This window comes from Uloborus diversus, unplaced genomic scaffold, assembly GCF_026930045.1.
Source record: "Uloborus diversus isolate 005 unplaced genomic scaffold, Udiv.v.3.1 scaffold_14, whole genome shotgun sequence".
Classification (NCBI taxonomy): Eukaryota; Metazoa; Arthropoda; class Arachnida; order Araneae; family Uloboridae; genus Uloborus; species Uloborus diversus.
Window position 1 is genome coordinate 8,551,776 of NW_026558098.1, and position 72,089 is coordinate 8,623,864.

Here is a 72,089-nt window from a genome sequence, read left to right on the forward strand (position 1 = left end):
AACTCCTCCAATACTCCTTCATTTAGGAAATTTTCTTGAAGGGCCCTTCAAACTACTTCATTTTGGTTTTAACTCCTTCAAAACTCCTTCTTTTTTAGTTCAAGACTACATAATCTTCCTCTATGACAGTAACTTATAATACTCTGATTGACAACTAACTTCGTCACAAGGGCCATTTTAATGTAGTGATTTTGTGCATTTATGTTTTTTTCATAAAGATGTGATTTACAAATTGATCATAGTTAAGTCATAAAAGTTGAAGATGAAAATTTTATTAGAAGACTCAAACATTTCATAAGTGAAGTAAAACATGCTTAAATGGTGCTTGTCTATTTTTCCAAGTTTTATGATTATTGTTTTTCCCTCCATCACACTTTCAGCCGCTAGAGTCAGGTTGTCTAATTAGTATTTAAATATTTAAAACTACATAAGTAGATGTACAATATTCAGTGATTGTATTAAAAAACAATTGTTTAGTAAATTGCAGTTAGATATTGTAAAAAGGGTCATCCACAAGTGATGCCATGCCTTGAGGAAGAGACGGGCTCATGAAGTTGAGACAAGGGGAAGAGAAAATGACAAAAAGTGACATCACACAGTTATTGTAACATTATGTTAAACAAAATGACATGTAATAAGAGGACGAGTTAGGTGAAGTGTGACACTTTGTGACAAAAAGAGGAGGGGGTCAATAAAAATTGGGACATCATTTAATGACAGCCCATTAGTACTGCTTCAAAACCTCATTTTACTCCTTCAAAACTCCTCCAAAACTCCTTCATTTTATTTCTGAAATTGAGTATGAACCCTGCAATTTTTACTTCTTTTTTATTTGTTCTTCACCACAGACAATGGACGTTAAAAATGAATTTTGAACTTTAATAGTATTTTTTAACTCTTATAGGCATTAAAAAATACTTCAAAGATTTTGAATAAATATATTTAACTTTTTTCTTTAACTGGCCAATAAATAACTCAAATTATCTTGACTAAATCCTGCCATGCCTGATTTTCTCAATATTTGTAGATTGTACAGAGGAATCTACTCTAGCTAAAAGGCTTTCATGTGAATTATTTTCTGCAAACCAACAGGTCACAACTCTCGAATAAACAAGGTAAATTTTTAAGAAACTAGCAGGTTTAAAAAACGGTCGGACAGAAAACATAATAGGCATAGTATTTTCATTATCTTATGAAAAAGTTTAATATTTCTTACTCTTTACACAGAAATAGAAAAACAGGCAATAAAAAATTCAAAGAAATGTCTTGATTAAGCGGGACAGTAAAAAAATGATTTAAACTACTTGAGATTTTACAGTATAGTTTTGCACAACAAAGTGAAATGCAAAAAAAAAAAAAAAAAAAAAAAACAGTAATTAAAAACGAACAAACAAAAAATAGATTTTATCACTCAAGAAGTAACTTTGCCTTAACTTGTTGGTAATCAAGGAAACTAAAAAATCTCAAACTTCACTATTCTTGGGTTTCGTTGTCTTTTATGCTTTTATTCAGAAAACGCTAAATTTTCCAGTTTTTTTTACCCCAAGACAATTTGTGCTTTGTCCATATACTTACACTGCAATATGCTACAAGTACCCCACATTTTTCCTGAAAAAAAGACAGTAAAAACCACATTTCTTTTTAAAAACCCAGCTTTAGTTGGTTTTTTTTTTTTTGGTTTTATTTTAAAAAAAATCTGGGTCCATGGGCTTTGCCAACCCTGCAGTCAATTCACAATAGCTCGAAGTCTGATAACTTGAATATTACTATAACTCAATGTTTTTAACAAGTCCCGACCCTTTTGTCTTTATTTCCATGCTAATTATTCTCAATATCTCAAAGTTAACTTCCTTTAACTCGAAGTTAACTTTTACAAGTTAACAAAGTTTTTTTCAAAGATGGCTCGAAATTTATTTCGAATTAATGACGAAAAAATAGAAAGAAAGAAACAAGTGACCATGAGAGAAAAATTAATCCACCTTCACTTGCAGTTCCTGCCCAATAGACCTCTACATCAAGAAAATCACCTGAGTTACACGTGCGGAAATGAGTTTGCTTGTTTTGTTGTACTGTACTATGTACACTTTGAAATGTTGCTTGACTACTGGACTACAAATTTGCTTTTAAGCTGTCAAGAAGTCGAGTCAACTGATTGTACCTCTATTCAAAGGCTGACCTTAGTTAGGATGTTTCCCGTCATTCTTTAGTTTGATCATTTGCTGATAAGTTCCTGAGAGGCAGAGTGAGTTTACTTTACTGTTAAAGATGTTTAAGCAAGAACTCTGTCAGTGACATTCAAAGAAAAAGAGAAACTTCTAAAGAGGTAGAATTAATGAATCCGAATTTGAAACGAATGAAGATGTGCACATTTCCTGTAGTAGAATCAGTTCTATTCAAGTGGTTCCAGCAGTATATAAATCAAAACCATGCTTTTGGTTTTTCTTCTCAATGTGTTTGACTGTCCATATTGTGCTTAAAAGCTTTTAAGTTCTACTCGGTCAATTTGCCGAGTACCCGGTACTCGGCCAAATTCTGATCAGATACTCGGGCAATACCGAATAGTTGCAAAAAATTGAATGTTATTCAAGACAGATACTAAAATTTATATAAAAAAAGAGCAAGCATTATATTCTGCAATCATTTAGAATTAAAATTTATAAGTCAAATTTAAATTTTGATAATAATGAAGTTTGTAATGCTTCAATGGAATAAATCTTTATTTTAATGCCCCAAAGTTAATAAAACTTATTTATTAAAAATTATGCAAAAAAGGTAAGCATAGAAAACATGGAATTTTTATATTAAAAATGGATTTTTGCTACAAACAAAAATGAGTTATAAAAATGTAAAAATACCTTTGCTTAAAAAATAAAAGGAAATAATGCAGCGTTAAAAGCACAATGCAGGAACTCTGCAGACACGTGTTTTGGCATTACATGGAATTCCTTTTTCAGTGCATAAAATGGGAGCTCGTAGATTTAAAGGCATCCGACAAAAGTCGAATTTTTTTGTCGAATGTCTTTACATTCTTTGGCTCACATGTTATGCACTGAAAAAGACATTCCTTGTAAGGGGGGTGGGCAGAAACACGTGTCTGCAGTGTTCCTGCACATTTGTTTTATCTGCTTTTAAAAATTATTTATGTTTGGCGGACTAGAACTATAATTGATTGGTATACAGTGAAACCCCTCCTAACGGACACCCCTCTTATGCGGGCAATTTTTAATTCCCCAGTTCCAATGCAAATAACATTATTAAACCCCTGTGGTGTCCCGCAGACACCTCTCTATTGCGGACAAAAAAAATTTGTCCCGTTAGTGTCCGCATTAGAGGGATCTTACTGTAATTTGTTTTAATTCCAACTTGATTAATCATGCCTTTTATTTATTTATTTTCAATTTTAAAAATAATTCTTTTGTAAAATTTTTGACACAAACAAAATTGTATATATAATGCGTAATTAAATTTCAGCAGTAATTTAGTTTTAAAAACTATTATATTGACAAGGAGGTCTATACTACTTTTCCTATAAGTTCAAAATTCATCACATGTGTGTCGGTGGTTCTTCAATTGGTACTTGGTGACTCGGCCGAGTACTCGGTAACTCGGTACTCGGCTGAGTAGTGAAAGGCCGAGTACTCAGTATTCGGCTACTCGGCCAAAGTGCTACTCGGTACGTCTCTACTTTAAGATGTGCGAAATGAATGATCAATAAAAGGGAAAGACATAAAATAAAACAAGCGGTACGTACAGTATGTAGTAATAATAAAATGCTGCACTATAATAGTACTGTACAGTAGATACAGTAACATATTTTTGAGTTGAAAAAAGAAGATAAGGATGATTTATGCTCCATGGTCTCAGATGGTTATTCTTATCTAGTACATTTTTAAATACGGTTGCTTAGCCTTTTCTTTTATAACGTTTCAATTTGTGGCAACAGCCCCTCCCCATCATCTCTTTAATATTTAGAATGAAAAAAATAAATAAATGAAAGATGCTGAGCGGTTATTTGATGCCGTAACAACTCGGTGCATAGACTAGTTTGATGTGGGAACTTTCGCTGTCAGTGATGCTTAAAGGGATGTAATAACATTCATTAAATCAATATTTAGTAGCCAATAACGAAGCCGACACTTCCTTCTAAAATATTCCTGTTGTGAACGAAAAATTCGCGTTAGCTCGAAAATTCAAAATTCGTGATAAATTCCCGTTATAGCCATTTCGCGTAAGTCGAATCGCGTTGAAGCGGGAGTCGACTGTATACATAAAAAACATAATTAATCATATTGAACTATATAAAAAAGAAACATCTAATGACTCTTTTGAAACCCGTCAGTACTTCATCGGATGTACTACAAAGAAATTTATCAACTAACATAACTAGAGATGTAAAATTTCTGGAAATTTTGAAGTGGTGGAAAAAAAACCTTTTTTTTTTCCAGGAAAAAATGGAAAAAATTTACTTTTTTTATGAATAAAAATAGTATTTCTCCATAGCTCTGTGTTTCTGAGAACATATTAAGGGTTAAGCATTAAAAAATGTATGCATTCCAAACGTTTTCTTTTTTTTCTGCTTGACAGAAGTACACATAAAAGTAAGTTTAATTTAAAAAAAAAACTTTTTGTTTTGTAACTGAGAGATCAGTCAACACCCTATAAGATAATAGAGGAAATTGGGGCTTGGGGTACCGACCTCTATAATTTTAGTACCCTTTTTTTTTTTTCAAATTTACACCCAACAAAAAGCAGTGCATATAGTTCAACAATTCTTATAATGAAATCATATGGTACAGTTATATTGAAAAAATTTCAGAAACTGTTATTTTGGCACTGTTATTTGGGTGAGTAAGTTCCATAACTCAGCAACTTTATTTTTTGAAATGGTTTTCATGAAGAATGAAGCGATAAATTGAATTCCTCTCCTGAAATAAGTTCTTTTAGTTCTGAAGTATTTGCAGTTTATTTTTTGTTGTTTAGAAAAAAATCAGAACAATATTTTTTTTAGACCAAGAACCTGGGCTATGTTGGTTCACTTTTAGAAAACCCCCAAAAACTTGTAGAACAATCAAAAAAGCAATATTCTAGTATTAGCAATAGTGAAGTTGATAAAAACCTAAATGGTGCTGATTCTTGAAAAAATGTAATAGGTCTAGTACACATAGCGCAAAAGTAGAAATTGGTCAATTTTAATTATATTGATTTTTATTTCTAATCACAAAACAACATTTGTTTGTTACAAATGTTGAATAGTATTTATCCTTAAAGTTGTAACAGAAGTTGTTTTTATAATGTGGATCAAGGGACTTTGATGCTGAGTGCAAGTTGGTTCACTTCAAAAAGTTGTGTTAAAATATTAATGTTAAAAAAAGTTAATGAATTGAACCTGTTCTTTGATGATGAGAAATATTTAATGAAACTCGTGGTAGAAAATTAAACTACTAATTAAATTTTATGATGAGATTAAAAAAAAAATAGACCGATGTGCTTTAACTCCCCCTATGCACTTGTGCAGTCAAAATTCTTCTGAACATCAAAAGGTTGTTAAAAGTATGTAGGTTGTAAATCCTTTTAAAAGGCTTATTTTTAGTTCTATTTTTTGTGTGCTGATTGTTCCAGTGTTTTGATAACGAAAGAGCTGTGTCTTAACATACTAAATATAGAGTCCATAACGTTTTGTAGAGTCTAACCAAATTTAAACAAGATGATGTGTGCATCACATGACTTCCTTTTACTCCAATTTAATGTTATTTCCCCATTATTGGCAATTTGAATGTGATTCAATAGTTAACTCTAAATAATCACCAACAATAGCAAACTGAAACCAAATTTAAAAAAAAAAAAAAAATCTCCAAATTTGTCGTTAGGTTGGCGACAAAACTTGGCAACCAAAAGACTGGCGATATCTCGCCAAGTGTCCGACAAATTATAACACAGCTTGAGTTTAAATCGAAATTAACAATGGTTTCCTCCCAAAAAAGGACAGAAGGGCAAAAGACATCCTTAGGAACATCCGAATGCAACCAAAATTAAAGGTGCACAACAAAGACCCCATTAGGAATCCACGTACCAAATTTCAACTTTCTAGGACATACCGTTTTTGAGTTCTGCGAGATACATACACACGTACATACAGACGTCACGAGAAAATTCGTTGTAATTAACTCGGGGGTCTTGAAAATGAATATTTCTGGTGTCTGTACGTTCCTATGCATATATCCACGTGTGGTCGGGTCAAAAAAAAAAAAAAACTTAACATTCATTCCGGGGTGAGAAAAATGGAAATTAAGGCTGATGTTTGAGTGAAAATTTTTTTGCGAATACAGTACTCCCTTTTTTGTAAAAGGAAGTAAAAATTAATAAAAAATACCGAATTTAAATTCCCACAAAACTTGTTTTGGAGTATTGTAACACAATAGGTAAGATTAAAAGATATTCAATTTAATGGATATAAAATGCATAAATAAAGATTTTAACAAAACTTCTTCCAATTATTGTTACGGACTCGACAATCATCATTTTCAGAACTCATAATTTTTTAATGAATGCCCTTTTTAATTAAAATTACTATCCGTATTAGAGATGATCCTTTACTCACAGGCACCAGTTTTAACTTGAAATTTAATTGAAGTCACTATTGCAGAAAAATTCAATGTAGAATCCGTAACGGTAAAAGTTATAATTTTGATGTTTTGAATGCGATTACATGCAAATTATGAAGTAAATAAGAAAAAAAAATGTGACATTCATTGTCACACAGATGATGGCTTCAAGTGTTATGTAATATCAGGATAATATTAGATTTTTAAAGCTGTGATTTATCGCTCTCCAAATACCGATATTTTTAATATATTTATGCATCATTTAGAGTGCAAAGGTAAAACCTTCTTTTGGCCATAATATATTTTGCAGAAAACAAATAATTTTTTAGGTTTTTTTAAGTGATGTGTAAAAGTTTTACTGTTACAATCAATGGTCCTCTTTGCAACCATTATTTTTTAACTATACCATATTTTTATTTAAATATATAAAACACCAAACGACGGAAATTATACATAAAATGATCTCTTAAAAAAAAGATGTATACTCTAAAAACTATAATTCATAAAAGTGCATGCTCTTTCGTACTGAATTGTCTAGAGTGGTACACTTATTTGTAGTTAACAAACAAACTTAATAATTTATTAATGTTTCACAGTACAAAAACACTCCAGGTAAAAGTTCGAGCATTTAAGTGAGCAGTAACTAATATACAAATATGGATATCTTGCTGTTTATTGCAATAGCTCAGACAAGTTTTTGTTATTTTTAACGGCCAGGTTTTTGACAAGACAGTAACTTATAGTTAAAACCGAGTAGAACCTTTACATATTAAGAACCTAAGGGCCCTGTATTTAAAAGTTGTTTTTTCATGCAATATAATTCTTCTTATATATTTTTTATTTGTTTTCAGCTATAATCAAGATTTCATGTTGGAATGCAGCAAGTGTGATACCGAACTTTGACACTCCCTATATACTACGCACCTTTGTTTCTGCTTTCGTCTGAAGACTCATGTCGAAATGATCGTCTGGTTAGATGCAACTGTGGGGAAATTCCTTAAATTTTAAATTTACATATATTCCTTAGCCTGTTGCGACAGCAGCAAACAGAAGACTGCAGTGCATGTTGTGTAACATACAAACTGCTCCAAGTCCGGATTCGCTTTTCGTGACTTTGCCAGTAAATATCTCAAACTTAGCATTCAGTCAAATTCGTGTTTTTGTAGTTCTTACTTAGGGAACGATCTATTAATCACTAGATAAAAAATGTTCAGTATCAGCGAGTGTATATCTGTTATGAAAGAAAAATAACTTTTCCAGTAACAGGAAATCTTTTTGCGAACGTCAGTTTATTTTCTAACACGCATCTTTTATTTTGTGTAACACTAATCGACAAAAATTACAGTAGACGGAAGAAATAATGTCCAAAGTGCTCTTTCATTTCTGGAACAAAAGGTCTATTTTTATGACAAGAAGGAAGATTTACGCGAACAAATCCTCTTTTAATCCGCTGTGAACCCTAATCAAGATGTTGCTTATAAAATGAAAGCAACGTTGCTACATAACGAAAAACTTCTCATTTGATCTCTGCAATACATTTGACCATGTTTCGTAGAAACATCGCTGCCATGAGTAAAACACTTGTGTGTTTGTTTCCATGACTGTTTGAAAAGGAAAATTAACTAAACACTGAACCACACAAAGTGAGTATTTCTGACATTTTAAATGGCCCTTAATTGCATTAAAATGTAAAAATTCTCAAAACAGGAAAAAAACTTCTCGGCTGTAAAACGGTTAATTTGGTTTTTTGAACTTAAAATACAAGGTTAAAACAGTTAAAAGCGATGCAGTACCGTTGTGTATGAAGGAGATTTTATCGGTAACCAATTTACGCATATACTTATTAAGCCCATTCATATAAAAAAAAAAATGTTGGACTTCAATGAAAAGATCTTCATCACAATTTAACTATCAATGCTAAGGATAGCAGCTGGTGCTCAGGGAAGCTAAAGCAAGAAATTTTTCTTAATAAAAAATATCCATCATCTTGGAAATTTTATAAAAGAACACTTTTATATCCTTTCGCAATGGCACATCAGTCTGAGATCCTTCTTCACTCAAAAAACAAGTATTTCTGCGAACACTGTTCAAAAGCATTTCCAAGCGCCTTTGATTTAAAAAGGCATCTGAGAACCCATACTGGGGAGAAACCGTACTCCTGTAAACAGTGCTCAAAAGCATTTTCGGATGCTTCAAATTTAAAGCGACATCTGAGAAAACATACTGGCGAGAAACCATATTCATGTAAATATTGTTCAGAGGCATTTTCCGACGCTCTAAACTTAAAAACGCATAGGAGAATCCATATTGGCGAAAAACCGTATTCATGCGAACACTGTTCAAAAGCATTTTCAAACGTCTCTCATTTAAAAATTCATCTAAGAACCCATACTGGGGAGAAACCATATTCCTGTAAACAGTGCTCAAAGACATTTTCAGATGCTTCAAATTTAAAGCGACATCTGAGAAAACATACTGGCGAGAAACCGTATTCATGTAAACATTGTTTAAAGGCATTTGCCGACGTTGTAAACTTAAAAATGCATGTGAGAACCCATACTGGCGAAAAACCGCATTCCTGTGAAATTTGTTCAAAAACATTTTCCCGATTCGAAAGCTTAAAATCACATCTGAGAATCCATACTGGTGAGAAACCGTATTCCTGTGAAATTTGTCCGAAGGCATTTTCCCACCTTGGAAGCTTAAATTTACATCTGAGATCTCATATTGGCGAAAAACAGTATTTATGTGAATATAGTTCAAAGGCATTTTCCCATCTTGAAAGCTTAAAATCAAATCTGAGAACCCATATTAGCGAGAAAACGTATTCATGCGAATACTGTTCAAAAGCATTTCCAAGCGTCTCTTATTTAAAAAGGCATATGAGAACCCATACTGGGGAGAAACCGTATTCCTGTAAGCAGTGCTCAAAAGCGTTTTCGGATGCTTCAAGTTTAAAGACACATCTAAAAAAACATACTGGCGAGAAACCGTATTCATGTAAACATTGTTTAAAGGCATTTTCAGACGCTCTCAACTTAAAAACGCATGTGGGAACCCATATTGGCGAGAAACCGTATTCATGCGAACACTGTTCAAAAGCATTTTCAAGCGCCTCTCATTTAAAAATTCATCTAAGAACCCATACTGGGGAGAAACCATATTCCTGTAAACAGTGCTCAAAGGCTTTTTCGAATTCTTCAAATTTAAAGACACATCTGAGAAAACATACTGGCGAGAAACCGTATTTATGTAAACATTGTTTAAAGCCATTTGCCGACGTTATAAACTTAAAAATGCATGTGAGAACTCATACTGGCGAAAAACCGCATTCCTGTGAAATATGTTCAAAGACATTTTCCCGAATCGAAAGCTTAAAATCACATCTGAGAATCCATACTGGAGAGAAACCGTATTCCTGTGAAATTTGTCCGAAGGCATTTTCCCACCTAGGAAGCTTAAATTTACATCTGAGATCTCATATTGACGAAAAACCGTATTTATGTGAACATAGTTCAAGGTCATTTTCCCATCTTGAAAGTTTAAAATCACATCTGAGAACCCATATTAGCGAGAAAACGTATTCATGCGAATACTGTTCAAAAGCATTTCCAAGCGCCTCGCGTTTAAAAAGGCATCTGAGAACCCATACTGGGGAGAAACCGTTCTCCTGTAAACAGTGCTCAAAAGCATTTTCGTGTGCTTTAAGTTTAAAGACACATCAGAAAAAACATACTGGCGAGAAACCGTATTCATGTAAACATTGTTTAAAAGAATTTTCAGACGCTCAAAACTTAGAAACGCATATGAGAACCCATATTGGCGAGAAACCGTATTCATGCGAACACTGTTCAAAAGCATTTTTATACTTATCTCATTTAAAAAGGCATCTGAGAACCCATACTGGGGAGAAACCGTACTCCTGTAAACAGTGCTCAAAAGCATTTTCGGATGCTTCAGGTTTAAAGACACATCTGAAAAAACATACTGGCGAGAAACCGTATTCATGTAAACATTGTTTAAAGGCATTTTCAGACGCTCCCAACTTAGAAACGCATATGAGAATCCATATTGGCGAGAAATCGTATTCATGCGAACACTGTTCAAAAGCATTTCCAAGCGCCTCTCATTTAAAAAGGCATCTGAGAACCCATACTGGGGAGAAACCGTATTCCTGTAAACAGTGCTCAAAGACATTTTCGGATGCTTCAAATTTAAAGAGACATCTGATAAAACATACTGGCGAGAAACCGTATTTATGTGAAGTTGTTTAATGGCATTTTCCGACGTTATAAACTTAAAAACGCATGTGAGAACACATACTGGCGAGAAACCGTATTCAAGGACGTAGCCAAGGGGGGGGGGTCCATGGGGTCCGGACCCCCCCCCCCTTCCCGAAAGACCACTGTCTGCTTTTTCTCGGTTGTTGCATCTCACAACAACAAAAATTTTCCAAAGAGATAGATTTTATGAAACCCGGTATTTTCCCTTTAAATATTCCCATTTATCGATAATTTTCCCCCGTCCGAGTCAATTCAGAACACGAGAACCTCGTGAAATAACTGCGGGTTCCGAGTTGCCGCCGGTCTCTTCCTGTGTCGCGAAGAATCCGTCCGAAAACGACGAATTTCCAATTCAACCCAACTGGGTTGTGACCTTGAAATTCGGCCCCTCTCCCTCAGCCCACCAAATTACCATCGGCAAAGTAATTGAAAACAAACATTCCCCAGTCTCATTGGGGTGGTTTTCTTTCTTTCTTCTTTTCGTTTTGACTCTTTTCCCGTTTGGACTTGATTTCCTAGACACATGCTGCACGAAGGACAGCCAGAGTGAGGTGCATCCCTGGTGAATTAGTAACTGAACTTCCTATTATTTTCTGTTTTAACACACAGTTTTTTTCTACCACGCGCTTATAGGAAACATATCTTGAACAAAATTGTAATCAGAAGAAAATTAAGTGTACATAAACTAGGTAAGTTGTAGTGTTTCCTTTTAAAGTTTTCTTAACAATACGAGCAGTTTATGTGTTAATATTTTTTCCCATTTAAAAACTAATTTCCGACAGCAACGAAAAAAAAATTCTACACATTTCGTGTGATTGAGGATGAGAAAAAATAAATATTAATTAATTTATTTTTGAACTTTATATTTTTGGTATGATTTATTTCAGATTCATTTTATATTTTGATTAATAATCTTATTTAAACTTTTAGTTTATTTTTTACAATAATAGATTACTTATCTCCCCGGAAGCTTACAACTTTTAAACTGTAATCCTGAAAAGTTCGTTTTTTTTTTTTTTTTTTTTTTTTTTTTTGAACATAAGTGAATAAATAAATTTGAAGTTGATGCAACGAAATTACTTTTCGCTGTATCAAAATTTTATGAAGCGAAGAATGAAATTGAAAATTACTTGAATATTTTACTGTAATCAGTTTATGAAATTGCAAGTTCGACCATATTAACACATGTAATTTAAAAGTAATTATTAGAAATTCGTACTTTTAACTCTTACTGAAATGTGAGTCTATGGTCCCAAGAGAAGAGCAGCTAGTCATTTTTAACTGAAGAAAAAAATCTTTCTTCGATATTGTTCCGTTTTTCAAGAAAAGCATATTTGTGTTTGTTTCATTGGAATAAATTTTCTGATTAGTATTTACCGCCTTTTTACTGAGGAATTATTTAATACGCGTCTATGCATCCATCATTAGTAAATTGCGAAGGTAGCATTAAACGTAACAAAAAACAGACATGTGCATTTAACTATAAAATTTTTAGGTGAAAGTTTCTGCTATTTACTACGCATATAATTAAAAAAAGGTCAATGCGAGGTACATTTTCTTGTGTTTTTCACGTCTATATTAGATTTTTTTTTTAAACTCTTAATTTCTTCAAGTTAAAATTATTTGCTATTTCTTGCAATAGAATATCTTTTACTAACATCACATAAAAGAAAGAAAAAAAAAAGTCAATACCTACGTTATAAAATATGATATGCTTTCGAGAATACATGATGATTACAAAATCGCTCCTAGAATGGAAGTTATACCAATTTGAAAATGAAAGAATCAGAAGTGTTATTATTGTTAGATGAATTTTGAAGGTAGATTTAAATCATTACTGGATTTTTAACCACAATCATTCTAAGATTTTTTTACAAAAGATTGTCTTTAGGCTTTTGAACATCAGATGACTGTTGAGCAAAAAATTTACAAACTGAGGCTATAAGAAACCTATAAGTTTTGATTTCAAAAATTGGCTAGCTTTATGCGTATTACATATTGTTGAAAATGTATCTAATTTAATGCTACTGTATTATCGCAATCGCAAACGGGACGAAGATTACCTTAATGATCAAAATTTGACGTTTGACTCCAAATCATGGAATTTTCGAGTCGAACACTTGCTTACTGCTAATAAAGACAGTAAAGTAACCAAGTTATAATCAAATATTGACACGATAATTCGTAATAGAGTACATTGTCATTTTCCCTGTAGTTGTTTACAATTATATTTTTAATTTGAAAAAGACTGATTTGTACAGAAGTTTTTTTTGTATTGACAGAATAAACTGAACTCATGCTTGGTGGTGAGATAGGTGGGTGCGATGCCTTCTCTTGATTCTTTTAAATGAAACATCAAATTGAAAACATCAGAGGAAAATCGCCAATAATGTTTAAATCATTCATGACCTTATAAAAAACATTTATAAAAAGCAATCATTTGCATTTTTTCCAAAATGTTGTTAAAATAAAAATACATAGATGCTTAATTTCATTCACCATACATTCCACTACTCGACAGGTAAAAGATCTCTCAGGTATTCGTTTGGCTTGACAAAATTAAACCCCTAGTGCAGTTTCGCACCGAAGAGAGCTCAAGTGTCTCCATCTGGTGGAAACTCGGCATCGAAATTTCCTGTGCAGTCACATCCGCGCCTTAATGGTAGCATTTGAAAGACTAGATGCCATATCGGTGGTTCGCACTAGGTCCGAAAAGGCTAAAGCCTCTAACGAAGCCCCATTAGAAAGAAAAAAAAATACCATAACGGATCCTAAGATAGCTTATTTTGCCAATTCGTTTTGCAAAAAAATAATAATAACGATTTAAAAAAAACGGCAATACGCATTTTTTTTTTTAATGATTGCAACTAAGGAAGTCTCCATTCATCAAAGAGTTAATAGTTTGTTCAAGTTTTTAAATGATGGTTAGAAATGATAATTAGAAAACTGATAAAATTAGAAACTTCATTCAATTTCGTATAATCAAAAGAATGTTATAAAGTAGATAAATAAAGAACTAAATAACAAATAAATACCTTTGTGCTGAAACTTGGATTACTGATTATTTGAAATAAAGAACTAGTTCAAGCTTTTTAAATGAAACCTTGCTAATATTTTCGTCGAGAGGGTGGTTGAATTTTGCCAGAAATCTTGTTCGAATCGGACAGGGTGGCGGAACTACGTTATATTGCATTCATTGTTATACATTCGACTCGATAGATATAGATTTCTTTATTTTTTTCAAATAAAATGACTTGTACATATTTTGTTGAAATGTATTACAAAGCTTTAATATTTTATTAAACTATTACCTGCGTTTTCCAAGTAATCCATAGAACAGTTTTCGTTTTCCGATTTTCTTTTATTGTGAACTTTTTATTAATAGGAATTATATCACTCATTTTCAAAGCATCAGAACAGAGGAAACTTATGTGATGGAATTTTTCTATCCATGTATGAAAACTTAGTATGGAAAACTTTTAGTTTAATGTTAATTTTATAAACTGAGTAATTTTTTTGCCACTTAATGTAAAATTTTTGTTAAATAATTTTTTAATAAATGCTCTATCAATTTCAATTATTTAATTAATTTTAGTTAATTATCATATTTTAATAATTAGTTTTAATTGGATTTATTTTTTAACGTAAATATGAGCTACTAATTTTGCTTTAGCATGCCTCCTCTTTTGAAGTTCGTGAAACCTTGGACCCTCCCCCCCCCTTAACAAAGTTCTAGCTACGTGCCTGCCGTATTCCTGTGAAATTTGTCCGAAGGCATTTATCCGCCTTAGAAGCTTAAATTTACATCTGAGATCTCATATTGACGAAAAACCGTATTTATATGAACATAGTTCAAAAGCATTTTCCAATCTTGAAAGCTTAAAATCACGTCTGAGAACCCATACTGGCAAGAAACCGTATTTATACGAACACTGTTCAAATGCTTTTCCATACTTCTCTCTTTAAAAAAGGCATCTGAGAACCCATACTGGAGAGAAACCGTACTCCTGTAAACAGTGCTCAAAGGCATTTTCGGATGCTTCAAATTTTGAAAAACATCTGAGAACCCCATCCTGGCGAGAAACCGTAATCATGTGAACATACTTCAAAGGCAGTTTCCCCATCTTGAGTGCTTAAAATCGCACCTGAGAACCCATACTGGTGAGAAACCATATTCCTGTGGAATTTGTTTAAACCCCCACCTTTAAAAACTAAAATTACATCTAAGTACCCATTCTGGCGAAAAGATTTCTGTGAAGTTTGTTCAAGGGAATTTTCTGAACTTGCACACCCGAAGAAGCACTTAAGAACCAAAGAAACAAATAAATAGTGTAGCCGTTAACAAAATAAACTGTTTGATATACTGATGTGTTTTCCAGACGAAGCGATGAAAAAACATTAAAACTCTTTTCATACAATTCTGGCACTAGCCAATGCTGAGACCACAATGACTTCGTATCCTTCGCATCCAGCTTGAAATCGGTTTGGGAATTGCATTGTCTATGAAGCTGTCTCCCTTTTCTTACTGGCAAGAAATACGATTTTGTTAAAAGCAATTTTTTCATAGCCGCCTCTGATAAAGACAGTAATATCTACTCTCGCGTAAATGTCTTTCTAAACCACTGACCTTTACAGGATAAAAATCTCTACTTTTTAAAATAAGAATTAACTACTTCAAGAAGCACAAAATGCAGATTACTGCAGATAACGTGTTTCGGCGTTACAAGAAATGCCTTTTTCAGTGCAAAGAAATGAGCTTATGGATGAAAAGATATCCGACAAAAGTCTTCCGACTTTTGTTGCATTGAAAAAGGCGTTTATCTAGTAGGGAAACATTAATAGTTACTCTTCAAAATGAACAAATTCTGAATTTGTTTTGCAGGTTATAGAGCATAAAGAAAGAACCATGTGTTACGTAATTAAAGTGTATTGAATCGTTAGTTTTCATTTTAAGCGAAGTGAAAAATATAATATTTTTTGTTTCTTTCGTAAAAATGTTTCTCATTAAAATTATGAAATGAAAGAATGAATAAATAGTGAAACAATAAAGAAATGAATTGATGTATGAAAAAAAGTAAATGTCTGAATAACAAAGTAAATAAATAAGAATGTAAGTGAATGATTAAATAAGTAAATGAAATGACCTATTTGCCCCGCATACAGTTGACAACTTGTAGACTTAAAATTTTAACAATTTTTACCACGTACTTTTTATACAATGAATGAAAATTATACATAGTATAATACCATGCTATGAAACTAATTAAAATTTTTACTCACTAACATTATCAGATTAAAATTTTAAGATAATGATTAGAGATATCATACAAAAATCAAATTTAAATTTTGTTGCTTTTAATTTCTTCTCAAAACTTTTTTATGACAGATACAGGGGTAGAAGTAGTCCTATATATCCTATATTTCCTATATTTTCAAAAAAAGCATCAAAAGTGTCCTATATTTCCTATATTTTTGAAATTGTTCTATATTTCCTATATTCTTATAGTTTTTTATGAAAAATTGTAGAAAATTATCATTGAAAAGCCTTCTGGTCACTTGATTCGCACTTTCTTTCACGACTTGACAATTCAAGACTGCTTAAAAACAAGATGCTTGTTTATTTAAAAATATTTTTTTTTTTTTTTTTTTTTGGAATCTTTGGCCAGCAACCGTCTCTTTAAATTTTGTAGAGTATTTTTCACGAAATTTTCAATTTGTTTTTCGAGAAAGCTTCAATGATCTATATTTTATGACAAGCTCTCCAAACTATTGATGAAGCACTTTGCCAATGAATTTTCACTTACAACAAAATGTGGGGAGATTAATGTTAAAAAAAAGTTCTATTTGAAATATTTAAATGTAGGTAATTATGCAAAAAATAAAAATAAAAAAGATAAATTAAACCTGCCTGGATTCAAAATTTGAACTTCTTACTAAAATCAGAATTTTACATTATTTGAACACTATATTTTTAGCAGAATTTGTTATTGAAAAAAAGGCTTTTCAGAAATTTAAAAAAAGAAATAAAATTTTTACAGGATCCTTCCATTGATATGTTACCATCTTGTTAAAAATTTTGAGGAATGGGGATTGGATGTTACTTGGATGTAAATTAACTCATTTTTGAAAAAATGCTTCGTAATGATAAAAATTGATCAGCTTTCTAGATGCAAATACTTAAGTTTTTAGTAGTGAAAGTCTTTAGCACCTTTCATAAGATGTAGCATCAGTTGAAAGAGGTTTTTCTCGCAAACAAAAAGATACTGACGTAAGAAAGATCATTTTAAAGCATTGACTCTATAATAAGAGTTTTAAGGTTAATTAAGGTACTGCAGTTGGGAAAGCAATAAATTAGGCATGCATTACCAAGGAAAGATTTTTATCATGATTTATCATAGTACTAAATACAAAATTCAAAAAGAAATGGGAAGTTCTTGGAGAGATGCATAACAATCAGAGGCAAAAGAAAAGCTTCATGTATCTTCTCAAAAAAAAAAAAAAAAAAACAGAAATATATATATATATATATATATATATATATATATATATATATATATATATATATATATATATATATATATATATATATATATATATAGAAACTTAGAGAAAAAATTGAATTTGCACAGTCTGATTAATGTAGGCAGTCAAGGCATAGAATGTGGCCTTGAACGTAAATATATATGTATGTATAAACTTTTTTTCTTCTGAAGCTATTCTTTAAATCTGCAGACTCATTCTAAGTAAAAGTTATAACTTTTATTTGGGTTTTTTAGCTGTATGCAGAATGATTAATTGAAATCATTGATGCAAGAATATCTAGGTTATATATACTATGTACTGTTTATTTTTTCATATCAGTATTATTCATAAAACTTGTCCAATATTTGTCCTATATTTTTCGTGGAAAATGTCCTATGTATTAAAAGTTGACCACTTCTACACCTGCAGATAGATTAAAATACGTTTTTTACTAACTCATTTACATATGAAACACTAACCGAGGGGGGGGGGGGAGGACATTAAAAGTGCTTTGAAATATGTAAAATCCTTTAACAGCTATTTTTAAAATGAAATATGCAGCAAAAATAAACAATTGTCATTTTATAAAAATTCAAAAAATATATTAAAAATTAAATGGTATTATGCAGTTTCCTAGTGTAGTATGACACTTGGATATAAAACTTTGCTGTGCTTCAATTTCTGAAGCTTTACACAGTATGAAATATTAAATATAGTAAGATAGCAAAGTAATTAAAGTATAATCAATCAAATCGTAATAAAAACTAGACAGTAGTTCTAAGAAAAATGAAGAAAAGTACAGAACAATAAGTAAATACTCGAGTCTTGAAAGTTTCAGGTTTCGCTTAATCCGAGGTGCTTCATTTATAGTTGAAGAATTCTTTCAATAGCTAAAAAAAACTGATTTTCATTAAAATTTGAAAACAGCATATCTTTTGTTAAAAGTAAAAGTAACTACATTCAGTAAAAATAAAAATACGTAATGAAAGTAGGTACATTGAACTAGAGCCGCTATATGGATAGGCCGACGCATCAGCTTAAGTTTAGCTATTTTGGATCGGATTTTTCATTGTTGTACTGCTAGGGTTACCACAACAAAGTTGCGGATTTCGTCAAATTTGCCGAAAATAATATTTGATTTAATGAACAATTCACGTGCCGCTAATAATTGCTAAGAGTGAACCATCACCAAACGCGATGACTCGCCAGAAAAGACAATCACTCAAACACGCGCTCCGATCCAAAATGGCTAATCTTAAGCTGATGCGTCGGCTCGTATGTATAGGGGCCTTACATTGAACGAAATTGATTCAACAGCCCTAAGTGGTACGAAATATTCATCATCTACAAGATATGGATGAAGAAACGCCTTGGAGATAATAACTAGATACGAAAAATCAACATTGACTTGCCACAAAAAACTTGTTAACATGCCGTTTAGAAGATTCGATTGCAATAAATAAAATACTGCACGACTTGATGCCACATGCGTTGCATAATATAAATATTTAACTGACGTCATAAAAAGCTCTTCGAAATGGATTCCGGCACAGTCAAAATACATGTTTTAATTACTTACAAATTTTCACACATAAATGCATACGGATATCATGAAAATCTACAGCCAAAACTCGTTTAGACGTCATTACAATTGAAATTTATATTGAAATCTGAGTGATAAATTTTTCCTGAAGACCCTACTTCCTATTCTAGACACAAGGGAGTAATTCTCCTCTTATGTTATCCGAGTAGAGTAAATTTTTATTCTGGAAGAATTTTCCGAATAAAATCCGAGTTTTCAGTAATTTGAGGTGACGTGAGCTCTGATTACCTCGGATTTTTGAGGTTCTACTGTGCATAGAAAACATGTAAATGCAATTTTTTTTGGGGGGGGGGCACTATATTCTGCACTAGTGGTACCCACACGGCTTTGCCTACAGCAGAAAATTAAAAGGTCATTTGGTTCGCCTGTATATTAACAAATAATGGATGATGAATTTCTCGCCAATTGTTAAATGGCTCGCCCATGTTACGGTTTCACGTTATGACGATTTCGTAATTTACTATTCCACATTGTGATAATTTGCCTGGAAATTTTTTCTTAAAATTGGAATAGAAAAAGAACAATGTCGAGTTTTCGGAAAAACGCTTCGAGGTGCACACCCCCATGCTACAAATTAACTCTGTAACAAATTTTATGAAAATCGGCCGAAAGGTCTAGGCGCTATGCGCGTCACAGAGATCCTGACAGACAGAGAGAGATCCGGACAGAGAGACTTTCAGCTTTATTATTGGTAAAGATTCCCACTACAGTCAACGCCCAATAAGTCGAAGTCCCAAGGGAACGACCAAAACACTCGAGTTATTTGTAGTTCGAGTAATGGGAAGTTTCCGCAGATCTCAAGAGTTTGGGACCCATTGAAAACTTCTAGACAAAGGAATATTTGAGTTATCGAGATCTGACTATATATTCCCATAAGGTGGGAATGCTTTTAGGTGAGGGTGGGCTGCGGTGGCCTGGACTTTGAGACCCTCTAGTAACCATTTACATTTTCCTTAAAAACGCTATACATACGCTACACGCAATGTACCAGACAGCCTGGTTATCACATCCGGAGACTGCAGTTTCATTCTTATTAGAACTCATCAGTCTGGACTAGTGAATAACCGAGCTGGAGGCAGATGTCATCTCATTGAAGCCGAGAGTGCCAACAAACTGGTAGATAAAGTAAAGAGAATGTCCGAAGGGTGGTGTGGTGCGACTCGTGAATTGAAGGCAAAGCTTGGGTATTTAGCAGTGAGTAACCATCCATAAGCCAGGGCTAAGGTAGAACTATATGCAATATACCGGACAGCTCGGTTGTCTCATCCAGGGACTGCAGTTTCTTTCTTATTAGACTGATGAGTTCTAACAAGAACAAAACTGCAGTCGTTGTATGGGAAAAAACCAGGCTGTCTGGTATATTGCATGTAGTTATGCCTTAGCTCTGGCTTAGGAGCAGTAACTTACTGCCCAATAAACACTGTTCAGCAAGTGCAAAAAAAAAATTAACTTGAATTCTGAAATTTTGAATACAAATTATGTTTTTCGAAATCGCGAGTTGCGACAGGGCCCTACTCATTGGTGGCTATTGTTTCTATTAACGGCTCCCCCCCCCCAAGTCTACCCTCCTCCTGGGCGGTTACTTGTGTATGTGTGTTTGCAGGCGTGTGTGTATGTGTAGGCGTTCGTGCGTGCATGTGCAGGTTTGTGTGTGTGCGTAGACCTCTGTGTATGCACGTAGGCGTGTGTGTATGTGTGTAAAGGCATGTGTGTGTGTAAAGGCTTGTGTGTATGAGCCCGCGTGTGTGTAGGACATGGATGCCGTAGACCAGGAGAAACGGATTCCAGGAGGCAGTGCTCGCAGCCGCGCCTGCAGAGGGCGGTGGTGCCTGGTCCAAGCTGAAAAAGAAATCAAACGCCAAGGACGATGAAATGAAAGCAATAAGCAATCGTGATTGCTCAAAAAAACACTTTTCAGTATTTCTTGTTCATTACTACAAGGAACGGAAAAATTCGCGCTTTAAAAGAATTTGTGTGTATTATATGTTTTTGATAAACTAATTGAGGGTATTTAGAACTGATTATACACAAAGATAGAATTTTTGGTAGGATTTCATGCAACTTGCTCTGACAATCAACACTGCTTAAAAACAAACACTCTGGCACACAGGGCTAAGGTAAACATAAAATATATTCCACAATAATGCGTGATTTAATGTAGTGTTTCTCCTAAACCAAAAAGAAAAAAGGACATTTTTATTTAACCCTAGCGTCAACGACCAAACTTTTCCCTTACCCCCTCTCAATAACCCGGTACCCATTTTGAATTTTGAAGATGTAGAGCAGGAATTTTTTTTTCTCTTTTTTATTTAATGGAACTTTTTCTTTCACCCTCATCTTGGGAAATGTGTGTATCCTGTTTTTATCGGAAAATGAAACTACTTATTGTTCTCCCAGCGTTTTATGCTTACGTTTCACGCTATGGTCTGTTCGAAAAAATGTTTGGGGGGGGGGGGTGCCGTCATAATGCCCTGAATACGAATAAGAGGTGATATCGAATTGTACGCAATTGCGCCCCAAACCATTATGCCACGTTGTCGTGCGGTGGGACTCTCCACAGTTACTGCCGGATTAGATCTGTAACGTCGACGTCACACACGTATGCGGCGACTATCACTGGATAAACAGAAGCTGCATTCATCTGAGAACACGATATTTCGCCATTCTGTCATCCACGTCGCTCTAGTCCGGCACCATACTAAACGTTGCTGTCTATATTGTGGGGTCAATGGCAGTCTTCTTAGCGGACGCCGTGATTGCAGACCACGTGCGACCAAACGACGGGAAATGGTTCTGGTTGACACGGGAACATTCAGGGTATCTTGCACCTGCTGCAGAATCGAGAAACAAGTGACTTGTGGGTCTGCTACAGCTTGTCGGTGAATGAGTCGATCCACGCATTCTGGCGTCACTCTGCCTGCCCCTGCACCCCTCAATCTTGCCGCATTTCGTTGTTCCAACCATCTTGGGCACAGCCGATGCACGGTGCTCGCATCCATGTGGGTATCAGCTGCGATTTGACCTACGGACCAATCTCCCCTTCTCAGCCCGATCACCATACCCCTCGTAAAATCGTCATCTGCTGGAAGTGCCTTCGTTGACGTCGGCCTGGCATTCTCTTATGTTACAAGTATTCTCGAAGATAAAAACAAAATTTCTTCGGTAATTCTCCAGTCAGAAATAACGACGCGAATATTGCCCATTCTGAAAGTTCCTTCCCTTATATCTTACTTCACGTGCGTTGCAGAGCTGCGCATTTCACATCATTTACATAACTCAGCAATGTACGCCTACTCTAAAATTTGCATAAATTTCTGAACACTCCTTCTTCTTGTTGCATTTTCAATGTCGAGCAGTGTATTATTCTGATTTGTCACCTTTAATTCACCAATGGAGTTAAAGTAACTGCATACTTAAAAAGTTGCGAACACTAACGAACTTTCAGAAGTATGAAGTTATCTTGTTAGCATTTTCTTTTCATGGTGCGTTTCATTAAAACAAATTCAGAAAAAAAAAGACAACTTTGCCAAATTTTTACAAAAATAAATTCGAAATATCTAAACTATTTTTCTTTCGTTTGATGCACGAAATGACAAAAGATGTGCACAAAGAAAACATAAAGAATACATATCATCCAGTCAATTTTTCTTAAACTGCAGTTTTTATTAATTTTATCTCAGTTTATCAATTTTTTAGGTGAACATTTTGTATTGGTTTTCCTATGATTCATAAGATTTGTTGTAAATTTACAAAATAAAATACGTTATGAGATCTTTCGATTGATACGATGGGAGAAGTAAAGTAGTTCTGACGCCAGCAGGGACATCAGCGGCATCTGGTTGTTTCCTCCGTTTAGGTGCCGCGGTTTCTTTTTTGATTGCAACACTACCCCTTCTAGGCACTATAATTTGAAAAAGGTTGAGAGCTTGGCAAATCGCCTGCGTTCTTACTTTTGATATATATATATATATATATATATATATATATATATATATTATCACACATGACAGCAAAGAAGATATTTATAGACCCAAGACTAGAAATCACACTCAGGGCCATAAGCGTAGCTAGACCAAACATTTTATGGGGGGGGGGGCGTCGCCAAGAAGAGTTTTGCAACCCCCTCACCCCATTTTCAAAAATGGCGTCAACAATTTCATTTTAGTGATGAAAAAAAAAAGCAGAAAGGACACTTTCACGATCTTAAGAACATTAATTAGGAATAATGAGTGAACAAATAGAATAAAGGTATAGAAAGGTTTTTTTTTTTTTTCTGCGGAATTTTGAAAGCAAATGCAATCTTTGAATATTATTTAGGAACATCCAATGTTCTGCATTATGATTTACCTAACGGAGGGATGCTGAAACGAACGTTTGGAGTATTTTTTAACGAAAATAAAGTATTCAGTGTATAGTACAAAGGTGTGACAAGCGTCAGTTTTTTGACGGGGGCCGTATACGCTAGTATTTCTAATAAATATAAAAATATCAGGCTGGAAATTAAAAATTTCATTATGGAAAAATCAAAGCACTCAAATAATTTTGGAAAAGAAAAACTAGTGGAGAGTTTTTCAAAACATTTTTATCAATAATTTAGTCAAATAAAAACGATAGTGAGCCAAATCGATAGTGATAGCCAAAAAGGGGGAGGGGGAGTGATCCCGAACTCTATCCCTTTGTTTTACGCCAATAAACTTAGCTTATAGAAGAGCGATTTTGAAACTTTGATTTTGAAGTCTCCAAACTCCATCTCTTCTCTTATCGCCATCAAAGATGGCCTATAATTAATTATATAAGTACTTCGATTTCAAAAACTTCTTGGAGTGCGCTCTAGCACAGAACCTCAAAAAAAAAAAAAAAAAACAGCCTGACTCATCATTAAAGATCGTTTAAAATTCCGTTTGTAGGAAAATTTTGAAGGTCCCTGAACCTTTTTTACCTGAAATATCACCTAAGACTCTTAAATTTCGCATTTAAAACTTATATTCTGATAATATTTCTGGGAAGAGTCTCCGAAAACCCCTATAACATCATTGAATATCTTATATACTATTTTTCTAGCCTGTTTTTCTGTCGCTACACGAGATTTAATACCAAATTCCATGATTTAGCATATCATTTTGAAGCTTATTGTATCTAATAATGATATAAATATGAAGTGATAAAAATGTATCCACAGTATATAAAAATTGGTTTTTCATTTTTGTCAAAAAAAAAAAAAAAAAAAAAAAAAAAAAAAAAACGTTTTTTTTTCTGTTTTTTTTTTTTTTTTTTTTTTTTTTTTTTTAATTTAGTTATTACTTCAATGAATTGCAGCCGAGAGTGAAGACACATTGGCTCGGTTGGATAAAGCAGCGTGCTAATGAGGGAAAGGGCATGGGTTCAAATCTGGGCCGAAAATTATCGTTTTAATATGTTTTTTAATTCAGCGTAATTTTTATCCAAGTTTCCATTTTTTTTGCAAAATTATGCTCGTAGCAGAATCCTAAGCTGTATACCCGTTGTTAAAATCAGGAAGCAAAACATTGATTTTAACCGGATATATCGCAGTTTAACTTTGTAGAAGAGCAAATTTCAATTTATTTTGCTGCTTTACTACGCATTGCTTTAGTCTATAGCATCTCGAGGTGGCATTGGAATCACAAAATTCATCCTTTGAGTGCGAATGTTTAGCGCGGGTCAACTAGTGTAGTGATCTAAAATTGCGTTTCTGGAATTTCAATATCAAAAAATTGTTGAAGACGGATCCCGAATCTCTTCTTCTAACATCGCCAAAGATAGTCTAAAACTGCTTTTTAACAACTAACTTAGAAAATTTTATAAATGAGCGTCCGCCCCCCTCCCCCACCCTGCCTCGCCAATATAATTAGAAATAGTCTTCAATTTCGTTTAAGGACTTAAATTTTGAATACATATTGAGAAAAAGGTCCCGAAAACTCACCATTAACATAATTAAAAGCCAAATAAAATTGTTTTAGAACTCCAATTTCGAAAAACTTCTTGTCCTCATAACGATATCCAAGATGGCCCACTATTGCATTTTTTATATTGTTTATTTTCGAAAAATTTACGCGAGGGTTCCCCCGGATTTCTCCTGTCCTTAACATTACTGAATATCGTCTAAAACTGCATTTTTAGAACAATAATTTTGAAATGTTTTCGAGGAAGAACCCGAAAACCCCAACTTTCTTTACGTAATTAGAGAAAAACTATGAAATTGTGTTTGAAACGCCATCAGGCCGCTTTTCCTTCCTAGCATTAGCATAGTTAGTCTAAAATGCGTTTTTAAAACCATACAATTTTGAAAAAACAGCTACTCTTTTTGATTTTTTGCTAATTTCTTTATACCTACGGCACAGAAGGTTAAGCGTCCAACAAGTTGGGCTCGTGCCCCCCCCCCCCCCCCCTCAAATCGAAGCCTAGACAAGTACGATGCACAGTCAAACACGTAGAACATGATAATCCCACTATCAAATACAGTGGCCGATATCACTCCATGAGATGATATACCTTATTAGGCTATCAGTGGGTTGATCATTTCTCCATGTGCTTCGTCCTTTCTTTCAGACATCGCTTTGGTTTAACTGTAACTGTCAAGCAAATGGCGTTGTTCCGTTGTTTACGTCGAATTCGTCTTGGGCATTTTGATACTTCGTGAGTTCGATATTTAATGAATCCCGCCGTTAATGAGTAAAAGTTTTCAGAAGTTCAATATCGTAATCGCACTTCAAAGATGAATGCACTTTGTAATTCCTTTGAGGAATGACATTTGTTGTCGGAGTCCGCCGCGTTGCCGGAGATCTTGCAACTGTCCGACGTCTTTCCTTTCATCATAACGAGTAAGTTTTAATTTTCTCGTAATGCGCTTTCCGATGCATCGTGCTCACTTTTCTTTGACTGTTAAATACTTTATGTGTACAATCATAGCTGGATGCTGCAACACTTTGTTCTAGACCTTTTACAGTTAATATGCATTGTAACTATCGAGGGATCAATCGAATCAAGGGCGAAGTTGTCTCATTCTTCGGGTTCGGGTAATTTTTTACATGATATCTGTGTGAGAGCCTTGTATTCACTAATAAGTCTGCATTCGTGAGTAAAAAACGTCTCCCTTATCTCTATTGAGTCCTAGAAAAGTTTTAGTGATGAAATGAAAACAAGGAACGGTCTCTGAACAGCGTTGCTATTTCGTCTGTTTTTTTTTTTTTTTTTGTAAAAAACGCCGGAAGAAATTGGACGAAAAGTGATTTTCCATATGTTTGATACATAAATTTGTTGTTATGATGTCATAAATTTAGTAATAATTCTAATACATTATCTACTACTACTGTCAATTAAAATAGAATGATTGCATAATTTAGAATTTAATAAATTATTCATTACACATTGGTGTGGCTAATTTTAGATTATAATTTATTAAAAGTAAAAAAATTCAACAAAGTGAATAAGCTATTGAGTGTGATTACATTATTATGTATTAGAACTGCATTTCTTAATTTGTTTGATTAGTGGAACCCTTTTTAATGCTCACTTTTTTCGTGGAACCCCTGGTTTTTCCAAAATATTCATTCTTCGGGTTCGGGTAATCTTTTATATCATATCTGTGTGAGAGCCCTGTATTCACTGAGTCTGTATTTTTGAGTAAAAAACGTCTCCCTTATCTCTATTGAGTCCCAGAAAAGTTTACCAGACGTTAAATCTCGGTTATCACAAATTTGCCATTTCAACTGCGCTTGCGCGTGGACTCGGGGTTTTCGGGTTTCTATTTTAAAATTTCGTGTTGCTTGTTTATATTTATTCTGAGCTAGAGTCCAAACAAATTAATGAATACGATTACAATATTTTCACAGTGATTTTGTTATATTTTATATGAAACTACGGGTATGAATAACTGATAATCTTTATAATGTTAAGAGAAAAATGTCACTTTTTTTTATTGGTTTGGAAAAATTTGTTTAACATAAACGTAAAACGCGTTGTGTGCTTCAAAACTTATTGAAATATGAGTACAGATATCTGTCTTTTGCGGATATTTTACGTTAGGCGTAAAAAGCTTAGTATTATACATTTTTCTCATCGATCTCTGACCACGATTGCTATTTCGTCCGGTTTTTTTTTTGTAAAAAAATGACGGAAAAAATTGGACGAAAACTGATTTTCCATATGTTTGATATATAAATTTGTTGTTATGATTTAATAAATTTAGTAATAATTAATACATTATCTACTACTACTGTCAATTAACCATTTAATTAAAATAGAATGATTGCATAATTTAGAATTTAATAAATCCAAAAAAAAAAAAGTTATTCATTACACATTGGTGCCGCTAATTTTAGATTATAATTCGTTAAAAGTAAAAAAATTCAACAAAGTGAATGAGCTATTGAGTGATTACATTATTATGTACTAGAACTGTTTTTCTTAATTTCTTTGAATAGTGGAACCCTGTTTAATGCTCACTTTTTTCTTGGAACCCCTGGTTTTTCATAAATACTTTGCAGTGGCGTAGCCAGGAATCCGTTTCAAGGGGGGGAGGGGGGCAGGTTTGTACCTCAAAGAGACTGTCACATTAACTATTTGTCATTAAATCGCGAATTAAATAGACTTCATAAAAGATCATGTTATTCCTCATATAAATAATAGCCGATGATCGAGTAACCGCGTGTTTCAACAATGAAACTCGCTCCACGATACGATGTTTTGATAATATTTTTTGGTATTATTTGACATGCAGGGAAATGCTTTATTGTGACGAGGCTGAACCCGATCCAGTAACTTAACTGTTTTACTGGTAAGACTCATTTCAGGGGAATGAGGAAACGAAAAATTGTTCAACAATGAATGCAACCTACTGGAGTTTAGGGTTAATCCACTGGAGTTAAGGTTAAAATTTCAACTATCAAAATCTCATATATATATATATATATTTATTTATTTTTTTTTCTTCTTTCTTCAGCCTACTGACACAGTGATTTCAGTTAGCTGAAAAAAAAAAAAAAAGAGAAGCAAGAAATAAATGGTGTTCTCAAGTGAAGTCACTATTCCTCAAAGAGTGAAAGCTGTTCGAAAAAATTTTTAATACCGAAAAAGGCGTATTGCCGTTTTTTATCATTATTTTTTTCTTTCTAATGGGGTTGTGTTAGAGGCTTTAGCCTTTTGCAGAACAAGTGCGAACCAACGATATGACATATGCCACCATTAAGGCGCGGATGTGAATGTCACAGGAAAACTTGATGCCCAGTTTCCACCAGATGGAGACACCTGAGCTGATGCGAAACTGCAAAAGGAATTTAATTTTGTCAAGAGCAATCAAGGTCAAACGACCCAAGGGATCTTTTACATGCCGATTAATGGAATGTATACCTAATGAATTAAATTAAGCATCTGAGTAATTTTATTTTAACTATATGTTGTTAATTTTAACAACAATACATATCATATTTTACGACGCAGGTAATGAATTTTTTTCTTTAATACGATGTTAGCAAAATACTCTATTGCAAGAAATAGTAAATATCTTTAGCTTGAAGAAAATAAGAGTTTAAAAAAAAAGGCAATATAGAAACGAAAAACTCAAAAAAATTTACCTCGTATTCACCTTTTTTGTTTCTTTGCTTGTAACGCAGTAAATAGCGGTAATTTTTACCTAGTAATTTATAGTTACATGCACATGCCTGTTTTTTGTTACGTTTAATACTACCTTCACAATTTACTAAAAATGGATGCATAGATCCAAATTAAATAACTCCTTAGTACAAAGCCAGTGTATTCCAATGATACAAATATGTTTTATGTTACAACAACATCGAATAAGATTTTTTTTTCGTCAGTTAAAAACTAACTTTTTCTTTTGGGATCATAGAATCACAATTCAGTAAGATTTAAAAGTAATAATTTCTAATAAATTACTTATTACATGCGTTAATATGGTCGAACTTGTAATTTCATAAACTGATCACAGTAAAATATTCAAGTAATTTTCAATTTCATTTTTCTATAAAATTTTGATACTGCGAAAAGCTTGTTACATCAACTTCAAGTTTTATTTATTCATTTATTTTATTCATTTTACCTACTAATAGGAATTATTTTTGGGCATTTAATATGTTCCATGATAATGCTTAAATATTGGGGGGAAAATATCAGTAAAAATCTAGGTAATTTGTTACTCAGAAAGGAGAGAAATGTTAAAAATAATCTAAAAGTTCAAATAAAATTTTTATTAAAATATAAAATGAATCTGAAATGAACCATGCCAAAAATATAAAGAGTTTAAAAATAAAAAAAAAATCAATAATTATTTTTTCTCATCCTCAAACACACGAAATGTGTAGAATTTCTTTTTTCGCCGCTGATTTAGAATCTAAAATTAGTTTTTAAATGGAAAAACACATTAACACATAAAATTGCTCGTATTATTAAGAAAACTTTAAAAGGGAGCATTGCGACTTACCTAGTTTGAGTAAACTTAATTTTCTTTTGCATACAATTTTGTTCAAGATATGCTTCCTATAAGTATGACGTAGATAAAAGCTGCGTGTTAAAACAGAAAAGAATCGGAATTCAATTACTGATTCACCAGGAATACACCTCACTCTGGCTGTTTTTCGTACAACATGCGTCTACGAAATCCACGAAAATCCAAAAAGGATAAATAAATAAAGAAAAACACGCCAATGAGACTGTGGGATACGAGGAAAGTGGCAATAAATGCTTGTTTTTACTTTGCCGATGGCAATTTGATGGACCAAAGGCGAGAGGCTGAATTTCAAGGTCACACGACCCAGCTGGTTTGAAAGAAGGAAGGGACATTTCCCCGTTTCGGACAAAGCAAAAAGCAGACGAAAATTGGGAACCTGTAGTTGTTGCACGAGGTTCTCGTGTTCTGAATTGCCTCGAGCGCTGAGAAAATTGCCGATTAATGGGAATATTTAAGGGGAAAATGCTGCGTTTTATAAAAACATTATCTTTCGGAAAAATTTTGTGGATGCGAGATGCAACAACTGAGAAAAAAGGACAGGGGTCTTTCGTGAAGGGGAGGGTCCGGACCAGATGGACCCCCCCCCCTTGGCTACGTCCTTGGTGTCAATGAGTTGTTGAGGCATTGCTACCCATTCGTCTTGCAGCGCCAATTGAAACTCCCGAATCGTTACTGGTGGCAGGCATATACACTGGTGTGCAAAAATTAAGGACAAGACGGTTTTTTCAATATAACTTTGTACAAAAGCTTTCCAAATCAACACATTTAATACCGTAAGATCCCCAATACGTAAGGACATGTGTAATGTAAGCAACACTTACTAAAAAAGAAATCAGAAGGATAAAAAGAAGCTTTATTGAAAAAGTAACATGGAGCGCAATGCGACTGAAGGCCGAAACATCCCTGTGATGGGTGTCCAGCAAGAAACATCCGGTTGTTAGTAGGGGATATGATCTCCCCCGACGGCTAGGCAGGTTTCACAGCGTCTGCCCATGCTGAGAATGCGGGTGTCAATGAGTTGTTGAGGCATTGCTGCCCATTCGTCTTGCAGCACCAATCGATGCTCCCGAATCGTTACTGGTGGTAAGGTACGAGCTGACAAGCGTCTGCCTAGAAAATCCCATACATGCTCGATGGGATTGAGATCCGGAGATCGTGCCGGCCAATCCATACGTTCAATGTCCTCACTCTCTAAGAGCTGTTCGGCAGCTACTGTGCGATGACATGGTACATTGTCGTCCATGAAAAGGAACTGCGGACCCATAGCGCCTCTAAAAAGACGCACATATGGAAGAAGAATCTCGTTACAATAACGGGTCCCGTTGACTGAACCTGCGTCGAAGATGTGAAGGTCTGTACGACTATCAAGCATGATGCCTCCCCAAACGAGAACACCGCGACCTCCATACCTGTCCCTTTCAATGATGTTCGAGGGATGATTGCGGCTTCCCCGCTCTCTCCAGATGAGTATGCGATGAGAATCGCTACTCAGACTGAAGCTGTTCTCATCTGTAAAGAGTACTTGTCCCCATTCATTGTGTCTCCAATTCCGGTGTTCCCGGCACCACAGAGAATGCCTTCTCCGATGGGCAGGCGTTAGAGGTACACACCGTATAGGGCGTCGTGCAAACAGACCACCACCGTGCAGTCTTCTGGCCACGGGAAAACGCGATATCGGTCGTCCAGTCGCCTGTGTCGTGTGTCTAGCGATTTCTCCCGCTGTCTGCCGCCTGTTTCTTCTGGCCTGTAAGACAATATACCGGTCATCTGCGGGTGTGGTTCCTCGTGGACGACCACTACTGAACCCCCGGATAGCTGTTCCTGTAGTTTGAAATTGTCTCCAAAGTCGTGAAACGATGCTGTGAGCAATTCCGAACTTTGCAGCCACACTTGTCACACTGCGGACTTCCTCCAACTTCCCAATGATTCGACCTCGGGTAAAAGCATGCAGATGTCGTCTAACAGTTTGATTATTCGCCATTTCTCGCTGAGGCAGCAACTCGGTGTGATTTTAACTGCTATACGGCGTGCAATCTCTTTGCCAGAAATACTGATCTTACACCGACGACATGCTTTATACTACTCAGACACTCCCCCATTACGTCTGCCTGCATATCTGCGCATGTGCTACCGTGCATAACCTTACTTAATCTCCTGATTGGTCTTTCTGTCCGCTCTGCCTCTTCGTTCAGCTGATATGCTAATTTTTCGACTTCGTCCTTAATTTTTGCATACCAGTGTGTATGTCTCTTTTATTTATTCGAGTATTTTCCTTTTCAGGGGCGCGTAAACTACATTTACGAATTTCTCTCATTCAAATGGGAATTTTTAGCGACAGGTTCAGCTTTATTGAGAATTTTTAGGGACTATCGCCATCATTCAGACTCATGACAACATTCCCTAATTTATTTTCTTTCATTTAACATTGAGTGCTGAAAACGCGTCATTTGGCAGAAACTTTATACACGAGGTTGATCACATGCAACAACGGACAGCGCAGCTAGTATTTTTTACATCTTTTGTTTTATTTCCTTTTTATTTCCTTTTACAACTAGTATGTTGTGGCCATCACGAAACTTTCTTCTATATTTTTCTTTTTTTTTTTTTCTGATCCCTCCCCATGCTTGACGAGGAAGCAATATTCCCAACAAAAAGACAAAATTACACATGCAAAAACTTGACGACCATTCCAATGTCTGAATTATTGCAAAAGCAAAGCAAAAAGCAAAAATTGAAAGTTATTTTAAAAGCCTTGCTTGAGTTAATTACAAATATTTTCTTTGTTAACAAACCTAAGATGGCAACAGTTAAAAATTTTAAATCATTGAGATAATATTTCCGATCATTTCCATACACCGCCCGCGTTGACCCACGCCGCTCTTACTCTAATACCACTGAAGGCATTCCCGCCACTGAAAATGATCCCTATTTCAATAACTACCCCGAACAAAATTTCACCGATTTATTCTCAATTATACAGGAAATCAATAAAGTTTTCAACATCAATAAACTCATCTCCACTCTCAAGTCAATCCTCCCTATTCTAAAAAGCCAAGGCAACTTGTTAGAGAAATTATCTTCTATAGTTCAAGTTTTAAGCAACTTGGACTAATTTGTCTGTTTTTCCTTTCGCATTTTCAAGTACCTCTTTTCACCCCTCTTTCCCATGCATCTGTGTCCCCCTTAATTGTTCTCCCTCGGAGCCGCCAGGATCTCTCGATCGGCTTTCAATTCGGCCAATCACAGCTATGCCTCCTTTCGGGGAAATTTGAACAAAACATAGCACACAAGTGGATGCGGGGCTCCGCCCCAGGTGCCACAAGCATAAACTTTATACTTCTGTGGCATTTCCATACACAGACTTACATTTTTCCGCCATTTCTTTGTGATTGATTGTGGAACAACGATTTACATTTGTCTTATTTTACTGCAATGGTCTGCTTATAAGAGCCGAAAAGTATCTTTTCAAATGATGTAACTTGTTAACATCATTTTGTTTTACACAACTGGAATTTTTCCAGATTTCGTTTTATTTTTTGAGCTATTTTTCAACGCTTAAAAATTTCGCAAGCAAGAAGTATTGCTATGCAAGAAACAGAAACTGCCGCGCCGAGTGCGCTGCATCAAGAGACTTCTGATCCACCTCCTGGGGTGACGCTGTTGACCAGCGAGATTTGCAAATTTACCGATTGGCATTTACATGCCTACTGCCAACTTAAAGGGCTTTCTGATGAAGCTGACTACTACCTTCTGAACATATGCTCCTTAATGAATGAAAAGAGACTGATTTTGGACGCCAACGCCTGGGCCCCTTGGGTCAAGAAGATGAACCGTCTGGCCGAAATAATGCTGGTGAAGTTCCCGCTGGATGAGGAGGGTAAAAACAAAAATTTCATTACTCTGCGGGAGTACCATAGCATGACAAATCTGCCAGGCAAAAAACCCCCTAACTTTAAGGCCACAGTGCCGTATCAAAAGAGAAAAACTACTGAAGACGGGTTTCAGAGCCCTACAAACTCCTGCAAGGTTAAAAAGAATGAGAAGGTTCAACCCTTAAAGGTTGGAAACATGTTCAATGCTCTTAGCCAGGGTGGGGGGATCTCCACCGATTTGTCTGACCCAGACATAGATACACAAGAGGAGGTTGTCGCAACCGTCCCTCCTAAAATCAAACCCATACTAGCCGTGTACCCAAAAGAATACAGGGACTTTGTCACTGGGCTTAAAACAGAGACTCAAGCTGAGTTCAAAGTAAAGGTTTCCGGAGAATTCGCCAGAATTTTTCCGGCCACTTCTGACGATCACAGAGCCATTTCGGAGTACCTGCTCCGAACTAAGATACAGCATTACGTACAGCTGGCTAAACATAATCGCCCTGTCAAAATTGTTGTTAAGGGATTGCCATTGACAACGGATAAAGATGATTTAAAGTGGGCTCTTGAAGAGCTTGGCTACGGAGTTAAGAAGGTCGCGCAGCTTGTGCGAAAGGGTTCCACTATTTTGCCGATTTTTCAAGTTCACCTATCACACACTGAAGGGGTTGAAAAAGTCTTTGACTTGACCAACATTCTATATACATATGTCACTGTGGAGGCATATAAATCTAGGAAAGGGCCTTCTCAGTGTCACAGATGCCAGAAGTTTAACCACAGCCCCGAGAACTGTTTTATGACCCCGAGGTGTGTTCGGTGTGGGGGTGAACATCTCTCCAGTGACTGCCCGCACAAGGCTGCTAAGATGGATAAACCTATGTGTGCCAATTGCTAGGGCCCTCATCCTGCCTCTTACAAAGGATGCCCAAAATATAAAAACTTTATCAAGAAGTCCTCTAAAACTTCCCCCAACCCCAGGTCATTTACTTCCAACTCAACTAATTTCCCAGCACTCCCTAGTCAAAAACAAGCTGAGAGTAAGAGCGATGGCACTGTGAGTGCCCCCAATGCTCTCACACACTCATTCGCCCAAAAGGCCCGAGGCTCAGCCATCAGAGCTTCAAACAGAGCGGCTCAAGCCACCTCTGCTAGCGACGTGAGCACTCTGGCCCCAGAGCAGTCTCGTCGCAAACCATCAACCGGTGCTTTCTCGGAAGGTGCCGGAACATGGGACTCCATTAAGGAGATCTTGGACTTTTTCAAAGTTCTGAACCTCCCTGCCATCATTAAAACTATCAAACTGGTTCTGTCTGAAATTAGAAAACAATCTGACCCTATCAATAAACTTTGGGCTCTTTTCCAAGCTTTCATGGAAAGTGATGAGTTATTTCAGCGCACATAATGGCTCCCCTCGGTCTTTCTCTTTTGTCGTGGAATGCCTGCGGGCTGCTCGACAATATCACTGAACTTAGGCAGCTTGTTTATGAACAAGCGCCCGATATTATCTGTTTGCAAGAGACGCATCTTAGACCAATCAATCGTGGGATTGGGATCCCCAATTATAACTTTTACCGCAATGATCGACTTCCAGATCAAAATAATTATACTAGGGCATGGGGGGGGGGGTACCTTAATTTATGTTAAGAGCTCTATTCCACACCACCAGAACCTAACACCAAGCCTTTTGGCACTTGAAGCTACCTCTATCACAATTGCACCAAAAGGCTTTTGCCCCATCACGATTGTCTCTGCGTATGGCCTAACACTCAGACACATGAGGGCGAAAGAAAAAGCCTCGAAGCTCCTTCGGGATCTAGAAGCAGTCTTTCAATACCCTCATAGCACAATAGTTTGCGGAGATTTTAACGCACACCATACCTTCTGGGGCTGCAATGGAACCACCGCCACTGGTAGAACTATTTTTGACTTTGCGCAAAAGGCAGGAATTACCATCGTAGTTCCTCCCACACCTACACGTATCACTGTGACCAGCGCATCTACTATTGACTTTGGGATGGTCAAATTGTTTCCCTACAGTTGTGAGGTGACTTCGCTTGCAAAGCTCTTCTCGGATCACAACCCAGTCAAATTTGTCTTTGACACGGTTACAGTGAATACTGCACTTCCACATGCCTCGAAACCTGATTGGCCCAGGTTTCGTAAACTCCTGAACTCCATTCACTTTGATTTTCAGGACATCAATACTGGGACTGAGCTCGATTCTTCTGTTCACAATTTAACTAATACCATTATTAATATCCATTCCAAAACCTCCATCCCCATTTTAAAGCAAAGCTATGCTAAGGAGCTCCCCCTCCACATCAGAAACTTAATTAGGTCAAAAAATCAGCTACGAAAAACTTATCAACTCCGCAGGGATCCTGCTTCCAAGTCCGACCTCAATAAGGCACAGGAGCTAGTTAAACAAGCAATTAAAAGGCACAAAAATGACTCATGGACTCAATATATTTCCTCCCTTACTGCAGACGACACTTCCATTTGGAAAGCCGTCAAGCGGCATCGGGGGACGTATAGACACATTCCGCCCATTAAAGGCAAAACCCTTCCAGGAGGCCAAACTGTAACTGCTGTGACTGATATTGAAAAGGCAGAACTTTTTGCCGATCATTTCGAACAGCAGTTCGCACCTAACAACACCAGACATGACGAAACTGAATCACTTGTTAACATCACACTACACAATTACTTCACAACTCCACACGCTAGCAACACCCTTCAGATTCAGCCCTCAGATGTTCTAAGCTATGTCAAAAAGTGTAAGAAAAGAAAAGTCCAGGCCTTGATAGAATCACCAACTCTCTAATTAAAAACCTGCCAATTCGTACTATTTTCTATATTACCCAACTCATCAACAAAATACTCGAGTTGGGTCACTTTCCGCAGGAGTGGAAAACTGCTATAATAATCACTATTCCAAAAAAGGAAAGAGCAACAGCGGAGCCGTCGGAATACCGACCAATAAGCTTGCTCTCTGCTCTCTCCAAAATTACTGAATTCTGCATCCTCAATAAACTTCTTGACTTTCTTGCGGATCACAACATCATACAAGCTGAACAGTTCGGCTTCCGCAGGAAGTACTCTACAAACCACCAACTACTTAGAGTCACAGGACTAATCAGAGAGGCTGAAAAAAATCATCAGAAAACCATCGGGCTTTTCCTTGACATAGCGAAGGCATTCGATAGGGTTTGGATTGATGCGCTAATTTACAAACTTATACGCCTTGGGTTACCTCATGCACTCATAAACATTATCAGCTCCTATCTTATGAATAGGCACTTTATCGTTCGAGTGAGAGAAACTCTCTCAACACCTAGACACATTCGGGCCGGGGTGCCTCCCCAAGGCAGCCTCTTAGGCCCAACTCTTTACTGAATTTTCTCAAACGATGTCCCACACATGGACAACACGAATCTTGCCATTTATGCAGATGACACCTGCATACTAGCCTCCGCTCAGGGACTTTATCAAGCCTTTTCAGCAATTCAAAACCACTTAACACATCTAGATATCTGGCTAAGGACTTGGAAAATCAAAGTTAATGCCAACAAAAGTATAGCTTCCTGCTTTTTTACAAGAACAACTGAGCTCCCTCCTATTAAACTGCATCTTTATACCGACCCGATTGATTGGTCTCAGCGGGCGAAATATTTAGGCATAACGTTCGACCGTAATTTAACCTGGCGACCTCACATTGAAGAGGTACGCAAGAAGTACCTCACTTCCAAAAAACCACTAAATTGTCTCCTGCACAAAAAAAGCGTTTTATCAACGGATAATAAACTGCTCATTTATAAGTCCTGCCTAAGACCCATTATTACCTATGGAGCGCCCATATGGGCGACTTCTGCAATCTCTAACTTTTACAGAGTTGAGAACTTGCAGAGAGTGATGGTTCGAGCGGCTTGCGACCCTCCCTGGTACGTCCGTACGGACAAGCTGGTGGAAGAGGTTCGCATCCCGACGCTCCACAACTTTTGCAAAAAGCTCGCCAAGAGATTTCACTACAACATCCCCCGTGTTGGCAATCCACTTCTTAACATCCTTCCAAATTACGATCCATTGGATCCGGCAAATTCTCGCAGGCCTCGCGCTCTGCTAGCTTAGTTTCAATTTCGAAACGGGGTGAGTGAATCCCTTATCGGGTTCATACCTCGTTTCGACTCTAGTTATTGTGCTACATTCTGGCTGGGAGCATGCTCCTATCTATTTTCATTTTACTATTTTCTTTTTAAATTTCTTATCAACATTTTATCATTGTCTTAATTTTATTTTATTTTTATTCATTCAAATAGCCTAGAAATCCCCCACGGGGAAATAAAAGTATAAAACTTTAAAAAAATATGTAGGAAGCGAAAAAAAAATACTTAAACTTATTTAAATAAAGAAGAACATTAGTTGAAATTTACTTTGAAGAGCCTTCGGCTAACCATTACGGTACTCCTGTTAGAGGAAGCCACATCTCTCGTACATCCACGCAACCATCTTCTGCGCCAAAATAAAGCCATGGCCCCAACCGGGGAACTATCAACATACCACACCAGAGGATAAGGGGCAGGGCCCCAGGTGCCTTAAGCAACGAACTTATATATCCGTGGCATTTTCATACAATTAAAATCCCGAGAAATACGCAGACGACAATCTATTACGATTTATCTTTCTTATTGTTGCAATAATAAAGCTATTTTTATTCGCAAAAAAAAAAAAAAAAATCAACGCCTCTTGGAGCGATTGGCGTCAAAATTGTACCAAACCCTGTTTAAATATGAATCCACATATATTCCAAATTTCAACCAGAACGTAGCATTACTTTTTGAGATAGGGCACTCACAATGCAAAAAACGAACGGGCGATTGCGCTACCCCCTTTTTAGCTGTTGACACCAAAATAAAATCAGCTCTTATACCCACTAAGGGCTACTTGCCGATAAATTTTTCTCTCATTCCGTTCATTATTTCTTGAGATACAGCAGTCACAATTGACGACAAAAAACGTTCTACAGCTCAACCCCCGTTTGAGTTATTGACACCAAAATTGAATCAGCATCTGTTCCTGTTAATGGCAACATATGGACCAAATTTTGTTTGATTCCGCCTGTTACTTCCTGAGGGATAGCAAGCACGCATAACTCAAAGAACGTCCCATTGCTCCACCCCCCCCTGGAGGAATTCGCGCCAAAAACCAATGGGCACAAGTTCACATAGGGGCACATATGTGTACCAAATTTCGTTCGATTTCATGCGGTACATTCTGCGGTTCTTTCATTTGATATATCAAATGAAAGAGAAACTCAAACAGTTTTGTATGTTGGCATCAGTGCGCATTTGCGTGGAATGTTTCTGCTGCAATCGTCTAGAAAGCGCTTGTAGAAAAGATGGCGACAAAAGAACAGAAAGCGTTTTGTGTTTTACAGTTTGCAAAGGCGGAATCTGTTGCAACTGTGCAACGTGCGTTCCGGATTAAGTTCGGTTGTGATCCACCAGGTGATAACATTCGTAGATGTTATCATCAGTTTCAAGACACTGGCTGCCTTCCTAAAGGCAAGAGCACAGGTCACCCGACCTGACGCCGTGTGATTTCTATCTTTCGGAGTTTATTAATGACCGTGTATATGTGCCTCCACTGCCAGCCGACCTTCCCGAATGAAGGAACAGGATTGAAACAGCTGTTGCAGCAATTACTAATGAGACACTCATCAAAATTTGTGAAGAACTCGCATATCGTCTTGATGTGTGCCGAGTAACGAATGGTGCTCACATTGAACACTTGTAGGCTATTATGTAAAACTGTTTGAGTTTCTCTTTCATTTGATATATCACTTGGGACTGTAAATTTGGTGTAATAAATATTATAACATGTTAAAACCCCGCTATTCACTTTGAAACACCCTGTATTTAGATATTTTATTTTAGCATTATTTAATCCGAAATACTTTGTAACAGTTTTTATGATTCATTATTCTGTAAATCATTTCTCACTAAAGAATTCCTTAAACCAGATGTTTAATTGGATTTACTTTGAATATATTTTTCAATATAATTTTTTTTTTTTTTAAGAGTTTCCTTTTTTTAAATTACTTTTTTTTAAATATCACTCATCGAACTTACGATTGCTCACATTGCAATTTATTTTTTGATGATGGCTTCAAGTGTTATGTAATAACAGGATAATATTAGATTTTTAAAGCCGTGATTTATCGCTCTCCAGACACCGATATTTTTAATATATATTTATGCATCATTTAGAGTGCAAAAGTAATAACTTCTTTTGGCCATAATGTATTTTGCAGAAAACAAATTATTTTCTATTTTTTTACGTGATGCCTAATGAACTCTTAAAAAAAAAGATGTATGCTCTAAAAACTATAATTCATAAAAGTGCATGCTCTTTCGTGCTGTATGGTCTAGTGTGGTACACTTATTTGTAGTTAACAAACAAACTTAATAATTTATTAATGTTTCACTGTAAAAAAGCACTCCAGGTAAAAGTTCAAGCATTTAAGTGAGCAATAACCAATGTACAAATATGGATATCTTGCTGTAACATAATATTATTGCAATAGCTCAGACATGTTTTTGTTATTTTTAACGGTCAGGTTTTTGACAAGACTGTAACTTATAGTTAAAACCGAGTAGAACCTTTACATATTAAGCACCTAAGGGCCCTGTATTTAAAAGTTCTTTTTTTATGTAATATAATTCTTCTTATACATTTTTTATTTGTTTTCAGCCATAATCAAGATTTCATGTTGTTGGAATGCAGCAAGTGTGATACCGAACTTTGACACTCCCTATATACTACGCACCTTTGTTTCTGCTTTTGTCTGAAGACTCATGTCGAAACGATCGTCCGGGGAGATGCAACTGTGGGGAAATTCCTTAAATTTTTAAGTTTACATATATTCCTTAGCCTGTTGCGACAGCAGCAAACAGAAGACTGCAGTGTACGTTGTGTGAAGTACAAACTGCTCCAAGTCCGGATTCGCTTTTCGTGACTTTGCCAGTAAATATCTCAAACTTTGCATGCAGTCAAATTCGTGTGGTTGTAGTTCTTACTTAGGTAACGATCTATTAATCACCGGATAAAAAATGTTCAGTATAAGCGAGTGTATATCTGTTATGAAAGAAAAATAACTTTTCCATTAACAGGAAATCTTTTTACGAACGTTAGTTTATTTTCTAACACGCATCTTTTATTTTGTGTAACACTTATCTACAAAAATTACAGTAGACGGAAGAAATAATGTCCAAAGTGCTCTTTCATTTCTGAAACTCAAGGTCTATTTTTATGACAAAAAAGGGGATTTACACGAACAAAGCCTCTTTTAATCTGCTGTGAACCCTAATCAAGATGTTGCTTGTTGCTACATGACGAAAAACTTCTCATTTGATCTCTGCAATACATGTTTCGTAGAAACATCGCTGCCATGAGTAAAACACTTGTGTGCTTGTTTCCACGATTGTTTGAAAAGGAAAATTAACACTGAACCACACAAAGTGAGTATTTCTGACATTTTGAATGGCCCTTAATTGCATTAAAATGTAAAAATTCTCAAAGCAGGAGAAAAAAAAAAGATTCTTGGCAGTAAAAAGGTTAATTTAGTTTTCGGAACTTAAAATAGAAGTTTAAAACAGTTAAAAGCGATGCAGTACCGTTGTGTATGAAGGAGATTTTATTGGTAACCAATTTACGCATATACTTATTAAACCCATTCATAAAAGAAAAAAAAATGCTGGAGTTTAATAAAAAGATCTTCATGACAATTTAACTATCAATGCTAAGGATGGCAGCTGGTGCTCAGGGAAGCTAAAGCAAGAAATTTTTCTTAATAAAAAATATCCATCATCTTGGAAATTTTATAAAAGAACACTTTTATATCCTTTCGCAATGACACATCAGTCTGAGATCCTTCTTCACTCAAAAAACAACTATTTGTGCGAACACTGTTCAAAAGCATTTCGAAGCGCCTTTCATTTAAAAAGGCATCTGAGAACCCATACTGGGGAGAAACCGTATTCCTGTAAACAGTGCTCAAAAGCATTTTCGGATGCTTCAAATTTACAGACACATCTGAAAAAACATACTGGTGAGAAACCGTATTCATGTAAACATTGTTCAAAGGCATTTTCCGACGCTCTAAACTTAAAAACGCATAGGAGAACCCATATTGGCGAGAAACCGTATTCATGCGAACACTGTTCAAAAGCATTTCCAAGTGCCTCTCATTTAAAAAGGCATCTGAGAACCCTTACTGGGGAGAAACCATATTCCTGTAAACAGTGCTCAAAGACATTTTCGGATGCTTCAAATTTACAGACACATCTGAGGAAGCATACTGGCGAGAAACCGTATTTATGTAAACATTGTTTAAAGGCATTTGCCGACGTTATAAACTTAAAAATGCATGTGAGAACCCATACTGGCGAGAAACCGCATTCCTGTGAAATTTGTTCAAAGACATTTTCCCGAATCGAAAGCTTAAAATCACATCTGAGAATCCATACTGGAGAGAAACCGTATTCCTGTGAAATTTGTCAGAAGGCATTTTCCCGCCGAGGAAGCTTAAATTTACATATGAGATCTCATATTGACGAAAAACCGTATTTATGTGAACATGGTTCAAAGTCATTTTCCCATCTTGAAAGCTTAAAATCACATCTGAGAACCCATACTGGCAAGAAACCGTATTCATGCGAACACTGTTCAAAAGCATTTCTATACTTCTCTCATTTAAAAAGGCATCTGAGAACCCATACTGGGGAGAAACCGTATTCCTGTAAACGGTGCTCAAAAGCATTTTCGGATGCTTCAAATTTAAAGACACATCTGAAAAAACATACTGGCGAGAAACCGTATTCATGTAAACATTGTTCAAAGGCATTTTCCGACGCTCTAAACTTAAGAACGCATAGGAGAACCCATATTGGCGAGAAACCGTATTCATGCGAATACTGTTCAAAAGCATTTTCAAACGCCTCTCATTTAAAAACGCATCTAAGAACCCATACTGGGGAGAAACCATATTCCTGTAAACAGTGCTCAAAGGCATTTTCGGATGCTTCAAATTTAAAGAGACATCTGAGAAAACATACTGGCGAGAAACCGTATTTATGTAAAATTGTTTCAAGGCATTTTCCGACGTTATAAACTTAAAAAGGCATGTTAGAACACATACTGGCGAGAAACCGTATTCCTGTGAAATTTGTCCGAAATCATTTTTCCACCTTAGAAGCTTAAGTTTACATCTGAGATCTCATATTGACGAGCAACTGTATTCATGTGAACATAGTTCAAAGGTAGTTTCCCATCTTGAAAACTTAAACTCACATCTGAGAACCCATACTGGCAAGAAACTGTATTCATGTAAAAATTGTTCAAACATATTTTCAACCATGCAACACTTAAAATCATACCTGAGAATCCATACTGGAGAGAAACCGTATTGCTGTAAACAGTGCTCGAAGGCATTTTCGGATGCTTCAAATTTTAAAAAACATCTGAGAACCCCATCCTGGCGAGAAACCGTATTTATGTGAACATAGTTCAAAGACAGTTTCCCCATCTTGAGTACTTAAAATCGCACCTGAGAACCCATACTGGTGAGAAACCATATTCCTGTGGAATTTGTTCAAACCCCCACCTTGAAAGCTTAAAATTACATCTCAGAACCCATTCTGGCGAAAAGATTTGTGTGAAGTTTGTTCAGAGGAATTTTCTGAACTTGCACACCCGAAGGAGCACTTAAGAACCAAACAAACAAATAAATAGTGTGTCCGTTAACAAAATAAAGTGTTTGACATACTGATGTGTTTTCCAGACGAAGTGAGTTACGATGAAAAAACGTTAAAACTCCTCCTTTCATACAATTCTGGCACGAGCCAATGCTGAGACCACAAGGACTTCGCATCCAGCTTTAAACCGGTATTAGAATTGCATTCTCTCCCTTTTCTTACAGGCAAGAAATACGATTTTGTTTAAAGCAATTTTTTCATAGCCGTCTCTGATAAAGACAGTAATATCTACTCTCGTGTTGATGTCTTTCTACGCCACTGTTAAAGTTTTACTTGATAAAAAAATTTTCTACTTTTTAAAATAAGAAGTAAAGCATTGAAAAAGGCGTTTATCTAATAGGGAAACGTTGAGCTGTGTAATAGTTACTGTTGGAAATGAACAAATTGGGAATTTGTTTTGCAGGTTATAGAGCATAAAGAAAGAACCATGTGATATGTAATTAAAGTGTATTGAAATATTAGTTTTCATTTTAAGCGAAGTGAAAAATAAAATATATTTTCAATAAAATATTTTTTGCTTGTTTCTTACAAATGTTTCTCATAAAAAAAATGAAATGAACGAATGAATAAATAGTGAAAAAATAAAAAAATGAATTGATGTATGAGAAAAAGTAAATGTTTGAATAAGAATGTAAGTGAATGATTGAATAAGTAAATGAAATGAAAAAATTTCAACAAGTGGTACCACGTACTTTTTATACAATGAATGAAAATTATACATAATATAATACCATGCTTCGAAACTAATTAAAATTTTACTCACTAATATAATCAGATTAAAATTTTAAGATAATAATTAGAGAAATCATACAGAAATCAAATTTAAATTTTGTTGCTTTTCATTTCTTCTCAAAAATTATGACGGACAGATTAAAATAAGTTTTTTACTAACTCATTTACATATGAAACACTAACCAGGGAGGGGGGACATTAAAAGTGCTTTGAAATATATAAAATCATTTAACAGCTATTTTTAAAATAAAATATGCAGCAAGAATAAACAATTATCATTTTATAAAAATTCAAAAAAATATATTACAAATTAAATGGTATTATGCACTTTCTTAGTGCAGTTTGACACTTGGATATAAAACTTTGCTGTGTTTCAATTTCTGAAGCTTTACATATTATGAAATATTAAATATAGTAAGATCGCAAAGTAATTAAAGTATAATCAATCACATTTTTATAAAAATTGGACAGTAATTCTAAGAAATACAAAGAGAAATGAAGAAAAGTACAGAACAATAAGTAAATACTCGAGTCTTGAAAGTTTCAGGTTAATCCGAGGTTCTTCATTTATAGTTGAAGAATTCTTTCAATAGCTAAAAATACTGATTTTCATTAAAATTTGAAAACAGCATATCTTTTGTTAAAAGTAAAAGTAACTACATTCAGTAAAAATAAAAATACGTAATGAAAGTAGGTACATTGAACTAGAGCCGCTATATGGATAGGCCGACGCATCAGCTTAAGTTTAGCTATTTTTGATCGGATTTTTCATTGTTGTACTTCTAGGGTTACCACAACAAAGTTGCGGATTTCGTCAAATTTGCCGAAAATAATAAATATTATTTTCGGCAAATTTGATGAACAATTCACGTGCCGTTAATAATTGCTCAAAGTGAACCATCACCAAACGCGATGACTCGCCAGAAAAGACAACCACTCAAACACGCGCTCCGATCCAAAATGGCTAATCTTAAGCTGATGCGTCGGCTCGTATGTATAGGGGCCTTACATTGAACGAAATTGATTTAACAGCCCTAAGTGGTACAAAATATTCATCATCTACAAGATATGGATGAAGAAACGCCTTGGAGATAATAACTAGATATGAAAAATCAACATTGATTTGCCACAAAAAACTTGTTAACATGCCGTTTAGAAGATTCGATTGCAATAAATAAAATACTGCACGACTTGATGCCACATGCGTTGCATAATACAAATATTTAACTGACGTCATAAAAAGCTCTTCGAAATGGATTCCGGCACAGTCAAAATACATGTTTTAATTGCTTACAAATTTTCACACATAAATGCGTACGGATATCATGAAAATCTACAGCCAAAACTCGTATAGACGTAATTACAATTGAAATTTATATTGAAATCTGAGGGATAAATTTTTCCTGAAGACCCATCTTCCTATTCCAGACACAAGGGAGTAATTCTCCTCTTATGTTATCCGAGTAGAGTAAATTTTTAATCTGGAAGAATTTTCCGAATAAAATCCGAGTTTTCAGTAATTTGAGGTGACGTGAGCTCTGATTACCTCGGATTTTTGAGGTTCTACTGTGCATAGAAAACATGTAAATGCAATTTTTTTTGGGGGAGGGGCACTATATTCTACACTAGCGGTACCCGCACGGCTTTACCCATAGTAGAAAATAAAAAGGTCATTTTGTTCGCCTGTATATTAACAAATAATGGATGATGAATTTCTCGCCAATTGTTAAATGGCTCGCCCGTGTTACGGTTTCACGTTATGACGATTTCGTAATTTACTATTCCACGTTGTGATAATTTGCTTGGAATTTTTTCTTAAAACTGGAATAGAAAAAGCACAATTTCGAATTTTCGAAAAAACGCTTCGAGGTGCACACCCCCATGCTACAAACTATGTAACAAATTTCATGAAAATCGGCCGAACGGTCTAGGCGCTATGCGCGTCACAGAGATCCTCACATACAGAGAGAGATCCTTACAGAGAGACTTTCAGCTTTATTATTAGTAAAGATTCCCACTACGGTCAACGCCCAATAACTCGAAGTCCCAAGGGACCGACCAAAACACTCGAGTTATTTGTAGTTTGAGTAATGGGAAGTTTTCGTAAATCTCAAGAGTTTGGGACCCAATGAAAACTTCTAGACAAAGGAATACTTGAGTTATCTAGATCTGACTATATAATCCCGTAAAGTGGGAATGTTTTTGGGTGAGGGTGGGCTGTGGTGGCCTTGGCTTTGAGAACCGCTAGTAACCATTTACATTTTCCTTAAAAACGCTATACATACACTACATGCAATGTACCAGACAGCCTGGTTATCACAGCCAGAGACTGCAGTTTCATTCTTATTAGAACTCATCAGTCTGGACTAGTGAATAACCGAGCTGGAGGCAGATGTCATCTCATTGAAGCCGAGAGTGCCAACAAACTGGTAGATAAAGTAAAGAGAATGTCCGCAGGGTGGTGTGGTGCGACTCGTGAATTGAAGGCAAAGCTAGGGTATTTAGCAGTGAGTAAGCACCCATAAACCAGGGCTAAAGTAGAACTATATGCAATATACCGGACAGCTCGGTTGTCTCATCCAGGGACTGCAGTTTCTTTTTTATTAGACTGATGAGTTCTAATAAGAACTAAACTGCAGTCGTTGTATGATAAAACCAGGCTGTCTGGTATATTGCATGTAGTTATGCCTTAGCTCTGTGTTAGAAGCAGTAACTTACTGCCCAGTAAACACTGTTCAGCAAGTGCAAAAAAAAAAAAAAATTTGAATTCTGAAATTTTGAATTCAAATTATGTTTTTCGCAATCGCGAGTTGCGACAGGGCCCTACTCATTGGTGGCTATTGTTTCTACAAACGGCTCCTCCCCCCCCCAAGTCCACCCCTCCTCCTTAGCGGTTACATGTGTATAGTTGTGTATGTGTGTGTGCAGGCGTGTGTGTATGTGTAGGCGTGCGTGCGTGCATGTGCAGGTTTGTGTGTGTTTGTAGACCTCTGTGTATGCACGTAGACGTGTGTGTATGTGTGTGTGTGAAGGCTTGTGTGTATGAGCCCGCGTGTGTGTAGGACATGGACGCCGTAGACCAGGAGAAACGGATTCCAGGAGGCAGTGCTCGCAGCCGCGCCTGCAGAGGGCGGTGGTGCTGATGTGCCTGGTTTAAGCTGAAAAAGGAATCAAACGCCAAGGACGGTGAAATGAAAGCAATAAGCAATCGTGATTGCTCAAAAAAACACTTTTCAGTATTTCTTGCTCATTACAGCAAAGAACGGAAAAATTCGCTCTTTAAAAGAATTTGTGTGTATTATATGTTTTTGAAAAACTAATTGAGAGCATTTAGAACTGATTATACACAAAGATAGAATTTTTGGTAGGATTTCATGCAACTTGCTCTGACAATCAACACTGCTTAAAAACAAACACTCTGGCACAGTGGGCTAAGGTAAACATAAAATATATTCCACAATAATGCGTGATTTAACGTGGTGTTTCTCCTAAACCAAAAAGAAAAAAGGACATTTTTATTTAACCCTAGCGTCAACGACCAAACTTTTCCCTTACCCCCTCTCAATAACCCGGTACCCATTTTGAATTTTGAAGATGTAGAACAGGAATTTTTTTTTCTCTTTTTTATTTAATGGAACTTTTTCTTTCACCCTCATCTTGGGAAATGTGTGTATCCTGTTTTTACCGGAAAATGAAACTACTTATTGTTCTCCCAGCGTTTTATGCTTACGTTTCAGGCTATGGTCTGTTCGAAAAAATGTTTGGGGGGGGGGGGTGCCGTCATAATGCCCTGAATACGAATAAGAGGTGATATGGAATATAGTCTTCAATTTCGCTTAAGAACTTAAATTTTGAATACATATTGAGAAAAAGTTCCCGAAAACTCACCCCTAACATTATTAAAAGCCAAATAAAATTGTTTTAGAACTCCAATTTCGAAAAACTCTTGTCCTCATAACGATATCCAAGATGGCCCACAATTGCATTTTTTATATTGTTTATTTTCGAAAAATTTACGCGAGGGTACCCCCGGATTTCTCCTGTCCTTAACATCACTGAATATCGTTTAAAACTGCATTTTTAGAACAACACACAATTTTGAAAAGTTTTCGAGGACGAACCCGAAAACCCCAACTTTCTTTACGTAATTGGAGAAAAACTATGAAATCGTTTTTTTCAAGCTTCAATTTCGAAAAATGGCTTGGGAAAACGCCATCAGGCCGCTTTTTCACCCTAGCAGTAGCATAGATGGTCTAAAATGCGTTTTTGAAACCATACAAATTTGAAAAAACAGATACTCTTTTTGATTTTTTGCTAATTTCTTTATAACTATGGGACAGAAGGTTAAGCGATCAACAAGTTGGGCTCGTGCCCCCCTCCCCTCGAATCGAAGCCAAGACAAGTACGATGCACAGTTAAATACGTAGACCATGATAATCCCACTATCAAATACAGTGGCCGATCTTAGAGTCCCTATATGAAAACGTAGTTTTCAGAGTTGAGACAACAGCTATGCTCGGAAAGCGCAACCGGTTACAGGAGAAAGATAGGGTTGCCGCCGAGCTGCAAGATTGGCTCCTTGTTCGCTTTCGAGTTTCATTAAAAAAATAGTCACGAGCGGGAAGAGTGGCTGAAACGGGTTCTGAAGGATGTACGCACGCGGATTCGAAAATGCATGCTGTCAATAAATGAAACGCTCGATTTTGATTCAAACATTAGAAAAAGACAAAATGGCCCTGTGTTAGCAGAATTAAAAGCAGATTTTTTTCTTTAACCTTATTCTCTTTAATACGATTAATTTTAAATTAATCAAAAGATTATGAGACAACGAAAATTATATTATAGTTTGAATTGATTCAAAATGAATGAAGGAATAAAAACTGATTAAGAAAATGAAAATAAATAAATAAGCAACAAATAACGGAACATAAAAAATTGCTTGTTTTTGCTACATTAATTAAGTTTTAAAAAGATTTTTGAACATAGAAATATTTCTTGAATTGATATCAAAAGCATTACTTATTTTTTTTTCTATAAAAGGAAAAAAAATACAATTTTCTGATTTAAATGGAAAAGTTTAGCATTAGCTTAAAAATTCCGAAAGGAAATATATGCCTGGGATGTCCACCTACGGGGGGGGGGGGGGGGGGTGGCACCCATGTATATGTAAAGGAAAGTTTGAAAGAGTAATACTAGAAAAATGCAAAAGCTTAAAACAAGGTATCCTATCCAGGCCCGGATCTATATATTTTGGGCCTCCCTGCAACAAAATCTCGATAGCCCCTCCCCAGAGGCCATCAGTGTATATTTGTAACATTAAATAAGTCTTAGTGCTAGGTTTTTTTCAATTTTTTTTCTTCAATTTCATAGGCCTTTGGACCCCTTAAGACCTGGGACACACCACACTGCGGGGATCCTATCTCGCTCCCCCCACCACTCCAAAAAAAAAAAATTAAGAGCCTCTGAATATTTCAATGGTTTAGTGGGCACACCTAGTTAATAGATTAATTTGTATTTAGTTGAAAACGAAATTATATTAATCAGAGGTCATTTTTATTTTTGAAACTAGATGCAGATAGAAATATTCAGAAATGAATTGGGAAGTTAAGAGGCGTGTATTTTGACATATATTTTTTTTAACATTCGTATATGTGTAAAAAACAGATGTCTCAATTATTTTATATTTATTTCTTGAAAGTACACTATCTATTATTTAAAATTTTCAACAACATTTTTATACCAAAACAATACTAGAATGAAAGGTAGTTAGGTAGTAGACATTTTTTTAATGAAACAAAATTAAAACAATTCAGAGCACCAAAAAAGGACTTGTACTTATTTTGAATTTTTATGAGAAAACAAAAACTAAAAATTAAAAACAATTTAGCATGAGGAAAACTCATTTATTTCATGCTAAGTTTTCAGATCAATAGCATGATCTTATAGTTGTAATCTTGTTGTTGTTGCAAACAACATAGATCTCTGTTGTTCAATTTATTTTTTGGTGTTATTGTATCTATAAACTTTATTTAAAACACAAAATTTCCAGCATTTTCATTCGAAAAAGAAAACATTAAATTAATTAAAAACTTCAGTCACTAATGGGCTAATCTTCAAAAAGTGCAACTTTGCTGTCACATGCCTTTTACAGTTAAAACTAAGGAATAGTTTATTATTTTTTAATATCAGCAAAAATATATCCATTTAAATCTGCCGACAGTTTTTTTTTTTTGTAATAATTTTTATTTATTTATTTATTTATTTTTGGGAGTTCGCAGCATGTGAATTCTTACCTCCATGTATTAGAATTTAATTAATTCAAAATAAATGAAGTGATAAAAAAAAGGTAAGAAAATGAATAAATGAACGACAGATAATGCACATTAGAAATTGCTTGTTTTTGTTTCGGAAAGGCAAGCGTTATAAAGAGTTTTAAATCTAAAAATATTTCTTTCCTGTAACCATCTAAAAAGCTATATTACTAATAAAAATGGTTTGCTATTAAAAAAATTGCATGTTTAAGTTTACCCTGTACAATTTTCTGATTTAAATGTGATTAAGTTAAACATTAAATTAACAATTTGAAAGGTAAATATGCAAAGGAAAATTTGAAAGCTTAATACTAGAAATAGGTAGATGGTTAAAACGAGGTAACCCCTCCCCCCCCCCAAAAAAAAAAGAAATAAAAAATACCAAGAACCTCTAAATATTTTAGTGGTTCAGTAGGTAATCATGGTTAAATTAATTTGAATAAAATTTAAAATTATTACTTTAATTTCATGTAGATAGAAATATTCAGAAATAAATTGAGTTGAGGGGGTGTAATTTTAAACATTACTTATTTTCAACTCATATGAATAAGAAACAATGGATCTATTGTTATTTATTTATTTCTCTGCATCATACATCTATTACTTAAATTTTGAACAATATTTTCACATCAAAACAATATTACAAAGAAAAAATCATTCACAGCACCAGTAGAGGACTTGTACTTATTTTCTATTTTCGTGTGAAAAGCAATGTTTACATTTAATTTTGACATATTTTAAATACAACTTAGCATGAAGAAAACTCGTTAATTCCATACTAAGTCTTCAGGTCATTACCACATAAAAATTACAACCAAAGTCTCTAATGTTCAATTTATTTTTTGGTGTTGTTACATCTGTAAACTTTATTTCAAATACAGAATGTCCAACATTTTTACACGAGGAAAAAAAAGAGGAAACAAAGACATTTTTCTCAACTAGGCAATCAAACTCAAATTCAGGGTACCGAAACAGGATTTGTAGTTTTTATAGATTTTGGGACAAACTATTATTATCAATAACTGCTTAAGTAACAAAATAGTCAAAGATTAATCTTTGTGTTTTCTGAAATGCAAAGTAACGTCAAAATATTTAGATGTTCAAAATGTAGTTATCATTACCAAATTTTTAAAAATTCCTTACTCCAAAGTATCATTTCCTAAAATTAATAATTGTGGACAAAACATTAGTTTAATCAAAATATTCAGTCACTTATAAACATAAAGAAAACAAATTTTGTTATAGGCTTTATTCCCATCTACTCAATCAGGGAGTTTCGATTAGACAGGGCAAAATATACTGATGCTTGTAATTCATTTTCTCTTATACTATTCGTGAAGTGAATTTTTATGGAAAAAAACTCCCCTGATTGAAATAAATTGAATTTTTTGTTCAAATTTTTTCATATAGATTGTTATTCCATTCATTACCCCACATGGATGGATGAACACGACGTATGTTCTAATATCCTGAAAAATGCTTCCAGAATTCAGTCAGAAACAGAACAGGTGCACTGACAGTCAGAAGTGGACTAAGATAACAGTTGCTACCAATCCCTTCCAAAATTAGAGCTATTTGCAGTTATTCAAATTCTGTCCTGTAGTTTAAGTGGGGAGAAAAATCTCTTTTTGAGAGGGGGGGGGGGGGGTTCTGGATAATTACAGGAACAGAATAAGCAGAAATGAACTGTTCATTTAATGCTGAAATAAGGTATAACAATAAACAAACCTAAATACATCTTTCATAATTTTATGTATACCTAAATTTTTTAGCCTTGCCTTAAATACCAAAAAATTTATTATAAATCTGAAATGAAAACAATATTTTTACATGACAAACAAGCATAAACCTAAAGAAAGCACTTGATTTACAAAACAAATTCAAAACTCTAAATTTAGAGAATCAAAACAGAATTCCAGCTACTACTTAAAAATTTCTGTTGCAAAAGTATTGTTTGTTTAACCTCTTTACATTTCAATATTATTATACAAATGAATGATAATAAATTTGACAATAAGCGTAACAAATCAGAAATACAGCATTGTCCGTATGAAGAAGATCAAAATTTCATTTAATTACACTATTTAGCATTTAAACACAAAATTTTCATTGGTTTGTATGTCGTTGTTGAAAGTCCAAAGACCATTTCGGCAACAAATTTCCTGAAGTTTTCAACATAACAAACATGAATGGCATATTATACATGGAAATTTATTATTATTTTTTTTAAACAACTTCATTAAAATTAGTTTTGATAAAGCTGTCAAGCTAAGAAAACTTCGAAAATGATTTCTGGACATCCTTGTAAACTTAATACTGGAGATCATTCTATTATACAATTTTTTTAAGCAAACAGTACAATATTATCATGAGTTTTCAAGAACATCTGCATCAGGGCTACAATTCAATTAGTAGTTGAGCTTTCTTTAAGTTGCAGAATATCTGGAAGAAACTTAAAAAACATTAAGGGCAAATAAATTTAAAAACTGAAGTAAAACTCTTCAAATGTGCTAAATCATCAATACGGCTGATGTTGAAAATTGACAGGAATGTTTTTTAAAGTAGTTCATAAAATTATAAATGGAAAATAAATAAACACACTTTAATTGAAATAGAGCTGTATTTCAACTACTTTGCATTAAGTGTGTTGTAAAGTTTAATTTCAAATAACAGGGTGTTCTAAATACACATGAAGAAGTAAAACACATATTACAGGGAATATATTAATTCATCAATCTCTTTTGACTAGCATAAATTGTGTTTTTCATTCATTTATGTACATAATATTATGTACATATTTTTTAGTGTGCATCAGCTTTGCTCTTAAGAAGAGAAATCATCTGTTTATGATGACTAAAATAAGTAATGATTGTTCGTGATTCCAAATTTTATAGGAACCGTGAGAAAACTTGCTTGTTTTTTCTGCATTTCACTCAGGAATATCCACAGCAAAATTGTAGGGGTAGGTGGGGTATGTTGGACAGTGGGGAACGTTGTTCAAGTCCCAATTATTTTAATAATATTCATATTTTTTATTTTATTTTCTGACCAACAAATAGCTCCTATGGTCCTACAAATCCTATCACGAAATCACATGGCACAGTTATATTGAACAAATTTTTTTCCAGAAAGTGTTATTTCAGCAGTCCTGAGTAATTTTCAGACAACTATAAATTAATTTTTTTTTAATGGTTTTAGTCAAGATTGAGGAGAAAAAAAATTAAACCCCTGCCTTAAACTTTTACGTGAATGCCACTACCTCATCAAAGAGCTTACTTGTGCTTGTGATTGAAAAAATGTGAGTGCATACTGTACAAGGGGCATTCCACGGTATTTTTGACATTTATGTAGAGTCCGTAACGTGACCTTTTTTGCCATAACTTTTTAATTTACTGTTTGATTAGCATATTATTTTATTTTGATCTTTTCCTACCAACACACCAGCTCAAATTAAAATAATTTGCAAATCATACGGTAAATTAAAAAGTTATGACAAAAAAAGGTCATGTTACGGACTCTACATAATATCAAAAATACCGTGGAATGCCCCAGAAACTATTTATAAACTATTCTTGTTTGGCTTTAACGTATAAATTTAAGTGAAGTAAAAATATAGAGAATGCAATATAACTGATGCTTAAAATTAGATTCTTTAAAATGAAGCCACATTTTTCAGTAAATTCATTTATCTATACCAGATATTTCAGCTGGCCACATGAATCAGTTTTGAAAGCCGTATGTTGGGCACCATTGTCTTAGAGCATTTGAATTCCCCTTTATTTCAATGTTCTATTTCCTGACAAAAGTACTAATTTTCTAAAGCCTTCAACAAATTAAGATAATCTCTGATAAATTGAATATTTGTTTATTTATACATTTATCTTTATGAGTGGTTGAAATGAACTCAGATGCAATTGAATTACCTTTTGAGTGGGTGAGGCAAAATCACGAACATGTAATAAATGAATATAAATAATGAAAGAAACATTACTTTTAAAGTGGATGCATTATAACAATAATAATATAAGAAAAATAAACAACTCTGATTTAAGGAAGCAGTTACTAAAGACTTTATTTTGCATTGATTGAAAACATCGGATAAATATCAAAATATCCAATATATATCAAAATATCGGATATTTTCGAACTCTGATCTTTACGGATAATCTCAAAAGCCCATTATGACAGCCTTTATTTTAAAATGCCACGCTAGTTAAAATTTAACTCCACATTAATCGAGATAGGATTATTTAAAAATCATTTTTCCACCAAATATCGAAATTTTTTACGAAATTGATGTGGGGTGAGAGCTTCATGTACTTTATTTTTTCTGCTGATCTAGAAGAGTAGAATTCTTCTAAAGTTTGATTCCAAGAAACGGGTTGTGTCATAATGACACACGATAGACGTGAAACATGTTAATTGTTCATCAAACACTTTTGAATAGATTGTATTTCTTATTCATTTTCTTACATAAAATTATATACATGTGTCCACTTATAATGATCATCTTCTTCCTTCTTAAGAAGAGAAATGATCTGTTTACGATAACTAAAGTAAGTAATTACAAATGTACATATTGATCTCCGCGCTGCCTAAACGTAGTACATGCAACCATACAAAATGAGAAAGAAAGCGAGAAGAGCGCAAGGTCTCACTTTCCTCCAATATCTGTAGGCAAGCAAGCCACTATTTTCCTTCTAACCGACATTGCTTATCCCCACCACTTTTCATCACACAAAAAGGTTGGATATAACTTCAAAGCCCTTGCATAAAAAGTTTCACTTAAAAAATCTTTGATTCAGCATTTTATTATAAAAGTATTGATATTTCAACCCGCAAAACTTTAAATGTACCTAATTTCTGACTAACAAGAGCTTTGTGGCTGGGAGGACTTTTACAATCTCAAAAACCCATGATAACAGTCCTTACCTCAAAGGTAATTCAAAACTTGTTAAAACTTAACTATGTATCAATCATGGCATAATTATTTAAAAATCATTTTCTCAATAAAAATAGAAATTTTTACGAACCTGAAGTGGGGTGATAGCATGCACTTGATTCTTCAGGTGATAAAGAAATAGCAGGTAAAGGAAATAACAAGGCAACCTAAAAATTAGTAAACCTTAATTAGAGCATAATAAAATGTACCAACACACTACTTGAACCGAACTTAGAACACCTCAGTTTTCTGTTTATGATAGAACACACAGCGACTGGCATGCTTGTTGAATAATAAAGAGTAAATTACCAAAATAACCAAAACTACCTACAATTCGTTAAATTTTTAATAAAATAATACATTTTAAATTGGCTTGCTCAACCTAAAAAATCGATAAAAACTGTACTGTGTGTCAAGCAAGTGTTGTACTTCATATCCACCTCAAACGCTTTGGCAAATTCATGTGGTCACATTAATTTCATAATCGAACTGACATTTTTTTCAAACAAATTTTAACTAATAAACATTTAGCAGAATATCATAACAAAACGTTTCCAGAAATCAAAATGTTATTAAAAGATACTGCCAGCAAGCACTGAAAGTCCTATAATTTATAAGCATTTTATTTCCTCTGCATCTCCTTTCAAAAAACAAAAATTTGACACTGTAAATACTTACGTTGCATAAAGTGAAGATTGCTTGAAGGAACATGAAAAGCGATACATTAGTCAATTTTTGTCTAAGAAATGATCAGGAAAAATAAAAACCTTTACATTAAAACATAAGTTAAAATGGGTTTTAATATCAAGTCACATTCATTTAAAATAAAAATTTCCGCAGCATAAAGCATTTATAATACAAGTCACAAGTTAAGATCTCTTCACATCACAAGTATATGTTTTGTTTACTTCCACTCGTCGCCAAGCACGAAATTGATCGCGCCAAATCGAATACAGAGATCTATCGTTAAAAAAATTTAATTTACACATTTTAAAAATTTGCCTTGTCTTAAAGTGTTGTTTTTCAATAACGCTGTGATTGGAATCATCGATTTAACAGAAAAAATAACTATAAAAGACCCAAATAAAGTGTCAGGATGGAATTTTAGCACACCGGAACACATGTTCTTGATATAATTACGCGATAGTTAAAGAAATAGGAATGGACTCACTCAAGTAAAGCTACACACGTATAATTTGAACATTGTAGAACAGTAATATGAGCATTAAAATCCTGGACTCGCCTTTAATTTTTCAGATTCTGGGTTTTTCCACAGCACTGTCATACGCTCCATGTTAATCCTACGGGAGAAGAAGAAACCTTGCCTCAGGCGGTCTTCGACCAATAGGAAAATGGTACCGCGTTGTCGCAACTCTGAAAACTACGTTTTCATATAGGGACTCTAGCCGATATTAGAGTCCCTAGCCGATATCACTCCATGAAATGATATACCTCATTGGGCTATCAGTGGTCGATCATTTCTCCATGTGCTTCGTTCTCTCTTTCAGACATCGCTTTGGTTTAACTGTAACTGTCAAGCAAAGGCGTTGTTCCGTTGTTTACGTCGAATTCGTCTTGGGCATTTTGATACTTCGTGAGTTCGATATTTAATGAATCCCACCGTTAATAAGTAAAAGTTTTCAGAAATTCAATATCGTAATCGGACTTGAAAGATGAATGCACTTTGAAATTCCTTGGGGGAATGACATTTGTTGTCGGATTCCGCCGCGTTGCCGGAGAACTTGCAACTGTCCGACGTCTTTCCTTTTATCATAACGAGTAAGTTTTAATTTTCTTGTAATGCGCTTGTGTTACTATCCTTTGCCTGTTAAATACTTTATGTGTACAATCATAGCTGGATGCTGCGACACTTTGTTCTAGACCTTTTACAGTGCATTGTAAATATCGGGGGATCAATCGAATCAAGGGCGAAGTTGTCTCATTCTTCGGGTTCGGGTAATCTTTTATATCATATCTGTGTGAGAGCCCTGTATTCACTGAGTCTGCATTCTTGAGTAAAAAACGTCTCCCTTATCTCTATTGAGTTCCAGAAAAGTTTTAGTGACGAAATGTAAACAAGGAACGGTCTCTTACCAGGGTTGCTATTTCGTCTGTTTTTTTTTTTTTTTTAAACGCCGGAAGAAATTGGACGAAAACTGATTTTCCATATGTTTGATACATAAATTTGTTGTTATGATGTCATAAATTTAGTAATAATTCTAATACATTATCTACTACTACTGTCAATTAAAATAGAATGATTGCATAATTTAGAATTTAATGAATTATTCATTACACATTGGTGTACCTAATTTTAGATTATAATTTATTAAAAGTAAAAAAATTCAACAAAGTGAATAAGCTATTGAGTGTGATTACATTATTATGTATTAGAACAGCATTTCTTAATTTGTTTGATTAGTGGAACCCTTTTTAATGCTGACTTTTTTCGTGGAACCCTGGTTTTTCGTAAATACTTTGCAGTGGCATAGCCAGGACTCTGTTTCGGCGGAGGGGGGGCAGGTTCTACCTCAAAGAGGCTGTCACGTTAACTATTTGGCATTAAATCGCGAATTAAATATACTTCATAAATGATCATGTTATTCCTCATATAAATAATAGCCGATGATCGAGTAACCGCTTGTTTCAACAGTGAAACTCGTGCCACAATATGATGTTTTGATAATATTTTTTGGTAATATTTGACATGCAGGGAAATGCTTTATTGTGACGAGGCTGAACCCGATCCGGTAACTTAACTGTTTTACTGGTAAGACTGTCATTTCAGGGGAATGAAGAAACGAAAAATTGGTCAACAATGAGCGCTATCTACTGAAGTTTAGGGTTAATCCACTGGAGTTACGGTTACATTTTCAACTATCAAAATCTCATCAAACAGGCAATGGCTTCGTTCAAATGTGGAAGCAATTTTTACCCGTCAAACCTTGACGGGTGATTTTCTAGTTATTAATAGTTGCTAATCATTTTAGTTACTGTAAAATACCAATTAATAGGACTCGACCGATGCATTGGTCTGGCCGATACATCGGCGCCGATGGTTCAACTATTAAGCCATCGGCATCGGCGGCCGATGCTAACTTGCGGGAAACATCGGCACATAGGCCTTAAAAAACATCGAAAAGCCGATGGAATTGGCCGATGTTTTTGAAAAAAAAAAGGACCTTTGCTGTTTTACTTTTTAATACAAAGTAAATGGAGTTGTTGTTTTCATATACTTAAATTTCAGTATGAATTTCTATTTTTAGTCATCCCTAGAAGAGTTTTTAATACTACATTCAGGTACCAAACAAGTTAATTATTGCGTTGTTTCTTGCAGCAGGATGTACGATGTATCTGTCATAAGTCATAACTCAAAAAAGATATCTTTAGATGGTTAAAGTTTCGTATGTGGGGTCTGCGGACGTTCCAGTTGTGCACTTCTCTTTTTGTTTTTGATCGGGTGTTCTGAAAAGCCTGCTTACTCATTTTTTGTGGCTATTAATTACTTATTTCAATGCAAAACTAATATAACGTCTCAGACTGACAATCATTTGGTGATATATTGCCGAATTGGAGACCATGAAAACAAACATGAGATGGCGAAACCGGTTTTTGTGTCATTTTGTTTGTGTTACATTCCCATTGAACCAACGGAAATTTTTAGTTTTTCGATATTTGTGATGTGAATAACAGTGATGCAGTCTTTTCTGTATCGCTTCGGCGGAGTTACAAGTTTGGGGCCTGTCGAAATACATTTTGGGGCTCCATTTCTCTATCAAAGAAGTTGTAAAACATTTATCATAAGCATTTTTGTAACTCCTATGGTGCCATTATGGTTTTGGGGCCTCTCGCGCAATTGCAGCATTTTCTATATTTTAAATCCGCCACTGTACGTCAAAACAAACTCGGGTGCAAGTTTTAAAAGGGTTTTTCTGCTTAACGTTTATGATTATTTTGAACTCTATTTTTTACGACTATTTTTTGAATGTCCGAGAACACTTGCGTACCCCTCCTCCCATTCCCTCAATTTCTGAAATTAAACTCTAGTTGTACTTCTGATTTGTTTAAAACTAACACCATTCATAAAATTAGATTTTTTTTTTCAAACTATACATTGTTTAGAAAGAATTTAGAGCATTAATGTAAGAAATTGATTGACATGATTCGGAAATGAAAAGGACTTTTGAATTTTTTCTTCGGAAGTGCTGAAGTAGATTCAGAAACTCTTCTGAGGCGTTGATGGTAGTGGTTCTGTACTAAAAAAATGAGGCCGAAAATGGGGGCTGAAGTGTGAGTTACTCCAAAATCAGAGGGTGACCCTCCCCCCCCCCCCCAACCCTTCCTCTTCATTTCAAGCATTTCTTAAAAAATTAGCAATAATTTATTTTGGTCAAGAAATGTCATTTTGCGTATTTCTCATACTTGTTTCACCTATATTTCGTAATGCCCATATCACACGATAGAGATTACAGGACATCGCAACCGTAATAGCAACCGTCAATGCTATCTGGAACTGGTTTTTCTACCCATTTCCAATAACGATTGCTCCAAAATACTCGTGTGCTATTGAAATTCGCAGTTGCTCTTATAGGAGCAATTTTTTTCCTCCATTAGAAAAAAATTCCCTCTAATTTCAGGCAAGTTACAAAAGAACCAATCAGGGAGCTGGAATTTCGTGACGTCAAGCACCATCGCTGTCAGAGCATTTTCAGTCATGGCGACAAATAATAGCATGGAGGTTCGTGAGTGGAATTCCGAAATAACGGAATTCCTCATTAATGAAATCAAATCAAAAGATCATTTATGGAATATAAACTCTGGTGCGTATAAAATTCGTACGCTCAAGCAAGTTTCCTACGAAGAAATTGCCGGGAAGATGAAAATCATATTCCTGGCTCACGCATCCCTGTTTACTGGAAGTAAGTGAACTTTTTATGTACTCTTTTGATTTTGTTTTGAAAATGTTTTATTACTTTAACACTATTAGTGTTATGATTATATATCTTTTGCTTTTACAGTCATTTATTCTGTAATTGTGTCATTGCTTCGAATTCTTACCAGTTTTTAATATCAAAATACTCGCCAAGAAATTCGCCAAGTATCGTTGGTGTGCAGATTTTCATTTGACATTTCAAAACTGAAAGTTTCATGTGTTTTTAATTTTTTTAGAAAAAATCATTATGGATTCACTGAATTTTTTTTTACTATTCATTCCATTTGTTATAATTTTAAATTTAATTTAATTTGTAATTTAAGTTGAACCAAAAATAATTTCTAGAACAATTTTATTTTTATTATTTATTGTAGTTTGAAATTGTAACTTGCAAAAATAAACGTATAGGTGGAGTCTGGGCTTGTTGGATCAGTGTCAATTATTTTAATGCTTTTACACTTTAACCCCGATTTAACGATTGTCAAGGAACTGGAAAAAGATATTGTTAAGTCAAGGATATCATTAAAGCGAGGAGCATAGACATTCAATGCAGTAAAATTCAGATCAGTGAAATGTATCATTAAATTGAGGAAATTTTTAAATGAAAGTTATACTTGAACATTTTTATTTAATGGTCGGTGTATCTCGATGAGATCATTTTTTCGGCAGCAGTCTATTTTTGGTGGCACATTCAAACATTTTTCTTGTTCAGCTGGCTATTGTATTTTGTGTGATTCAATTTCCTGCCTTCTTTTTGAACTGCCACCTAGAATGATTGTGCCATCCCAGTAGTCATAGAATGTCATTTTGGTTGTTGAGTTTCAAATATTCGTAATTATGACTGTGTGTGAAAACAATGAGGAATTAAATGAAAATGTATGTATACTGTCAAGACTATTAAAGCCCATGTACTATGGAAGGCAGTAAGTTTTGTAATGAGCACAACAGGCTAGTAAATATTTCGGAATGTTAATTTTCATTACTTAATAGTGTTCAAAACTTTGTATTGATTACTTGATTTATTTTTAGAGACCGTAGCTGCCAAATTTAAATCGCTGCGGACGATATTCAAGGCGAATTTAAAGAAGTTGAAGCAATTAAAAAGCGGAGCAGGCTGTGATGGTTTTACTGTGCCCTGGGCATATTTTTCAAGTCTGCAGTTTCTTCAAGAAACGGAAGAAGCAACCGAAAGCTTCTCCAACCTTGATTTTATAGTGGTAAATAACTCTTTTTTAATTACTGTCTTTATTATACTCAAATGCATTTCAGGTGCATTGCATTAAAATTTAGTTTTTTAAACAATCCGTTGTTGGAAACTATTTTCCACAAGTGCATTTTCTAATAGGCTTGGCACTTAGTGCCCTCGCTACAGTTGAATCTACCAATTTAATTAGTGTTGCTTAAAAGGCTTTGGGACCATTTCACAGTATTTTGTCAAAACGTCGAGTCCACAACATTTTTTGGCATAACTATACAATTTACTGTTTGATTATTGTTTTATTTTAAGGGTTTGTGTTGGTAGGACTAACTCAAAATAAAATTTTGTGCCAATCAAACAATAAATTAAATAGTTATAGCTAAAAAAGTGTCATGTTACGGATTCCACATTTGGACAAAATACTGCGAAACGGTCCTTTGGCAAGTGGGTGTGAGACCTCCACAAAACTGAATAATGTATATAATCAGTGTGTAGATGCACCCAGGGGTGTACACAGAATGGTCCCCCACCATATTGTTTACCCCTTTATTTTACCCCTAGTTTTAAAAATATTGTGCCCCCTTCACGCTTGGTCCCAGGCCAACAGGCGTCCCCAGGGCTTGTTTAACCTCTATTCTGAGCCCACCACCTTTTGTTTTCAGTACATATTTACTAAAATTCTATATACATCGAAACAAAACTCACTAATGCTATTCGTTACATTTCCAAACAATGGCAAAGCAGACTTCCAATTAAACTTTATTCCCCCCCCTCTCCCAGACATATTGAACTTTTGTACATTACATATTTTTGTACTCTGATTCGCAGCAGATAAGGGTGTTTAGTTGTTGTTTCAGATTCATCACTTCATAAAATTCATCAAGTGTGATAAAAGTGTATTGTAAAGCTTTTAAGTGAGTTTTGGGCCGCCTGTTAATTCTGAAGGGAAGCTCAAGTTTCCTGAGCCTTTTGGGTGATCGGGGCCCTGGGTGTCCCTTCTTCCCCTTGTGCATGTGCCTGCCTGCACCTACCATTTATATTAGTGTGGTTGTAAGACCTCCACAAAACTTAATAGTGTATGTAATCGGTGGGGACAATGGGATGAGCTTAAGCACAACCCCCCCTCCTCCTCTACAGTCTTTTGGTCATAGTTTCTGCAACTCATTCTATGAAACGACTTCTCACTGTAATTCATTATTTTAATTACCATTAAGTGAGAAACACCCAATTCGAATTTTCATTCCTTAAGAAGGATGGATGTTTTCTTTTGAAGGGCTATTAGTGAATTAATTCGCATTTTTACAGAATGTACTTTACTGTACATTATAAGCAACAAAAAAACTTGTTTGTTAAAAATTAGAAGTTGCCTTTAAATTGCAAAAATTTGTCGAAGGAAGAAAATATCCTCACAATTTTAGTCAAATTATATAATCTCCATAATCTTGCATTCATAAGTATTTCCTTCAAATCCCTAAGCAGGAGTCTGCTAATTTGTAATTTCAATATTGTTTGTTTAAACTTTTACTGTATATTATGTTAATGATAATATGCTACACTCTATTACATTTTTAGTTGTACAGTGAAATCTCATTGCAATGGATTTTGAGAGAGTGCAAATGTTTTTTGTTATAACACAAATTTTTGTGCAATGGAATTCAAGCAATATAATGGAAATTAAATCAGGACTGAAAATTTATTTCATTGAACTCAATATTTCTTTCTATTGAAATTCTTTGTGATAAGATTTTGCTGTAATATCTTAGATATGTTTAGTGCACATGTTCCGTCTGGTGATTCTAAAGTAAAAAACTTTTTTAAGGCCCCCACAAAAGCAACGGAGGAGGATGAACTGTCATTATGCTTTTCCCAGGATCCAGCCATAGCCGAGCTGCTTGAAGAAGTGGGGGAGAGTGAATACAACTTGGCCAATTCCCCAGAACCAGTGGAGGTAGTTCTTCCAGATTCACCTCTCGCCCACACTAACATGCCTCCACCAAGCGAATGGACAAAACCAAGCTGTTCTTCTGCAGTCCAGCACAGCTTGCAACCAAGCTGCACAACTGCCACACAAATTAACGCCCAGCCCAGCTCCTCAACTGGTGCCCCAACCCAGCCGAAAACACCTACTGCTGGTATAAAAAGGCTTGCCAACACCCCATTATATTCAGGCAAGCCTAATAAAAAGCAATCTAAAGCCCCTAAACCTCCCAATAATGGGGAGGATGAGCTGTTGAAGGAGGCCTGCAAGACATTGTCAGGAATAAATTCCTCCTCATCAAACACCAATTTTTTACAACCTGGGGATGAAGCTTTTGGAAGATATATTGCCTCAAAATTGGGGCAATTTTCTCATCCCAGGTTGCAGAATCGGTGCGAGAAGGAAATTGTCAACGTCTTGATGATGCATCTGGAAGGGGATGATGCTACATTGCAATGTAGAGTCATAAATGTTGTAATAATCTTTTATTATTTTTTTCTATTCATTATTATTCTTTAAATATATTGTTTTTTTGTTGTTGTTGTTGTTGTTGTTAACTAGAAGCTACTAAAGTCTTTTTTTTATCATTTAGAGAATAAAATGACTGTATTAAGTTTTTATTGTTCTATTTATTTTGTGTCACAAAGCTTTTCAGTTGCACTGTAACAAATACATGAGTGACGTTCAACTTTTTTATCTTAAGTGCTACTTGTGTCTCAGTTAACATCTTTTATTCTTTCTCTACATTGAGCACAAATGTTTCAATAAATGCATTCCTTAAAAAAGTTTTGTGAGTATAGTTTAAAGTGTTAGTACATTTCCAGTATATTTATAAAGTCATAGTTTAAAAATAATAATTATTATGATAGATTTACCGATGAGTTCAGCAGCATTTGAATTTTATTTAAAAATTTTCACATTTGTCTCTTAAGAGATGAATTTATGTATAATTTCTTAAAATTCAAACTTCTACATGCCTATAAATAATACTTCCTATGTAAAATCTAAGGTTTTATGCAGTAGTTATGGGGGGAAAATATATAATTCTAGAGAACTCATACAATCTGTATGTCTTCTTTAAATGTAACAAGAGGAACCACACATGAAATGAAACCTTCAGTTATGAGTAATAAAATTTATTATGTTTTTCTGAATTAACATAGAAGTTCATAAAAAGCAATAGAAATTAAACAATCATGAATTTAATAAGAGGAGCTTTAGGAAGCCTGTCTACATATATATATATATATATATATATATATATATATATATATATATATATATATATATATATATATATATATATATATATGTGTGTGTGTGTGTGTATAAAGCAAAAAATATTTTTTTTTAAATTTTCTTGAACTAGTTGCATAACTGCAGTTTTGGGGCTTTCACGAAATTTTATTTACAGTTTTCGTTTCAGCATGAAAAGATTTCTACCTTGAATGGCTTTGTTTTGAAAGTGCTAGCCGAAATTTCATGTTACAACTGGTGAAGGTCTTTTTTTAATTTTCAAAAACAGCGATAAGTTAAAAATATTCAAACTGATATTAAGAAAAACATTTTGTTGTAAGCGATTTTTGAAAAAATTGTTTTGTTAAAACAAAATTTTTTATACATTACCTTAATGGTTTTAAAACGGTACCGAATGCTTTGTTCATTGTATCGGTATTAGTTGCAACAGAAGTTTACTGATTCTTTTCTTTTTTTTTTTTTCATGGTGTATTTTAGACAGTTTGTAGCAATTATCTTTTTAAGTTAAACTGTAAAATGTATAAGAAAATCATTCCTAAGAGGAAAACTGGAAGTCAGCCTAAAAAGGCGAGAAGCTTCGATAAAGAAATTTATGTTATTGTGCATTATCAAGGAGATTGTCAATGCACTGCATGTTTGAAGTTTAATGAATTACAGACTCTTGATGTCCAAGGGACAGTATCGAGTTTTCAAGAGAACAAGGTAATAATCATAATAAAATTACATTCTAATAACTAGTCTTGATAGTTAAAAATAAGTGGAAACATGTAATGAAAGTTGAAAAAAAGTCTTAATACAATAACAAAAATTTAAATTTTTAAAATGAGCCCAGAAACAAAAGAAGTTAAACAAAGGAATGCACCATTTCTGTGTTTTGAAAGGGGTTTTCCCGTTCATCTCTTTTTACGAAGATGGAAATAGGGTCAAAACGTTCAACAAAATGGCGTGAGAAGAGGGGAAATGTTTTAAGTGGGTTTTTTGGCTTTCTAAGACTTAAATTTTGTGACTCCACCAGGCTTTGGGATGAAAGTGACAGTACATAAGCTTCTCCGAATCATTATTAACCCATGAGAGAAATAATGAAGGGTATGAAAAATGTTTTGAAACATTCTTTGAATTGCTTCGAGACAATAAACTAGTTTTTCCAAAACAATTATATTTGACTTTGAAAAATATTCGACATAACAAGGTTTTGATTAAAAAATCTTCGACATGAGGATGAAAAATGACATTAGATAAATACACAAAAGGAAGGGAGAAATTAATTTTGCAACATATCAAGATTTTCGAGATATCGAGGGCATACTGTATATGGTATTTAATTAAAAATAAGTTAGAAATTTGTGAATATGACTAATTATTTTACACACATATATACATTAACAAAAATTATGTGCTTCATTTTTTTAAGAAAAACTTTCAACACCATTCATACATTTTTGCGTGACAAAAATTGGTGAAAAAAAAAAAAAAAACAAAGCAGCCTAATGAAAGTTGCACATTGCTCTCTGCCATGGAACAGCTCCAGAACCATTAAAATAGGTGTTGAAGCGATTTCTAACTTGTTTCGCCAGAACTGTTCCATGTGCAGAGTTCCTACGTACATTACTGAAAGTGAAACTGTTTTGTGTGTGCCTCCAACTACCTGGATGAACTTCCAGATTTTCAACATCTTCATGGTCAACAATTGATGCTGGAGAGTATAGATTTTTACACCTTGCTCTCAAAAAAATATGCAGAACACAGGCTGCCATCACTATTCTAATTGCTTTCGCAGGTTTAGTCAGAATTTTCACCTGGAAAATGCGAAAGCGGGAAGCCATAATTCCGAAAGCGTTTTCTGAAACTCGACGGGCTCTTGACAGTCTGTAATTAAAAATTCTCTGCTCTTCTGACAGAGAATCGCCAGGGTACGGCTTCATAATGTGAATGCCGAGTGGGAAGGCATCATCTGCAACGATGACATGTGGAGCAAGCACATTTGAACCAGGCAATGGCTTGGCTTTTGGAATTGAAAGCCCACCGGATTCCAAAACCTTTTTCAATTTGCACTTGTCCCACACACCACCATCACTGACTCTGCCGTTCGTCCCCACATCGACAGATATGAACATTAAATTAGCATCCACCAATGCCATCAAAACAATACTGAAAAAATGCTTGTAATTGTAGTATGCAGAACCAGAGTTTGGCGGCGGTTCAATGCTGATGTGCTTCCCGTCTAAAGCCCCGATACAGTTGGGGAAATTCCATAACTCCCGAAATTCTGCTTCAATTTCCTGCCAGTCTTCAGGGCATTGTGGTACTCGAAGGTATTCATCTCGTAGGACATCATAAATAGCTGTGCACACAGCTGGAATAATGCCAGAAATGGTGTTAGGCGCTACTCGGAAGTTGAAACCCATGGACGACTGAGTCTCTCCTGGAAAAAAAATACATGTGTTATTTAAACGAGGCAGTAAAATAAGCCAGTGGTACCCTATATTTCTTGAGTTGAGAAGCATTTTTGGAATTCAGAATTTTCCATCGTATTCCTTCCTTTACTTTGCAAATCGATATGTACAGGGCCTCAGATATAAATTACAGGACCATATGCATATACTGCCAGGCCCAGTGTTCTTTTTTTTTTTTTGTAGCAAACTATAACTACTTTATTACAAATGTTGTTAATTACAACTACAACTGACGTTTTTTCAAAAATTTAGCAAGTACAAACTACTTTTGAATTCGCTGCTTTTTAAAAAATACAGTAGAGTCTCGAAAATTCGAGGTTCCGCTTAATCCAAGGTGCTTTTTTGACATCTTTAATGTATACTTTTTACAGACAAAAAATGTTAGTTTGAAAACAGAAATATTTTGCTATGTAGAACTTTCCTAACAATATACAGAAAGAAATTGAAAACTTTATATCAATAACTTTTGCCAATTGACATAAAATATTCTTCGACTGTTAGAGATGGATTAAGAAATGCCTTCGAGAAAGTAGGAAGTAGATTGATACAAAAAATAGCTTGAAATTAAAACATTGTTTTGCTCCAAAGGATGAGCAAACCGCCCTTTTGGAACATCCGATTGCAATTTAAAAGGGAAGTGCAAAACTTGACGCTGTACGAAGAGTATATACAAAATTTTACCCTTCTATGACTAACATTTTTGCATTATGGGAGGTACATATGTACGCTCACACATAGAAACAATAGTCACGACAAAACTTATTCGAGGACGATCAAAGGGCAGTTTTTGGTTGCCTGCAAGTTTACATACAAGTACGTGCAGACAGAAAAAAAAAACTAATCAAAACTCATTTAGGGTTGATTAAAATATAAATTTATGTTGATATTTGAGTGATAAATTTTTAGAGGAGACAATATTTCTATTTCATAGTGTAAGGAAGTAAACAGCGCATGTCTTAATGTAGTACATAGAATTTTTAGGATAATCTAAGTTTTCAGTAATCCAAAGTGGGGAGAGTCCCAATTACATCGGATTTTCGAGACTCTACTGTAAATAAAAATTTACACACACTGTTTGAGGATTGAAAGAAAACATTTGAAAAGTGGTTTAGATTAAACAATTGTCTCATTTGAAGATGGAACGTTAATATGAAATGTCTTTTTTTTTTCTTTTTGAGCCAATTTGTCATTCTAAACTTTTTTTTTTTAATTTATGCAAATATTTGCCTCAATTAAAGAATTAAAAAGTTGAAAGAACTAGATTTTCTAATTTTTTCTCCTCTCTTAATGCAAGAAGTGAAGCTTGGCTACTTGAAAATGTGAATCAAAGCAGTCATATGTTGATTTAAATTTTACACAGGCATGCATATGCATAAAATTGAATTGATGGCAAAAAACATCTTTTACACAGAAGAGAAAATTAACTTAAAAGTAGGAATTAATTTTCTTTCTTTGTAATCTTGCACATCCAACATTTATGTATAATATCTACTGTATTTCATAAAAACCCATCATGTTCTGAGAAAATACTCTAGCTACCTTCCAATATGAGTTATAATAATATTTCTGCAGTAATTGTTTTTTTTTTGTCAAAATATTTTAATTTAAATGCCAGGTGCAGTAATGAATGCCAGGAATTCAGTTTTACTGGGTACTTAATTCTATTAATCCCCTATTTTCAAAATTTTGACAAGGGATGAAAAAGTACCAGGAATTGAAACATGCTTCAGTCCAAAAATTTCAACATATCGAGGGTTTAAAAAAACAAGTTCTAGTGAAATGAAAATAATGTATTTTCTAATGAAAATACATAGGAATTTTAATAGGAAATGCAGAAGATTCATTTCGAATATATCAAGAGTTTCGAGATTTTAAGGTTTGACTACATATAACCTCAAAAAATGCTTCGTTGATACAGTCGGCTTAAACCGACAGGAAATAAAATTTTCTTATAATTAAACTCAATGTAACAATTTTATCTTACCTGTGGCTAAATATCGCAGGGTAATTGCTAAGCGCTCTCCTGCAGGGATAGAGGGAGGGCAGGGAAAGAGGGTTTAAAAAAACAAATTTCTAGTGAAATGAAAATAATGTATTTTCTAATGAAAATACATAGGAATTTTAATAGGAAATGCAGAAGATTCATTTCGAATATATCAAGAGTTTCGAGATTTTAAGGTTTGACTACATATAACCTCAAAAAATGCTTCGTTGATACAGTCGGCTTAAACCGACAGGAAATAAAATTTTCTTATAATTAAACTCAATGTAACAATTTTATCTTACCTGTGGCTAAATATCGCAGGGTAATTGCTAAGCGCTCTCCTGCAGGGATAGCTCTTCTCATTACCGTATCCTGTTTTGCTATCAGAGGTTCCACCTTCTCTAACAAAAGCTGGAAAGTCTCTGTGTCCATTCGTGGAAATCTGCGATAGCCTTCATGATCCTATGATAAAAATATTAAAACTATATTACTCATATTATGTCAAATACATTAGTTTGGTGAGCATGAATTATTCATTGAACTTCATCGACTGAAATTACTATTCACACTAGTTTTATTATATTTTAAATAAACTATTGCTGATGTGATATAAAAGTAAAGTACCTTATGGGCTTGATATGATGATATGATTCGTAAAAAATTGAAAAGAAGAGGAGCTGAGTTCCCATGCAAATTAAGCCCTGGCTGTAATAATTTTTTGTAAGGTCTACTTTCTTATGCAAACAGTTTCATAGTAAAAATATAATAAATATAAGATAAAGTTTTTTTCGATCTTTGTGATTTATAAAATATGATTCAACTGAGTTCATAAAGATATATTATTTCTGTTTTAAATTGCAAGCACAATTTTGGTAAAAGAATTAATTTAAAAAGTTCATTAATACAAAAAAAAGCTTACCTCTAGTGCTAATTCTTGCATCAAATTGTCATAGCATCCAAGCTGTACTCTTCTTAGAAGCCATTGCCTGGACCACTTCCTTTTTTTCTGCCTTCTTTTAATAATCCCCCGTACAATTAAGGCTGCAAGAGCCGCATTAAGTCTCCGTTTATTGATCTCATCCATGAGCGGAAATTAAATAGCCGGTGTAGAAATTAAATGCGCGATTCGACGAAGAACAAGCGCATACACATGGATACACACTAGAAAATGGTAGCCCCTGTTGTGAGCAACGCGAGCAACCTTCCGCGCAACCAACTATTTTTATGTATTTATATAAAATCAATGAATAAGTTATTTTCGTTTTTTATAGAAAAGTTTCAAGGATTTTCTATTATGCATTTTTTTAAATTCCAGAAAATTATTGTTAAATTGAAAAATTTAATTTGAACTTGTTTATAAAGCTTCATAAAAGATTAAACAATCAAATTGTTCAATATTACGTGTGCAAACATCATATCAAGTAGCATATGTATTCAGTTATTAACTTGGTGTAAATATTGAGTTTGTTTATTCTAGCTTCGTTTTGAGAACCTCGCTCTTTTCGTGGCTATTTCTTTTTTCAGCAAAATTTATGTCACTGTTATAGCTTTTATGAAATATGCAAACTTTTCTATGCATAAATTTTAAATGAGTATAAAAATATTCCTATTATAATTTAGTATTGTAATTTATCTGTTACCTTTTTTGTTTAATTTGATGACTACAAAATGTTTACGTGCAATCTTTCCACTTTAATTGCGTAATTTGTTGACGGTTTCATTGTTTTATTCTTAATTTTTTTGAATGATTAAACTACATAATTTAATGTTTTTTAACTATGTTTACTGTACTTAAATCCATACATTATTACAATATTACTGAAATCTTAGTTATATGTTCAATTTAAAAAAAAAAAATCTGTTGGTTACTAAACAGTATCTTTGTTTTTCTTCTTTTTTTTTTTTGGCTGTTGTTCTTTCTCTTTCATCATGCAGCAGTCAAAAAAGGAGAAGCATAACTACACCCTATACAGATTGTACGTAGTACGATCCAAAAGTTCGAGGACAAGCTGTATAAAACCTTACCCAGAATAGTTCACATTACCGAAGCACATCCACCTTCAAAAGGTCACCTCAAGGGACTATGTACTTCTGCCAGTGCTCATATAACTTTTGGAAACACTCCTGGAAACCATTTTTCGCTACCTTCTGTGATGTAGCTTCATCTTCTCTTGATAGAAGAAAGCGACGTACATGCAAATGTTTTTTTGCTGGGAACAGGTAAAAGTCACACGGAGCTAAGTCCGACGAAACGTTACGTTATTTGTTTGTCATATCAGAGTATTGACCAATCGAACCGTGCATCCTCAACATGAAAGTCGCCTTCTTCCCCAAGATGAAGTTATAGAAGCAGCGCAACAGGCCTTACAGGAGGTTGCGAAAAATGTCTTCCAGGAGTGCTTCTAAAAGCTATATGAACGTTGGCAGAAGTACATAGTCGTTCAAGGTGACTAAAAAATTAACAATTATTTGTAATTGCTCATTTTTTAGCTAATTTTCTGTTTGCTAATTTTTTGTAGATAGATGTGCCTCGGTAATGCGAACTATTCAGGGTAAGGTTTTATACAACTTTTCCTCGAACTTTTAGATCATACTACGTACGTATGAGTTTTCAATTTACTATTTCATAACGTTTTTGAGTGACGCAAGTTTATGCGCATGAAGACATCACAAAAGAATTTGTGATAATTAACTGAGGAGGCGTTCAAAATGGATATTTCGGTCATTTATATTTTCTTAAGTATGTATGCATACAGATGTGCCGAAAAGATTTGTGAAGTTTAAATTGGTTGATCGTAAAATAGAAATTTCGGTCGAAATCTGGTTTTTTTTTCGTGATCACAATTTCTTACTCGTAGAAAGGAAGTAAAGTGAAATGAATCAATGATCCTTTAAATCCCTGACAATCTTATCAATTTTTTTTTTTTTTTTTTTTTTTTTTTGCCCTCGACCAACGGCATCGGCCATCGGCAATCGGTCGTTTGGAGGAAAACAATCGGCCAACAATCGGCATCGGCTCATCGGCCAAAAAATATCATCGGTCGAGCCCTACCAATTAACTCCCACTTGTGATTCTAAGTATTTTTAAAAGGAAAAATTGCCTCAGAATTTATGCATGATTTAT

The 72,089-nt window shown here is 34.6% G+C and overlaps 2 protein-coding genes, 1 long non-coding RNA gene and 1 pseudogene across 3 annotated transcripts; all 4 read left to right on the forward strand.

Moving 5' to 3' along the window:
• Positions 1 to 8,629: 8,629 nt before the first annotated feature.
• On the forward strand, positions 8,630 to 9,805 carry LOC129232916 (zinc finger protein 569-like; the record flags this gene model as incomplete). Its single annotated transcript, XM_054867019.1, has 2 exons — positions 8,630 to 9,341; positions 9,426 to 9,805. Coding segments are annotated over exons 1-2 (1,092 nt in total), but the record flags the coding sequence as incomplete, so codon positions are not given.
• Positions 9,806 to 41,273: 31,468 nt separating this feature from the next.
• LOC129232917 (zinc finger protein 569-like) lies at positions 41,274 to 42,533 on the forward strand. Its single transcript, XM_054867020.1, has one exon. The coding sequence runs from the start codon at positions 41,274 to 41,276 to the stop codon at positions 42,531 to 42,533; it is 1,260 nt and encodes a 419-aa protein (XP_054722995.1).
• An 8-nt stretch (positions 42,534 to 42,541) lies between these two features.
• On the forward strand, positions 42,542 to 43,321 carry LOC129232928 (uncharacterized). The gene is made up of 2 exons (XR_008581399.1): positions 42,542 to 42,682; positions 42,936 to 43,321. It is a non-coding gene; the product is annotated as an uncharacterized LOC129232928 (long non-coding RNA).
• A 19,956-nt stretch (positions 43,322 to 63,277) lies between these two features.
• The window catches only part of LOC129232918 (zinc finger protein 883-like), a 15,991-nt pseudogene continuing 7,179 nt past the window's right edge, over positions 63,278 to 72,089 (forward strand).

Coding starts and splice junctions, on each gene's coding strand:
- LOC129232917 (XM_054867020.1), top strand. CDS start 41,274: ATGACACATCAGTCTGAGATCCTTCTTCACTCAAAAAACAACTATTTG.